The sequence below is a fragment of the Myripristis murdjan genome, chromosome 1 (assembly GCF_902150065.1).
Source record: "Myripristis murdjan chromosome 1, fMyrMur1.1, whole genome shotgun sequence".
In the NCBI taxonomy this organism is placed as follows: domain Eukaryota; kingdom Metazoa; phylum Chordata; class Actinopteri; order Holocentriformes; family Holocentridae; genus Myripristis; species Myripristis murdjan.
This window is the reverse complement of record NC_043980.1, coordinates 25,052,329-25,121,417: the sequence shown is the minus strand read 5'-3', so window position 1 is coordinate 25,121,417 and position 69,089 is coordinate 25,052,329. Positions and strand designations below refer to the sequence as shown.

Below are 69,089 nucleotides of genomic sequence, written 5' to 3'. Positions count from 1 at the left end.
TTTTTTTTTTTTTTTTTTTTTTGGTTGTTTTATGGGGTAGATTGAATGAGAGAAGAATGAATTTTGGAACATGTCGCCATTAAATGCATTTTATGTCAAAGCAATGAAAAGTGATCCACAGTTCAGTTATGTTAACTGAGTGAAGCGTTTTGAAAATGTGACCTCTGTGTTGAGAAATGCGTGTTAGCCATCGATAAAAACTGTAATATGGCTCATGTAATACACACACACACACAGACACAAACAAACACACACATACAAAAAAAGGAACACAAACTTGTGTTAACATCTGTTTTCATATACACATGTACTGTAGTCTTAAAGAACAAAAATACAAAAAATCTACCCCTTCACTTCTTTTCTCCCCAGTCGGGGGTCGGTGTGGAGGAGCTGCTGGTCTATGTCGTCTCCTGGGTCGGCATCTCAGTAGCCCTTGTGTGTTTGGCCACCTGCCTTACCACCCTGTGCTGCCAGGGGGCACCGTGGCACACGGACCACAGCAGCATCCACTGCAACCTGTGGGCCAACCTGCTCGTAACTGAGCTGCTGTTCCTCGTTGGTGCCAACAAGACCCAATTCACAGTGAGTACAGGGACGCTGCGCTAATGACAGACAGAGTGGAGTGGCAGGGTTGACTAATGCTCTGTGTCGCCCAGTACAATTCATTTTCAGCTCAATGTGAGGTCCAATTCTCAATGCTTGAGGTAAATAGACTGCACAAATGTTGACAGGATAGTTACGGGTTGTTCCTTTGCTGCTACTCTTCCATCATGTTGTGTCTCTCTGTCTCCTTGTTTTCCTCTCTTTCCCCTGTTCCAGGTGGCGTGCTCCATCATCGCTGGCCTGTTACACTTCTCCCTGCTCTCTGTGTTTTGCTGGCTGTGTCTGGAGGGAGTGGAGCTGTACCTGCTGCAGCGCGAGGTGTTTGAAGGACGCAACTCCAGGAGGAAGTATTTCTACCTGTGCGGCTACTCTATTCCTGGGCTGGTAGTGGCTGTGTCGGCAGCCATAGACTTCAGAGGCTACGGTTCAAACACTGCGTAGGTGGAGCAGTGTGTGTGTGTGTGTGTGTGTGTGTGTGTGTGTGTGTTTGTGTATTTGCACATGACTACAGTTACTTGCCTACATAAATGTATTTGTGCACCATCCCAGTCTGTCTCTGGCTCTGTTTTATTGGATGTTTCAATTTCCTGTTATTTGTTTGTGTGTGTGTGTGTGTGTGTGTGTGTGTGTGTGTGTGTGTGTAGATGCTGGCTACGGACAGACAATTACTTTGTCTGGAGTTTCCTAGGACCTGTGGCTGTCATAATAACGGTGAGACCTTTTGCTCATGTACATTAAAGGAGCAGTTTACCTAAAATACAACACACATATTTATATATATTTTCTGTGTGATTTGGTGACGTTTCCAGTCTTTCATGATCTTTCCTGTCTCCTGCCACCACAGTACAGTATAATAGGGCTGGGTGGATGTGCATTTGTTGGAACTGTCAAACATTTCCATGTGAAAAATGCAGCAGCAACAGCTCTTTCCAAAAACAGTGACAGATATCAGACATAATCAACGGCCTGTGGGAGCAAGAGTTTCATTGGGAACCATTTCCTGCCAAATGACACTGGCAAACTGTATCTATCTGCCCCCAAGGACTACAAATTCCAGCCTCGCCAAATCATACACAAACTATCTGGATGGATAGATTGCACTATGTGTAGATGGGAAAATATCTGTTTTGTATTTTGGGTGAACTGTTTCTTTGATGTCATTCATAGATTTTCTACTTCAATCAGTTTAACTTCTACTAGCATTATTCTGAGTGATTATTATGAGGTGTATTTCACACTGAACAATGTCTGTGACCTAATTTGCCCTCAGCTGAACTTAGCCGTCTTGGTGATGACCCTGCATAAGATGCACAGCTCCGCTGCCCTGAAGCCAGACTCCAGTCGTCATGACAACCTTAGGTCAGTATCATGATTCATGCTGATTTATTTTGGGTGACCATGGGTTGAGCTCGGACCAAGGAGGTTAGCTTTGACTCAGTGGCTTTGGCTCTCAGTTATGTTTCTTCATGAGTCATGAAAAATATTTTCACAAATTAAAAGACACGAGAGAAGAAAGTGCGCAGATAAAATGGCCCCAGATCTCTCAGAGCGAACTTTAGTAGTGTCCTCTTCCTTCCTCCAGGGCGTGGGCAGTGGGCTCCCTCACCCTCCTCTTCCTCCAGAGTGTGACTTGGTCCTCAGGCCTCGTCTTCCTCTCTGCCCCGTCTCTTCTGCTGGCCTACCTCTTCTCCTCCCTCAACACAGCCCAAGGCCTGCTCATCACCATACTGCACTGCACCCTCGCCAGGAAGGTGGGTTTGTGTGTGTGTGTGTGTGTGTGTGTGTGTGTGTAAGAGAAAGAGAGAGAGAGAGAGAGAGAGAGAGAGAGAGAGAGGGAGGGAGTGGTTTCACTACATGTAATTAAACCAATAATTATCATCATATTAGCTACTGAAACTACAAATGATTTTTGGCCATGAAAGGTACTGGTTGAACTTTTTTTTTTCTCAACTGGATGTGATTACTATCAATTTGGTATTATCTCCTGTGTCATAATCCAAGGTTAATCCTTCTACCCAGTTAAGAGTTTGACAGAAAACTAAACTAGATTACTATTAGACGTAATACCCAGGTGTGATAGTTTGATTTAAATATCATGGATGCTGTGAAAAAATATTTAGCTTAATGCTTTTAATCTAAAATTGTAAAACTAAACCTGATTAAGCCGTATAATTATAATATATTCTATTAACAAATACTCAGAGAAGTTGTTGCATGTGTACCTGGTTCCTGCTTGGTGCAGAATGCCCCCCCAGACTCTAATTTCTGGAAGGCAGCTGTGAGAATGATGCATGAAAAACCAAAGCAATGTGTCAGTGAACAAGTGGGTGCTTTTCGCAGTAAACTGAAATGACTGGCATTTTTTGTTGGCGTGTGACTTAATTTTCTTTGCTCTGTTGCATAATGTTTTATTACAGTGTCAATTTGATCATTTATTGCAAGGCAGTTTGAACTACTTTTTCTTTATTAGCTTCAGGTAACAAAACTATATATTCCTCCTGAGGGAAGCTTTGCTTTTCTTCAAGCTCTTCCAGTGTGGAGTAATTGGTAGCTGCAAACCTACACTTTCAAAGTAGCTTTCCTAAAACCGATACTTACTCAGTTATCTTTAGTCATGATTAAACTAACATGTTATGCATGTTATTGTTGCATGCAGGGCCAGAAGGACTATGGCCGATGTCTGCGTCTCTCCCAGTGCTGTGGATCCTCCTCCACCAGCTCTCCTGACTCAGTGAAGGGCGCCGCCCTGCGCTCCAACAGCCGCTACAGCAGCAGTCAGGGTCGAAGAGCCACTGCTAACAGACAGGTGCAGCACAGAGTCTCTCTCTCTCTCTCTCTCTCTCTCTCTCTCTCCTTCAGTAGCTCCCTCTCTTTCTCTCCATCTGCGAGTGCGTCTTGACTCTATGTGTAATATGTCTGTTCCAGAGCCGCATTAGGAGGATGTGGAATGACACTGTTCGCAGACAGACTGAATCATCCTTCATTGCGGCAGATGTTAACAACACTCCTACGCTTAACCGCGGTAATAATCACTTATAATCACAGTTCTCCTTCTTTGCTTGATGCTAACGTTTAATGATTCGAGAATGTGGCATTTATTTGTTGTCTGTATTTAATCTTCCTGTCCTTTCCCAGCTGCTCTGGGGAACCATTTCCTGACTAATCCAGTGTTGCAGACCCATCCTGGAGCGTCTCCTTATGACACTCTGCTCGCCCAGGGATACAACCAACCCTTCACTTCCACAGGTCCGCCTCACGACAGCTCTCTTGCTCACACTGTTTTGTCTATTTTTCTCTTCTTAGCTTACTTTCTTCCCTCTGTTTGTTGGTCTCTGACTGTCCTCTTATCTGGGACCAAAAAAATATGCATGTAGTTTGCCATTTTTCTGTTTTTGTCTGGATACTTAGAAACTGTTAACATGTCAGTTATAGTACACAAAAGTGCAGTGAGCAGTCTAAATATTTTAATCATTTTCTACTTATGCCAGTGAAATGTAACTTTTTATTTTTTTGGAACTTACAAATGTTTGTTTGTCTTTTGACTGTGTTTTTTTTTTTTCCTTTTGCCCCTTTCCCCCTCTGTCTCTCTGTGGTAACATGGACCAGTAGGAACCTTCAGAAACAAGCAGAGTATGAGCTCTCCTTTATTGTGCTCTCTCTCTCTAACCATTGAGTGCCACTTCCTTGTGTACTGTGGTTCAATTCATGGTGCATATCTGCGCATTACATGTGCACACAACAACTATGCATAGATCATGAAAACATACATATAACGTACATCTCCTCCATATGGCTAAATAACATTTCATCAGAGAATGTTGTTATTACCCAGCCTCTATGATACTGCCACGGACGTTTCAGTGCACATGAGCCCCTAGTCTCTCAAGACAAACATGTGGCTCCTGCAATTTCCAAATGCTTCTGCCTACCCATCTGTATCTTTGCATGGCTGAAGCATTCAAGAGCTTAAGACGGATATCTGGTCAAATCCCCAGATCCTTAACTGCATCAACTTTGCAGTCCAACAAGTTAGTCCTACTGGAAACCGTTGCTGCTATAGCCAACGGTACAGCCAACGGCTAAGGCAGCATTGAATTCTCCTGCATCGCTTTTGTTTCCTTGTGTTGTAACAGCTTCTGGTTTTGACTCTGTTTTATGAGTATTTTTGCTTTTGTAGTCACAGTGGAGAGAGACAGGGAAGACAGGGCAGTGCGAGGGGATGACATGCACTAAAGGGTCGAGGCTGAATTTGATCCCAGGCCACTGTGGCTAAGCCTTGGTTTTGCGTCGTTTGCATTCTACACAGCGAACCCCCAGGGCAAACCAACTTGCACTGAAATTTAACGGACTGCCGTACCGACTCTCCCTGACTCTAACAGACCATGGGAAAGAGAGGCTGACTTGAGAGACTAATGAGCCCCTAAATATCTCCATTCATTCATGCATTCATCCCTATGAATCTCTTAAACTGATTTTAACTTTTACATGGTATACCTGTCCTCCTAACATTTACCTGTTCCTTCTAACAGAGGTTGGTGTGTCTCAGAGCCAGGAGTCCTGCGGGCTGGACAGTGTGTGTCTCAACGGAGGCTACACCCCCAACACCTTCACCTTGCATGGCCTGGCAGCTGGACCGGGGTCCCGAGCCGGGGTGGTTGGCAGCTCAGACCTTCTGAGAGAAGGGGGAGTCGGGATGGGAGGGAATGATGTCTCCCCGGCTCTTCTCACTCCCCACGGCACCGCAGAGTTGTCCAGTGGTCCCGGAATGCGCAGGAACTTGTCTGATGCAGCGGCACTGGAGAAAATGATCATTTCTGAGCTAGTGCAGAGCAACTTGAGGCCCTCGGTTCCCATGCCTGTTCCCCCCGAGCGCTATGGCAGCCTAGCGAGGCCTCACCACCATGACAGGCCAACTCACACTCACACTGCCACACTGAGTCGACACTCACAGCACCCTCAGGAGGGCTGGGCTTCCACCATGCAAACACACACGCGTCCCAACACACAAGAGGGCTGGACACACACACGGCACCAATCACAAGACCCTGACACACAGGCCACAACACGCGGACAGGACCATGCCACTACGCCACGTTTGCAGGACGGCTGGACACACACCCGTGTTCCCGGGGACACTGAACCTCGTGAGCAGCTTAAGGATGCGGACAAGGCGCAGCTGCAAGGCACTCTGGGTCGTCGTGGGCTCCAGGACAGGCAGCAAGCACGTCCCCCCGATGTTCAGGCCCGGCCCTACTCCACCCTCAGCCGCACCCCTGGCACACTGTCCCGCCACCGCAGTACGGTGGAGTCAAGCGGAGGGACAGAGAGAGACAGAGAGAGGGACAGAGAGAGGGACAGGGAACGTTACCGGGACAGGCCCCTACCCCCTCCTCCTCCCCCTCCCCCGCAGGAGTCTGAGCCGCTGTACAAGGCTCTGGAAGAACCACTGCTGATGAAGCAGAGGGAGGCAAGCATGGAAGGATGGAGAGGAGGCCAGGACAGAGAGAAGGAAGAGACATTTCTCTTAAAAAGAGATGGGATGATGGAGGAATGGAGAGGAGGTGCTGCTGAGAGAGAGAGGGACGAGTCATTTCTCTCCCAGAAGAGAGACGGAGAGATGGAAGAATGGAGAGGTGGCATAGACCGAGGGAGGGAGGAGAAGAGAGACGGAAGGATGGAGGTATGGCGGGGAGGAGCGGAGACAGAGCAGGAGGAGACGTTCATAACTCAGAAGAAAGATTTTGGGATCGACGGATGGAGAGGTGGGATGGAGAGAGAGAAAGAAGAATCATTGTTTTTAAAGGACAGGGACGGATGGAGAGGGGGGATCGAGCGAGAGGGTGACAATGCAAAACAGAAGGACAGGGCACTGGACGTGTGGAGAGGGGGAATGGATATGGACAGGGAGGATTCCTTCCTATTTGAGAGCAAAGATGGAGGGCTAGATGGATGGAAACGAGGGAAAGAAAGAGGGCCTCTTTGCTACCACGGTGACCCGGATGATTCTGACAGCTTTGCCCTGCCTTTGACCCCCGATCTTGACCTCGACCCTGACTCCTCACCCATCTATGCCAGAGATTCCAACCCCTCTCCTCTCTACCCAGGAGACCGCCATTCGCCGCCGCTCAGTATCTTCCCCCGAAGCTCTCCCCCGACAAATATCTTTGCTCCACGTGACTCTAACTCCCCACCCAACAACCTCTACTCCCGCCACTCTCCCCAGGTGTACAGCCGCAGCGGTTCTCCTCCTCGCTTCTACACCCGCACTTCCCCTCCAACTCTCTCCTACCCTGACAGCAGCCCCGAAGGTCTTGAAGAGGTGAGTCCGACTGGCCAGCCCCAGCGGCCTGCCCTGGAACTGCCCTACAGCCTGGGCCGGCCGCCTCTGGGCCCGCGGCCCAATCACTTGCAGACCTTCTACCAGCCGCCACCGCTGGCAGCCAACGGGGAGGCGGTGTACACAGCAGAGCCCACCTCCGAGGGAGATGATGGACAGATGCAGCGGGTGACGAGCCTGTGACTAGGGCGGTGGTGATCGGGGCATAGAAAACAGGGAGGAGGAAGATGGAGATAATGGTAAATAATGATGAGGAAGGTGATGAAAATAGTAATGATGATCACAGTGATAAAGAGTATAAAGATAATGGTGATGATGATGATGGTGATGGTGATGATGGTAATGATGATGATGGTGACAATGATGATGATGGCTCCTTCCTGCTTCTATCTCCCGATCACCACGAGACGTCCCCCTTTTCATGTTTTGTTACTTTTCTATGACTGTGATCCATTTATAACTCTCCGCTCGGCTCTCTGCTCCTCTATCTCGCCCCTCTTTCCTAAATCCTACTGTGTCTTCCTGTCTCATCAGTGCTTTATCCTTACTGGCCCATTGTCTCAAGTTTCTATTGGCTCATCGGCTGGGTGTTGCCCCTCCCTGTAGCAAGCAAACAGTGTGTCAAAGAAGCACTTGTGTGTTGCCAAAAAATCCTTTCAAAGAACATGTGCATGACTTTATAGTGGCTTTACAAGGCTACATACTGTAGGAGGAACGTGCTGAAGTGTGTGTGCGTGTGCGCGCGTGTGGATGTGTGAGCATGCGTGTGTGAGTGTGTGTGTGTGCGCGCGTGTGTGCGCACGAGTGCGTGTGTGTATATACATCATTCTTGTATAATTAACGTATCACAGTGGAGTATTTTATCAATATCAACGGACGGGGGGCCCTTACACACCCCTCTCTTGCTGATTTTGAACTCTCGACCAATCCCATTTCACATCAAGACCAAAACCTCTGACCCCTGCCACTGACTTTTGGTGATGGAACATGTTGCCTTGGTGTTTGCCATAGCAACAGAACTCTGAGCTCCAGAACCAATCATGTAAACCTCAGAACTTTTCTGCGATCCTGAGATCCTTGTACATATCAACCCTGAAGTGTTCTGATTGTCTTGTATTGCTATTGAAGTTCAAGTAAACGTGAAACAAACGTCTCTGTCTTTCTGTTTCTGTGGCTGTGCGGAGAGATAGAGGGACCGAGATAAAGGAAACAAGGAGTAGATGGTGATGAGGTGTGTTATGATGGGCAGATGGAGAGGCACTGAATAAGACAGCACTCAGCATAATGAACACTGTGGCACACCAACGGAGACAAATATCTCACTTCAGATGAAAGGAGGATGCAAAGAGCTTCATTCAATGAAATATTCACCTTCAGTAATGACACTTGCCATAAAAATGATTGCTGTCACAGAGGAAACACTCATTATTAAATACAGTTAGACAGTTGATGGCTACATTTTGCCATTTGCTTACAAACAGTTGCTTTTTGGAGGACGTAATCATCTGTGTTTCTTCAACAGTGCAATAATCAACAGCTAACATTTTTTACCCAAAATAAACAAAGTTCAGTGTTAGTGTTTTAGAATGACTAACTGAATTTAAAATAATAATAAAAAAAACCTTATTAAACAAAATAGAAAACAAAAACATCATATTTAATGGTTTGTGTGCTCTTGGAGTGAAAGGTTATGTTAGCAATATACTTTGTAGAAAAATCTGAGAAACAGTAGAAAATACTCTTCAAACGTATTATTTTTGTGATCTAAACAGCTGCTAATCCTGTCATCAGTATACACTATATGAGGTACTGCACCAGGCTACTTACACACATGGAAGGAGACATTCAAACAGACCTATGTAATCCACATCTAACGGTATACCACATTAACAGGATGAGTTGCTTTATCGCTATTGTTTTCCTTCAGCACCATTACATTCACTGAGTTTGCATACAAACGTCAAGATACAAACACGATATTTATGTATATTACATTTTTTTTGTATAAAATATATTACATTCTAAATACCATATTATTACAATGCAGTAATACAATACTAATTAAAAAGTGCTTTTACTGTATAACACGACTTGTACAAAATCTGAATGTATTTACAGTTATATAGAATGCTAGTGGTCGGACTGTGTTTAGGATACAATCATTTTCTCTCACAGGCGAGTGATGCTTGTGAAGCTAAGGTCAATCTCAAGGTCAAAGGGTCGGCTGCACAAGCCGCTTCCACAACCCACCAGACGAGCAGCTTGTGCAGTTTGCAGCAGCAGCCTCTCTCTTTCTCTTCTCCAACGCCTTGTGTATTCCCTTCTGAGACACATGTGAATCATTCAATATACCTCTACTCTGCCCTTTTCTCTTGAAGATCATTGAAAGAGCTCTCTCTTTCTCTCTCTCTCCATCTCTCTCCCTCTCCCTCTCCCTCTCTTTCTCTTGCTCTCTCTGTCTGGCTGCCTGAAACATGAGGTATGTGATCTGACCTCACAGGAAATGGTCTGACATTCTTCAAATCCCTGACTAACCGATCCAGACTACAGACAGGTGGTAGGGTCACATGCACACGGTGGTATGTACAGGAGTTGGTCTAGCAGATGGTATGGTGGGGTGACAAGGGGCTATCCAGGGCTGGGCTCGGACAGAGAGTCGGACGGGAGGATTTGAACATGGACGAGATGTGGAAGGCCTGGTCAACACACAGAAAAACACAAACAGATCAGACAAACACATGCCCACCCGTAGACTTGAGCATCAGCACTGACATACGTGCATACCTTGAAACACACACACAAACAAAAAAAAAAAAAAACAAGCACTCAAACAAACTCACCACCCAGTAAGCAGTGAGGGCTCCCTGTATGTAGCCAGTGAGCACATCAGACGGGTGGTGTCTGTAGTCGGAAATGCGGGTCAAGCCTGTGTACACCGCCAGCAGAACCAGGAAGGACTGCAGCACAGGCCTCAGCAACCGAGCCCCGCGCCACGTCAACCGCGCCTGCAGGTAAAACTACATGACAAGAAGAAAAGTCAGTGCATACAAAATACCTCTTTGCAGTTATTCACATCACATCCTGAACTCTCTAATGGCGCTTACAGACTGTGAGGTTCCAGCAATCTCATAAGGTCAATGCAAGCCACAATGTGTGACATGGAGCTAATAAACTTCAGTACGACATCAAGTTTGATGTATGTAGCCTGTACTATGATCACATCTACTGAATCTTATAGGGTACAGCACAAGTCAACAAACAAGGAAGGATCATCAGCACACGTCATTCATCTGCTGAAGCTAAGTAAGGATTGAACCTTTGCAAATAATGTGTTTGGACAAAAATCCAAAGAAGAGGAAGAAGAGGATAATGTGCATCAAGTCATTTTCGTCTTTGTTGAAATCCTAAACATTTGGTTCTGCTCGTTTTACCTCCACCTCGTTTTACCGCAGTAGTGGCTTCTTGAGTTGTGCGTCATTTTATGCTGAGATGGTTATCCGTAAATATCTGACACTGACAAATTTTGTCAACACTGGCCCGCCTGGAAGCCAGCAATAACGGGACAAGAACATGCAGCAAATACTTCAACCAAAAACCAGGCTATGTTTTACATCATGTACACAAGCAGAGCTGTCTTGAATGTCTGGCAAACACAGTTTTAATTACGTGCCTCACGAAGTACGAAGGTTTCAAAAAGGGTAGTTGTTCTGTTAGTGTGGAGTTGATCAGCAACTTATATGAACAGCAGCAAAAAGGCTGGTAGACTGACACTTCAGTCAGTACAGTGACTCAAGCTCCAGCCGATAGTGACTTGCTGCACGTTAATGAGCGAGCCTGAGGCGGGTTTTCTGTTCGGTTAACAAGCAAGCCAGTTCCACACAGGTGCTCGTGCATGAAGCATTTTCTGGAAGCAGCTTGTTTAGCTTTTTCTTTCTTTCTTTCTTTCTCTCCTTTTTTCTTTGTTGTTTTGGCTAAAGTACATTGCTTTTGGACATACTGAATATAATGACAGAAAGTCAAGATTTGGATCAAACACTGAGACATTTTCATATCCTTTTTGCTGCTGTTTGTCAAAATCATCAATCAACTCCATGCTCGCAGAAATAACTACAATTATAAACAACTATGGTGAGCAAACAAAATAAAATATGTAGTTTTAACGGGTCAAAGTATTCCTGTAAAATATGGAGCTACATCTTTTTGGATTCTGGATTGGATTGGATTTTGAGATCCATGTTTTTCATTGGGGAATCTGTGAAAAGACAGGTGTTTGTTTGGTGCTCATCTTGGTCAATAACAGCAGGACAGAGTTTTGCCATGTGAATTAACCTCAGTAGACAGGCGTATTTGAAGTTCCTTATGTGTGGACAACATATTGATATTATATTGATGTTGTGATATGAGACTAGACATTGTCTGGGATTTTGGATATTCTAATATCATAATTTGGCATGAGTAATGTCTTTTACTGGTTTTAAAGGCTGACTTACAGTAAAGTGATGGAATTTTCTGAACTTATTATAAGACTGTTCTAGCTGTCATATCATATCAACATTATTAATGATTGTTTGGCAAAAATCTCTTGTGGGTAAATAGCTAATGAAAGAGCCAATGGTCATCCAACAGTGTCAAAACAATACTGATATGGAGGTATTCAGTTAAGAGTATTATGATATTCTACATACATAAGCAAGGCATATTCAACAACCTGCCCTGGAATTCTCAGCTGTGGCTCCCAAGATGTCAAGTTATGATGAAAATGAAGATAAACCATCTTGTTGGCACTTGTGCGTGAATTGTTCCGTGTTGTCTCTCTCTCCATTTTTCATTTTCTTTCTTTACTCACACTAACTGTAATGGAGCCCTTTAGTACCATAAAGAGGGGGAACTGCAATCATGAACACAGTGAGTCAGTATCCACTGAGCCATACACATTCACATGAGCATGCACACACACACTCTCTCACAAGCACACACATATTCATACATATATGCATGCATGTATGCATACATACAAAATGCTGGCATTTTCATGCAGATATGTACACATGCACACATTTAAAAGCAGGTTCTTGCACTTGCACAAACACACACATACACACACACATACACACACACACACAATAGAGGAGAGCAGTGAGGCAGTGAGACGAGGTCACACTCCTCCCAGTGCAGAACAAAGCTGTCTCTGTTCGTCCCATTTCTCCTTTCAGAGCTTCTCTCTCTCCTTCTCCTCTCTCTCTCTTTATTCTCTCGCTTTCTGCTGCATACTGGACTGATGATGGCTCCCTGTTTTCCCCTCTCATTGCATATTTGAAAGGAGACATAATTGGAATCGGGAGGGACAATACATTGTGCTGGTCAGTAACTGTGTCTGTGTGTGAAAAAGCAATAGGCAGACAGATGACAGACTGACGAACAGATGGACAGACATATAGAGAGAGAGATACACACAGACAGATAGATAAATAGATAGATAGATAGATAGAGAGAGAGAGAGAGAGAGAGAGAGAGAGAGAGAGAAAACGTTATACTCACTGCTAGGTAGAGCATGGTGTACATTGCAAAGGAGGCGTGGCCCGAGAAGAAGGACTTCCTGAAAAGGATTTGATGTATTTTTACAATGAACCTGAACACACAACTACATTGACAGACGGCATATACTGATACACACACACACACACACACACACACAAAAACACACCTAGCTTCCTCCTCTAATCGGTGGTCAGGCTGGCGGCAGGACACTGCTGGGATGTAGGTTCCAGGCGTGCAGTTGAGGGACGCATAGGTGACACCGCACACAGACAGGAAGTGCGGCCGCAGCCGGCCCACGCTCAGCTTGGCCATGTTGGTCAACGACTGTCCAACACAGCAGCCAAACAGGAAGCAGCCAAGCTCCTTGTACAGACAGGAGATATAGAGATTCTTGACGAAGGCCTTGGAGCTGACGCCTCGAAAACGCACCCGGTAACACTCTCCAAGGGCGATCTGAAGATGGAGACGCAGTCACGAACGCCACATTAGACGGTTTTACATTTCGTTCATTAACCATCCACAGCAAATGCAAACAGACTGACAAGCATGATGGTTATGATGAGGGATGATGAGTGTGAGCTGTACTCACTGTGAGGCCAGTGATGATGATGCCTCCAGCGATGAGTAACTCGTCTGGTATGGCCTCTGTGTGCAGGTAGGGGTAGGTGATGCTGGGGTCCCCGCAGATAAAGCCCCTCTTGTAAGGACTCACTGCCTTCAGCTCACATGCAAAGAACGGGATGGAAGCTGCAGAGGGAATGGTAGAGAGTCAGGGATGGATGGAAGTGGACAAAGAAAGATATGATTCAGTGTAACAACAATCCCCAGTGGGAGTATAGAAATCTCTCTTTGTGATGAGAAAGTAGAGATAAAGCGTGGGAGGGGAGGTGGAAGCACAACTGGAGGGAGAGAAAGAGAGAGAAAAGGGGGCAGTGAAGGATTGCTGGACTGGAGTTTGCAATCCAAAACAAGCTGCTAATGTGATGCCTAATGTTATCTGCACATGCAGACATGCTGGCCCCCAAACACTCTCTTGCATACACTAAAAAACATGCACACAAAGGCAGTATTCCCCTATTCACAGCTGAAAGTATAAGGATGTTGCTCAACTTCAGTGGTCCCAACGGTCAACTTGTCATTACAAATGCATGCTGCACAGAGCAGCTTTGTTCAAACCCACAGAATTTCATTTTAAATTCTAGTAGAAATCCCACGGTTACCAAAGATACCAGATACGTCCTGCTGAAATACAGTGAACTGTGTATACAATAATGCACAGGACATCAAGATATTTTCTGTTTGATGTAATGAGGCAGTCATAAAACAACGGCATCTTGGATTTGAATATTTCGCTCAATATGAATGCGATGTAGCTTCAATGAAGCGTTGGAACCAGCAGATACAGAATATATATTACCATCAATATTGAAAAAAATGGTTTTGTGTTCTAACTTTGAAGCTACTTTAAATTAAAGGGGAAATCAGAGTTAAATGGGTTAATTATAAAGAAAAAGGCTTGAGAAAAGGAGGCAAAGAGAGACAGTCCAGACCAATTAAATGAAACACAGGGAAAGAAGAGAGGACTCAAGGAGAGGAAAGAAGGTCAGAGGAGGGAACTGGAGGAGAGTAGTTTTACAGCAAAATGAGGGTGGGAACCCACAGCCTCCTTTTTCTCTGGAGAACCCAACTAGTTAGACAACCATCAGGAATGTGAGGGTCACAACACTGCTCCTCTGGGGCCAAAACAAAAAAACAAAAAAACACATGCACACACACACACACACACACACACACACACACACACACACACACACACACACACACATAAGCAAAAAAAGATAGGAGTGAAATGACAGCAGAAACCTCCTGTTTCCTGGCTGAATGCATGCAGCAGGGCAGTCCATTGGGATTGAAAATAGAATAGCGAAAGCAGGCAGAGCGCAACAGATTCCCAATTTGAACTGCGCATGTGCACATATGTGTGTGTGTGTGTGTGTGTGTGTGTGTGTGTGTGTGTGTGTGTGTGTGTGTTTCTGTTGATGAGAGCGAGAGGGGTTGTTTGTGACTTCAGTTCAACTCTTCCCTACAAAACAAAGAGCAACTGTGGCAGCAGGCCAGGGCCCGAGCTCGCCTTGCCCTGTCTCTGTTTGTCTCCCATGCCCACTCTCTCTGATTCCCACTTTCTCTGCCTCCACCCTCCTTCTCCCTCTTTCTGTGTCCATCTGCAGCCCCACACTCACACTCCTGCATGCCTGCACACACACAAACACACATACACACACAGTAAAAAGACATAGAGAGAGACTTCTTGCAGTTATGGACACACCCCCTCTGCTGCCCACATGCCCAATCTGTTGTTAATATACAGACTACCTCTCCTCCCAGCTTTTTTCATTCAGCCACTCTTACATAACCACCATCCTGTCACATATTGGGACCATGGGAGGGAGGGAGGGTCAACAATTACTGTAAAGTCACACACATACACACACACACACACACACACACACACACACACACACAGGGATCATGAATTTATTTATTTATACTGAATACAATTCCCGCTGGCCGAGCTCTACCCTGAGAACTTGAGGTTGTCATGGAAACTGTAGAATTCCCTGGGCAATGCGCGGACCAACTGGCATAGAGAGCTCGAGAGCGCGCAGGGAGAGAGAGAGAGAGAGAGAGAGAGAGAGAGAGAGAGAGAGAGAGAGAGAGAGAGAGAGAGAGAGAGAGAGAGAGAGAGAGTTTAAAGAAAACTCTTTCTTTCTTTCTTTCTTTCTTTCTTTCTTTCTTTCTATTCACCTACAAATTAATGTTAATTTACCGCGCATACTCTGGTGGCCCGCACAGGTCTAATTATCCTGAACGCAACTGCTCACGGCCATTGTTGACTGAGCAAAAAGGGATGGACGCAAAACCAAACAGTGGACTCTCAGAGTCCCTTGCCAAAATGAAGTTGAGCAGAACAAAGATAAGTTTGCCAGGTTTTTCACCTGTTTCTCGCAAGCCTACAAACAAGTTTAGGCCAATAAAGGAATGAATCAATAATTTATCACTGAATGCATAACTGCATAGACAGACGTCTGCATGAGTAAGTTAATGAGTAAGAAGGTTTTAGGGCAGTCACAAATTCTGTTTTCAGCTAGATTAATCTGTTGCTTACTTTTTTCGATTATTGATTAATTCGTTTAGCAAATAAAGTGTCAACACTGCTAGTAACAACAACAACAACAACAACAACAACAATAATAATTATAATGATAACAAATCCTGATGATTATATAATCAGTTGGGTCAATGTTAAGTGTGCCACATCAACTCACCAAAGAAAATCCCTAATACATATCCAAGTATATGGAGAATAAGGTAAAGCTGATTCTGATTATAATCGATTTATTTTCTATTGTTAAACTAATCTATTAGGCTTTTCAAGTTGATTCAGCACTGTAAGTAGCCTGGGAAGTTAATAAATAGGATGGCAGGCCAGGTAAACAGGCGCCATCATTTAAATATCAATCAATACATTTATACATCAGCACACAGTATATAATGTTGCTATCTCTTGAGCCATAATCCATCTAGAGACCTTCGAGAGTTTTATAATAGCCTACATACTTACACATTTATAGGCTACATGCACTTTTGGCCTACATTCAGCTTTTAAATTAATGATCCATCCCAACTGTGTTTTTATATTTACCAAGAAAGAGGCACAAGATGTCTAAGCCGACCAGAAGCTTGCGTTTGGACAGGGCTGGTCCAGATATTTCAATGAGTTTCTTCCCAGTGCAGCTCTCCATCCCTATGGTAGCCAGGTTGCTCTTGTTGTCCGCCAGTTTCAGCTGCAGGTCCGGGCTGGGGACGGGCACGCCGGCACTTTGCGGGACATATTTATCCAACATGACGACTCTGGGCTTCCCTGGAGTTTGGAGTAAACTTGTTATCAGAAAGTGGGGCGCGCTCCCGTCGGCATCTGTCGAGCTGCGAGCCGAGTTCCCGAGAATGGAGTAATCCACAAGTTGTCAAAGTATTTAAGCGTTGCCAGTGACGCGTGCTCCTCGCAGCAACAGTCAACGAAAGATAATTTTTCGCATTTTATTTCATCACAGTATCCGCAGAACTCGCCCGGACTCGCTCCAGCGGGGTCCGTCACCTTCAAGATATGCGCCGCTGTGGCGGAAAACTCCAGACGTGGTTGTGAAATCGCCGCTCCTGGATGAGGGATCAGCCTGCTGGTCCCAGTCTACTATCATGTTAACTAGCAGTCTGAGTAATCCCCACCACCTAGCCAGCCTCCTCTCTCTCTCTCTCTCTCTCTCTCTCTCTCTCTCTCTCTCTCTCTCTCTCTCTCTCTCAGAGATAAAGATTTAACCTCCCAAGTTTGCACCCCGGGGGACGGAAGAGGGGAGGAGTGGCCCACTATGCGGTTCATCATGTCTGTGTCACCGGGGACGGTGAAAGTCACGGCTGGCGGCATGGATGCGGGCTCCATTACCTTACAGTGATTCACTCTTTACCGAATTTGTCTACATAACTTTTATACATTCACACATGAAGACTTGTCTTTACGGGTCATGCTGACATGGGCGTACTCTGAAATTTCAAAGTTAGAAATTAAAAATTAATCTCCTATAATACCGATTAATTGGCTGTCCATTTAGATGAATCCTTGTATTACAAGGATAAGGCTGCAGTTTCCAGGCCTGCTGACATCTTTATGCCAAACATGAAGAGAAGTATATTGTTGGAGTTTACAGCCAACACTATACGGACTGTTTAGAACTACACTGCTTACAGGTGAATGGATCAATGCTTTAACACTCCGAAATGCACCAGTCTTCACAATGAATATTTCTATTTTTCATATATTTTTACTAAGTAACACTTTGCATGCAGTTCTTCTACTTTTAATCGAGATTTTTTTTTCCATAAATCAAATTAAGCTATGTACAGTATAACTCATTTTCTATTTTCTTTTCTTTACTTTTCCTTTCATTTAATTTCTTTTCTTTTCTTTTCTTTTCTTTTCTTTTCTTTTCTTTTCTTGTCTTGTCTTGTCTTGCCTTTTCTCTTTTCTTTTCTTTTCTTTTCGTGTGTTCAGAGTGGCTGCTTGGTGTTGGTTTCCATATGGCCAGATGAGGAATTACACTAGTACTGTATCATGTTTTCCTACAGAGCATTGATATCTATGACACTGTAGATGGCAGCAAAGGCATAGCCAGGACGTTTTTAAGGTTTACATTTGTCTGTGTACACATGCACGTATGTATTCATGTATTTATTTATTTAGTTAGTTGCTTGGATTTATTTATTTTCCCAGACAGACATTGCATACATTCAAAATCAGAAGTACTTGTGAGCAATAGGCTACATTTTAAAAAAGAAAAGAAATAGAAAACAAATAGATAGATAGATAGATAGATAGATAGATAGATAGATAGATAGATCCATCCGTACATACATACATACATACATACATACATAGGCTACATACATACATGTAGATATATGGATATATTACCATCATTGGGCCTCTGTATAAGTGCAGTACAAAAAGTGTATCCACATGAATGGTGATTTTGAATTTTTCCATAAATACTCAAAATAAATTAAGTGAAATTCAACTCTCTCTGTTTTCTGTGACATTGCAGCAGGCAATAGCTAATGCAAAGGGGGCGAGGGAAAATCCCTTTGGCCTAAGGGTTCCTGCCCAAGCTCAAGGCAGTAGTATGTCTTCTGTGTTGATGGCCAGCAGTTTTGGTTCTGTTTCTGCAAACAGAAAAAGAGAGAGAGAAAAGAGCATGACAGAGAGTGAGTGATAACCCCTCTTCAGCTGTACTTTTCTGACTCTGAAGTGAAAATAGACAGGACTTCCCTAATTTGTTAGAAAGCCCAGCATACCGCTGGAGCTTTTGTCAAAAGGCCAATACGTCACCGTGACCAGAGAAAATCCAGCAGAGGTTATGAGAACAGTGTGTGTGTGTGTGTGTGTGTGTGTGTGTGTGTGTGTGTGCAGCGGTTTGGAAAAACATTACGGCATATAAAGGAGACCAGGTCAATAAACTGTTATGAGGATCAGTTTATTTTACTTTATACTTTTAAAGAATATAAAGATAAATGACTTGTCAGAATGTGGGATAAGAATAAAATCGAGACGCAAACTAATTCACAGTCTGTATCCTGCCACTTCCCCCAGACACAAAAGCTTTATCAGCAGCAGTGTTTGTCCTGTCCTCATGACTTGAATAGACAGAATTCAAAAGTGAAAGGACATGTCAAAGGTGTGTTTTGTGTATATGTGTATGTGTGTGTGTCTGTTTGTGTGTGTATCTCTGTGTGTGTGTATTTTGGCATTTTTGCATTTCCCTGTAGCTTCCCACCGACAGTCTTCCTTCATTGCTTTTGACTTTGGAGACTCACAAGGAGAAGTTTCTGTCATAACTTAACTCTAGAAGGCAATCCGGTAGTCAGGTGAAGTTAAGTTAGTTAGGCTGAGTTAAATTAAGTTTAATTTAGTTGCAGTTCAGTTTCTTTTTGTTAAGTCAAATTAGTCCTTTAAAATATTTCTGTGCTTACTGTATTAAGGGGTTAACTCTCAAAACAATAGTCAAATGAAGTTAAATTGTATAGTCCTGAATCACACCACATAGAAAGGGAAATAACACATGACCCCCCCTACTCCAGCTGTTTGCATTTAAAACCAGACAAAATGAGTTCCACTTCATTTATTTATAAAATCCTGCATCACCCACATATCCTAAATGGCCTTACAATGAATCAGCCTACACTGCTCTAGCTGATCAGCAATCAATCAACAGAATGGTGCAATACAAATAGTGCAACACACACATTGAGGTAGCATCTGCTACTGCCAGGGACATTGCATCAGTGTCTGAGATGGAGAAAAGGCAGACATTGCCATAGACGCACACTTACACAGTCAAAGCAGACTTACTCAGCCATGTTCACCAGAACACAGACAGCAGTCAGAGTCTATATATGCAACAAAACAGGCCCACACTTGGCTCTCCATGTCAGATTTTTATGATATCACTGTCCAAGCTCAGATAAGAAAAGAGACTGTTGACTAAAGAAAGCGACTTTGTTGTGGGACAGCGAGAATAAAAAAAAAAAAAAAAAAAAAATTGAGTTTAGATTTTCAGGCATCTAAAGAATGTGCTTCCCTAATTGTAAACAGAGTTGGTTCCACAGACATGCAGGCCTATGGGAAAATGTACAGCTGCCTGCTGTTATTTTTTTCTTGATCCTCAGAATACTACAGTAGCCAGATTACAGCATACTGTGACCATGCATATGAAGATGCAACCCCATCTAGCAGTTTACATGGTTATAAAAGCACCTTAAAAGTCCCAGCAATACCTAAAAAAATGCAAAGGGAAAAAAAATGGAAGATACCCTCTGAAAGGGCTACACAGAAGGAATCTCCCTTCCTGGACAAACTGACGTGCAAGAATACCTTGTTTGATCAAATAAGGGAAGTGTGTGTGTGTGTGTGTGTGTGTGCAGTTTGTGCGCATGTGCATGCGTGCATATGCGATCCTGCATGTGTGCAAGCAATGTGTCAGTGCCCAAGTTTGCACTTGTGTGATTAGTTTCAAAAGGGAACAGAAGATATGGGTATTTGCCTTGCATCTAACGTCCCTTGATTATAACATATGACCCGCTGGAACTCTTGCACCTCCGAGTACCCTGCTGTTGCATTTCTCTGTTTCTCTTTCTCCCGTCACTTCCCCTTTCTCTCCACCCTCCTAAAGAGTCCCCACACCCCTTTCCCAACATACTCATGATGTTTTTTTATAACCTCAATCCCTTCTCTAAATATTTTCATCATTTAAGTGTTCCATTTTGCAACTTCTACATCAGAAGATGAGATTATTTCATATGTGAGCACTAGACAATAAGACAATAAGACCAATCACTATTTAGAGCTTTTCAACAAATGATAGACTTCTACAGTGTTAAGCAACACTCTCCCTGTAGCTTTGCTATTTGCAGCAGCAAAAGTAACTGTATATAGCAGGGAAAATGTAATATAAACAACAAAGACAATAAATAATAACAACACTAAATTCAAAGGTCATATAATCATGCAGCTGACAGTACTAATATTAAGTAGTAACACTTTTAGACTGTAAAATGCTGTGTAGGGAAAATATATAGATTCCTTTAACATGTGGGTTTACTTACAGTCTCTTAAATAAAGGACCATACCGCTGAATTTGCATGTTTAGCCTAAAATCTACAACATCTATACTTCACATTTCTGCTAATCTTTTCCCAAAGCAAGCATTTGTATTTTTGACCTCAAATATCATTTTCCTACCCTTTTATCCAGCCATTGGTTTCCATTCATTCCACTGCAATGTGAAAATTAACTTTCAGAGACCTCAAACTTTCTTCACACGAGTATTGCATCAGTGTAATGAAGTCATCCACATTGGTTTTCCTAAAAGCAGCAGCACTGTTGTGGCTTGATGACTTGAAATTGGGTCGAGTGAAACAGTCTCCAAGCCCTGGAAAATAGTCGCAATGCAAACATTTGCTTTACACTGCAAACTTTGAAAATCGAAGGATTTTAATGATATGTTGTGTCATCACATTTTGCAAACCACATGAGTTGCAAAATGATTAGCTGCATTTTAAAATGAGGCTAAATTGTAGAAAATGGGCCAAAGATTCAAAATCACTGATATGGGCCTTTAAATATGGATTGTTAAATATGGACTATGTACTGTATATACTGTATATAAACAAAGACATCAGACATACACAGCATGCAACAATGAGAGGGGCAAACATGCATCATATTCACATTAACAGCCAGTCATGATGACAATGTCTGGAAACAATGAAGACAGTCCTTGTAAGTGTGTGTGTGTGTGTGTGTGTGTGTGTGTGTCCACTAGTCTCACATTGTTTGTTTTAGTGTGCCAACTTACTTTACTTTTGAATTCAGTCTAGACATTAATAATTTCATTTCATTTAAACTTTATCTCAAACCAGTATGGTCCATATAACCACAAATATGTCACAAAACAACCACGATTAGAACAATACAAAAGTTCATATGCCACAATAGCTAAGACACATACAGACAATCCCTCCAATGCCTCCAGAAGCAGTCAGACAATTGACATATAAATTTAAACATAAAGTTCCTCAGCACAGCATGAAAGGTGGGAACATTACTGTTCACAAACTTGCACTTGTACACCTTGGAAGCTTAAGCAGGATTCTAAAAGCATCATTATATGCCACATTAAGGTTTTTCATTTTTGCTTTGCTGTAACTACACCACAAGTGTGCTATATAGAGCGGTGTGCAGTAAGATCTGAAAAGGGCTATTTTTACATCATCAGTACACATATGGAATTTGCATGCCAGCATGTTCGCTTGCGCATATAATTTACACATCATCATCATCACATAAATCATCTCTGATGATGTGACCCAAGTATCTTACCTTATTCACCACATTTAGCACTTGATCAGACAGAAGAATAGATAAGACTAATGGGGAAAGGGGGAAAACAGGGAAAATGGTTGCATGGTATATTCGTCCCTCTCTTTATAGTATAATGAGAAATGCAGATTTTTTCTAGATTGCAAAATCTAAAAAAAAACTATTTTGTATTTGTATTATAACAGTTCATCGTGTCTACTCAATTTTGATTATTTTGTATTTGTACTGATGATAGTAATGTCAGTTTTGACAGGGTTAGCTTTCTCGGCAGTCAGCAAACTGTAAAATGGTGAGCAGCATCTCTTGTGCTTTAGCTGTAAACTGTAAATACCTGGATGGGCTTCCCATATGTCTGGATCATTGCCAGAAAGAGTCACTTCCTGACCATTGCCTGCCATTATGCAACTATCCACTTCCCCCTCAGTCATAGCCACAAATATTCCCTCTCTGCATAAAATGCTGATCTTTTGTAATTACCACAAATCTGAATGTAATCATTCCTGTAATGAGTGAAGAAGACATGTTTCCCTCCCACATGACTGGCTGGACAAAGAAAAGACCCGTTGAAATTACAGCAATGAGACTGTAATACCGGTGGACACATTAATAGATCTGCTTTCCTCACCTTGAATATTACAAGCATTCAAAAAGACAGCTAAAGAGCAGAACGTTCTCCCACAGGCCCGTTCACACTTGTTAAGAGGAATCACACACTATCACACCCACCCACACACACACCATGGCCCTTCTTGTAATTTTGCATCATCTTTCCATTCATCTTGCATAATGTCAGTGCTGAGTGTTCTTGGAAGCCCATGGTGATGACCAATGAATGTTGCTGAATTTTTTTTTTTTTTTTTTTGGTGTCTTGAAATACTAAGTTGGACTTACACAATTTTTTCATGGCACTGTAACACATTAATACATTTTTCTTTCAAGAATCGCTTTTTGATTTGTGTGTCTCCAAGAGGGTCAGAGTGCATAGTTACCGAGCCTGACCCAAACCTGACAGGTAGGCTTGTTTTTCTGTTTGAACCTGACCCAAGCCTGAGATTTTGCTTGCACTGCATCTTTAGGTTACATTTTTCACCTGAAGTAGCCTACATGTTGTCTTCAGCATTGCCACATAAACTCTAGCACTACACAGGAAGTTTCACAGAACAGACAGTAGGTCTATCATTTTTCACTGAAGTAAAACTAATAATTTTGAAATTTTACAATTTAAAATTTTAAGCACACTGTATAGTTATTTTGTATTATTTTAACAAAACTGTTCTCTCTCAAAAAAGTGGCATATGTTCAAAGCTTCCTGAGTTGAATTTTCTGTGTACACAATCAATAAGATGCATTACAAACAGAATGCATCATTAAAGATCAAATCAGAACAGCCATAATAATCAAAACAGTATTTCCCTATTTCCCCTCTTGTGAGTCAGAGCCAACATCCATTCCAATGGATGTTTACTTGCTTGCTTGTTTACTGGGTGTGGCTCTACAACAGTTCACTTTAGATGATGTGTGGAACACTGTGATTGGCTTACAGACATTCTGTCCCTCAGTAACAGTAATTATAGATGTAGACATCCTAGAAAAGTTATGTTCATTGGACTGGACGGGATCTGAGGAGGCGAAGCCTCAGAATCAGCAATACTTCACTGATTCCTGAGGGGAATTTGGGTAAATGCTTCATGCTCATTTCAGTGTTAGTTCTTATTACCATTACTGGCACTGACAGGTGATCGCTACTGCTGCTTTCCTACTTGCAAAGGTTTAAAGGCTGATTTATGCTCTCGCGTAGGCCGGTTTGCGTAGCAAATGCGTCCCTTGCGGGCCCTCTGCGACCACCGTAGAGACCATATCTATGGTAGAGACTTTCCGTGCAAATCTCAAAAATTGTAACCACGCGTTGGATATATGCAGACCCTATGCAGACCACAAGAGCTATGATTGGTCCGCCGAACTACATTATTTCCGGCATTTGGCCCCTCCGGCTTCAATAAGGTCTGCGGTAGTATCACATTCCAATAGTTTTCACCTCACTACTTTTGTTTGTATTGATATGCGCATTTCAAATTTAAAATTATATTTATTTTTCCATCATGTTTTTTTTTTTTTAAGTTGAGTTTTTTTTTTTTATTACCTGTAAATATCTATTTAGTTAGTACATTTTTAATTAATATAGGTGCACTACAGACAGAGTACAGATGTAGCCTACTTAAGCTGAGATAAAGCAGACAATGACATCACTGTTAAATAAATGGTGCTTTAAGTTCAGCATTTTTGCGCCTCATTTGTTAAAATTATTAATTGTTGCATTTTATCAGGTGCAGAAAATATATCAAACAAAAATAAATAAATAATAATGACATCGGCATTATACATCGGCTCTCTAAATACCCACTGAAAATCCCACATCTGTCGACCACCATCCCGTAGCTGAAAGTCCTGGCAGTGTGATGTGTATTTTCCAGTCACATGTTCAGTCCTCTAACTGCTCAACTACCCCTTTTTTTATTTGTCAGCCTGATGGACTTGCATAGCCTAATCTTTTTTTTTTTTTTTTTTTTTTTTTTTTTTTTTTTTTCTATTTTCGATCCTGCCTATGATGACAACATGTCAGAACTGAGAACAAGGGAAAGCACAGGCTGATGTTTGGCAACTCTCTCTCTCTCTCTCTCTCTCTCTCTCTCTCTCTCTCTCTGTGTGTGTGTGTGAGAGTGTGTGTGTTCAGGTACAAGAAAGTTTGCACAGTGTGGGGAATTCCCGTCCTGGCTTTATTGTTCTATGAAAAGGCTGCGTTCTCATTGGCTGCCCACTTCCTGTCCTGTTGATGACAGGCGCAAAGACCTGTAGGTGTGAATCAAATCTCGGATTTTGATAAAACATGATGATGACACGCTCCCTTCCTCCTTCCTTTTAGTCATACTCTCTCTCTCTCTCTCTCTCTCTCTCTCTCTCTCTCTCTCTCTCTCTCTCTCTCTCTCTCTCTCTCTCTCTCTCTCTCCTGCCGGCTGACAGGTGGGTGTGTCTGACTACAGGATATATAAACCTGCAGGAGTGGCTCAGGTTGCTATATTTAGCCTGATGATGAAACACCTGTCGGCTGCCGCACCCGTTGCCATACTCACGTTATACCCCCACCCTCACACCACTGCACAGTAAACAGCTGCATCACCATTGACAATGACGAGTCTAACAGGTCTCACCTTCTCTGGGCAAAATGGGCCTGCGTGGTGATGATGTATCGAGTTTTGATTGTGACATTTGTGTCTTTTCCACATCCCTGACCTGTCGCACGGCATCAATATAGCCTTATCACCATGAAATGCAAAATAGTAACAAATAAAAGAAAAGTGCGCTGTTGTCTCAAAGGCGAAGTGTGCGAGATAAGGGGGAGCTAAAGGGAGCACAGCTCCCCTAGTGGTGACATGAGCTCCCCTGGCTGGAAACATGGTTTGTGAAATTTTGGGGGAGCTCTAAAATATTGATATGATAGCCAGATAAATGCTATTTTGGACATGGTTTTGTCAAAGGTGTAAAATAAGTGAAATAAAATTACTTTTGGAGTTCATTATTCATGAAAAAAAGATCGCCATCGCCTGTCCACATCATGGGCGTAAAGCAAAAGCAGCTGAACCCAGGCCTCTGGGGTCGCTTCTGTGTTAAGGTAAGACCCGCTTTTATAAACTTTTTTGCTGTTTTGTAGGCCTATGGAAGGCTGCTGTGTTATTATGAGAAAGGCTATAGTGCACATGTGCATCGCTATGTTGTGTAGGGCAGTGTTTAGGCTTGGTATGTGGCGTTGCATCTCTCAGCGAGAGGGTTGTGTTGTGTTAATAACTGTATTATTATGGCATATCGTTCATGGTTATGCTGCCGCTATAGGCTGCTCTCTCTCTCTCTCTCTCTCTCTCTCTCTCTCTCTCTCTCTCTCTCTCTCTCTCTCTCGTTGCTGCAGACTCAGACTCAGACAGACAGACAGACAGACAGACAATTTCTGAGTTGAGTAATTTTAAGCTGATTTAATTAAAAAGTCAAACGTTACTTTGGTGGTCCGTGGATTAATTTTTCTCATGTGGATTGAAGTTTGCGTAGCCAATATAAATGCTCAGGAAATCTGTTGTTAACATGAAATTAACCTGATCCATCGGGGCGTTTTATGTAAATATCCTATATTAAGATATTAATGGTATCACCCGTGTGCAACGAATTTTCTCTTAATAATAATCCTGTCTGTTCTGCTGTAGGATATTAATGCAACGACCAGCAGTTATACAGTGTTAGTAAGAGGTGTAGGCTATTAATTCAGGCATAGGACTGTGTGCAGTACTATTGTTAAGGTGTGCATATGAAGTGGTTCAAACTACCCATTAAAATGCATAGAAATGCAGGGAATTGAATCGTGATGCTTAAAAATTTTCCGCCTGCACCGACACCCCGGGTCCCCCGCACACCGTGGTGTAATTCGCACACTGCGAAGACGAGAACCTGTGTCTGGGTGAATGGATAATTATTAGGGATGGCATGCCATGCACACCCACACTGCCGGTTTGGCCAGCCTCCCACTGCCCACAGAGGTTACATATGACTACAGGAGAGAGGAAAAGGGAGCCCCGTCTCCGTGTTGACTATATCGGAATGTAGTGAAGCCGAAGGGCTTGCTATCTGCCTTTCGTTTTCCACCACACATATACAGCGTTTTGGTTTACTTGCGCAACTGCAAAGGAGAGCGATGGAAAGTCTGCAGGTCTCGATTCGCACCTCGTGTACGAGCCGCGGAGGAGGGAGGGTGTGTGAGGGGGCGAGAGGGGAAACCATGACTTCCGCGTTTTTCCTCCCTATCTGAAACTGAGTGCGGGCTATAAAAGTGAACATGGTTGTCGTAGCGGCTGCATTTATCTCATGACCACGGCTGGGTTGTGTGAGACCAAGAAGAGCGAGGAGCGCTGCGTGTGGAAGTTAAAAAGCCTAAAAAAACGGAGGGGAAACAGTTGGATTACTTCAAGGGTTGCATTTGCAGATCCACTGCAGGCTGTAGTTTTCAGTGAACTTAAGTCTTAAGTGGACAGCTTGCCTAAATTAGTCTGGAGACCCTCGGAGACCCTCAGGCACCCTTCAGCAGCTTACTGGGACACGACAGTAAAGGAATGGATGTGGAGTCTCTTCAGAAGAGCGAGCGCCGGCGTGGACGGTGTCTGGACGTTTTTCTCGTCACCTCTGTCCTTGTCTTGTTCATGCTTGTGGCGGCTGTGGTTGCCGGAGGGGTTATGGTGACGATGGAGCTGCGGTCAAAAGTTGCGCCGATGCGTCCGCCCATAGAGGTTGGCACGCCAGCAAAGTTAACAGGAGATACACCTGCACCGGCGTACAAGGTGGGTACAGCGACTGCACCTGCAGCTCACACTCATCTACTAACTGTTTCTGCCCTATCCGCGAATGCCTATCTGATTTGTAACACACTTATTCTTTTTTTCTGTTTCATGAACAGATGCAGAATCTTGCCTACCTGGAAGCCACCTCAAGTAAGTGTTACGTGCCAAATGCAAACTTGTGTTATAGGCCTGTAGGCTAAAGTGGATGTTTAGGGACTGCTTTATTGGATGACAAGTCAGGTTATATAACGACCTACTTCTGGAAAGAGATCTCTTGTCTTTTATTCCTCTAAATGGAGTATATCTGAATGTTGTCATTTCCAAAGGTCATTGTTATAGTACTTTATTTGTAATTTGTAGTATCTGCGGTACCAGATTGATAGTAAATTGGTTTCTTATGAGTTTGAGTTGTTTCAGCCTAGTCAAGGTATCAAACCAAATCGTACTTGAAAGGAGTGGAAACTGTGTTTGAGAATCCAGTGGCTGTACTCTCATGCTGCAGTGCCCTCAGCTCAAACAGATGTTTGTCTCCCCCTGCAGGTCAGTTAAAGAACTTCACCATGTCCTGGAGTCCTGTTCTCTTTGGTGCTGGAAAATCTATAGGAAGCCACTTCCACTTTGAACCAACCCAGCATTCTCTGCAGCCCAGATCAGAGGGGCACTACTTTATCTACCTTAATCTTAATGTCACCTGCACACACAGATGCAACGCATCTCTCCTCACTGTGCATCTGGGTGACAAGCTCACCTGCAAGATGGAGCTTCCCCAGGGGGCGGTGACACCTGTGAGCAAGCAGTGCTGGACAGTGGCCCATTTGGATGACCAGATGCGTCTGGTTGCTCAAATGATTGTACCAAAGGAAGAACTGACGAACTGGAAGCTTGAACCGAAAGGTTCAAACTTTGGGATGTTCCTAATGGATTAAAACAGAACCTTTAACACTGCAGTGCAACCTGCACAGTCTAACTCTACTAATTATTCATTGGTATAGCTAGAAAAGAGCAGCACAAGTTTTTTGTATGTGTGTGTTTGTGAGTTCAGGCCATCTAAAGTGGACAAGCATGACAGAGGCCATTTTGGACACATTTCTGTCACTGTGAGCCCCAAACTGGAGGAGGAAGAGACTCTAAAGGGACTTGAGGGTGGAATCTGAAGAGACATTACAATGGCTGTGCAAACTGGATGGACCACAAGCTAACATCAAACTGTACACTTATATTAATGCATGTACAATATATTTATTTTGTAATACAATTCTATTTATATACTCATATTTATAATGGTTTAGTTATTTTTCAACAGATTTTTTGTTTGTTTGTTTGTTTGTTTTTGCTGTAGGTACCACTACATTAGTGTTGATGTGCAATATACGGCGAGATTATTCAGCCTGCATTGGATCAAATACAGCGTTATGTTTTTGGTTTCATTTTATAAATGGCTGGGGGAATGAAGCTTATAAAATGTGTGATTTTTTTTTTATCTGCTTAAAAAGCACCAGTTCCTCAGGGATCTCATTTAGTTTGCTGTAGTGAAGTGGAGATGTTTTAATTATGCTAACAACTCATGAGAAACATTGCTCACTTTGCCACTTATTTTGTACTTCAAATTCCTTTTAAAAGTCACAAGGTCCTGGAAAATGATGTTAATCAGGGTGTGATTGGCATTGTTGAATTCCTTGTTGAATGTGGACTCTTGAAAGTGGAAAAAAACTGCATTTATTACAGAATGTAAGTCCTATGGACAGACTGTGCATTGATGAATATAATGTAATCTATATTCATCATGGACATAAACCTTAAAACATGAAACGTCAACATAACACACAGTGACTTTATCTTTTTTTTTTTGAGAGACAGCATTAGAGAAGGCTGTGAAAGAGAATATGGCAAATTATCAAGTGGAAATATGGTCATTTAATAGGTTAGGGGAAAGTTCCTTGCTGTTGATCAGCCCATGCCGAGAACTGACTTTACATCACTTCCTGTTTGTTGCATACAGAGTGGTTTAGAGGAACTGTATGTAGGCCAGCAAACAAATACACATGTACACCTGCTCTGGTACTCAAAGCTCATTATCAGCAGAGAATAAACATTACATTTTACAACTTTCATATGGTGTATGAATTATGTCCCACATGATCTGAATGCACACACGTACACACGAGTTGGAGACTACAGAGAGCATGCTCAGATATTTCACATGGAAAAGGACTTTCTTCAGGCAAACTTTTAGTAAAATAAAAGTTCAACTGGTTTCTTTTGAAGTGAAATCATGCCACATTTTGTGCCTGTGGCAAAGTGTTCTCAGTAAAAGTGAACTGATTTCCCACTTGTCCACAAAAAAATATCGATGGATCATTTTCAGCTTAGTGTTTCAAAAAAATTCAGCCACATCAAAAGAGCCAGTAGCAGTTAAGATGTGATTCTGACTGTGCATTTCTTTATCTGCCTGTATGTGTATGTGTGTGTGTGGGAGGTAGCAGTGCGTGTTCATTTCTCGCTCTCTTCCATTCATTTACTTGATGGTAACTCACTCCGGAATCCCAGTTAAGCACAAAACTGCGACAAAATCAGAAATAGATGAATTTGGTGAATACACTATTCATGGTCTCCGGAAGATAAAAATACCACAACTGTGAAAATGAATAATTACTCACAGACAGCGTAATACGCTTCGCTGCCTTTCTTCAGGACTGTAGGAGTATCAGGATGCTTTGAGTTTATGACCCTAAAACACCAAGATGCATATCTCTGTCTTAGCACAGGAAATGACCTGAATATCTGTTGCATTTGATGTCTGTCTTATCAGGCACATCTTTGCCCTTGTCTGTCTGCTCTTGGCCTGTAGATTGTCATGTCTGCTATCTGGCAGCATATGCATCTGGCTGGCTGGTTTCATTCTTATTTTTTTTTTTTTTTCTTATTCTCATTTTTCTCTTTCCTCTATTACCCATGCCCTGTCTGCTTTCCTTTCCCTTTCACTTGTATACTTAATGACAGAATCCTTCCATCTCTGCTCTCGGTTGCTCAGCCCAGCCTTTCACTTGTCTTTTGCCATTTGCCACTGCATGGTCTGGGAAACTTCCTCTGAATCGTCTGTGCAAAATATGTACAGCTGAGTCAGCTTCACCCAACCTCAGCATCAACACCACTTAGTCCTCTCTGATTTTTTTTCCTGTGAGTGAAGTGTTGTTTACACTAGATCTGCATCTGTGTTTCCGGCTGCATCCTCTGTTCACTCTGTGTGGTTAACCTCTGTGTTCAAGTACTCCGGTATAAGGCATGCAGGAGAAAAGAACGAAAAAAGAAAAAAGAAAGAAAGAAAAAAAAACACTGCTTCACAACAGTGTGTGTGTGCATAGTTCAGTGTATAAGAAGAGGAAAATATGATCAATATGTCTTTTCATGCCACTGCTTATCCATCTGTGACATTTTCATTCATTAGATTATCTCTCAGTGAAATTATCCAATCGGGAATTCACGCCATCTCACATTTTTGTAAACAATACTTTATTCACAATATAAAATATATAACAAATTATCTTGTAGAATGACTGAATATCAGCCTGAATATCAGATACATTTTACAATGAAACAACTATGTGTTGCTTTTTCATAAGTGGTTTGAATACATTGAGTCATGTGGCTTTAATTGGATGTTATAGTTACATTACTATAGATATAGATTCTATTTTGACACCTGGTTTAGATTAGCAGACACAGAGTTTAACAAAAGACAAGGACAGAGGTAGTCCCTACTACTGCTGGATCATTAAGGCCAATTAAACTCAGTGGTAAATGCCAACCAATAAATACAAGTACTGGCTATGACAATCTCTTCAAGCAAAAAGAATAAAATAGCTATACACTTGCAAAAAAAACCCATAATAAAATATACTAGATCATAAATGCCCCCATGAAGTTTTCCGCACTTCCAGGACGCATTGTCTTTCCATCCTCCAGTGTCACAAAAATCTTATCTCCAGGTTGCAGGTGAAAAATCCCACCAAGGAAACTGTTCCACAGATCCTCCACTGGCTTCTGGGACATCTGAGCTCTCGGGCTATGGCAGTGGAGCCTGGAGGAAAAAAAAAAATAGTGCCAATTACACAAGCACAATTACAAGACACACAGTCAAATGGCAAACAGGTAGGCAGGCGAGCAGCTGCAGAATGACCCACCTGTTTGATTTCATAAGTTCCATGGATTCGTCATAGGCTTCTGTGTGTTTCATGACCTTGTGCTTGATGGCCGAACATTCCTCTGCAGCAAAGTACACTTTGGAGTAGAGGTAGTAGTACCCATCCTCCTGGACCACCAAGTGGCTGCCGTTGTACTCCATGCGGTAGGTGAAGGCGTCACCATCGGCATCTGTCCACTGCACTATGTTTTTGTTTACAGGATTTTTGGAACCTGAGGCCAAAATAAGAATAAGAAATCAGCAAAAACAGGATGTTGAATTCAAATCATACACACAGGTCAGCTGTTTGTATTTGTGTACTTGCAATGTATTTTTGTCATGTACTGCTGTTTTTACTTGTTTGTATGTGTCTTCTATTTTTGTATTTGTGTATGAAACCCCCTCAAAAATGAGATGCTACATCTCAAGGGGAAATCTTTTAATTAATCTTTTCAATAAATTCAAATTCAATACACATAGATTTGTGTGCATGTGTGTGTGTGTGTGTGTGTCTGTGTTGAGAGGGCTCTAACCCATCAGGTGTGCAGACGGCCTCCGTTGGGGCTCTGCTGGTAATGTTCGCCCTGTGGGCAATGGTGGAATCTCATTGCTTTCTGTACAAGGAAACAGGGCAAGATCAATCAATCAATCAACCAATCAATCAAAAAATCAATCAACCAATCAATCAAAAAATCAATCAAGACAATTTTGGAATGATACTATACGGTGATCTTGGTCCCAGGATCTAATTTATATTGTCAAGTCATTATAGCAGCTTTAAACCATTTTAACAGTTTCAAGATGAATCAAACAAGATCTCACAAAGTAATTTTCTGTAGTTTTAATAAAAGCCCCGGGGCCTTATGTGTGAAGATAAAACTGTACCATTAGGTCCTATCCGACTCTGCAAGGTACCGCCCTGAAACAGAAGATGTGTCAGAACATCAGAAAAACCTCAGATAGTGCAGATAAGAAGGCAACACCTTTGTTGCACGGCACACACAAATATGCAGACTTACCAGCTGGGGAGATGGTTTGGTGTTGGAGACGTTGTGGCAGAGAGAGGAGGACTGTGGACAGAAGATGGACAAGAGAGAATGGGTGAGAGAGAAGACATGGATGAGTGGCAACATTTGCGTGTGTTCAAGAGCAAAATGTCAAAAGTTCAAGAGCTTGTGAGAACAGGAAGCCTCTTGCCTCAGAGATGCACCTGCAGGCATGCATGGAAACATCAAATAAATCACACGGACACTCACGCATGTCTCATTTCTTTTAGTAGTAAACCGCTGTATACACCGGGGGAAAACTCCATCTTAGGTCATTTAGTCTCATATTCAGTGGTAAAATCTTGTTTCAGTGGGATGAGATAATCCCATATGTTAACAAAATGTTACCCAACTTGTTTCCTGAATTTTCATGAACCGCATTTTCTAGATACTAGTAGACACATCTGCATTATTCTGCCTGTTCAGTGTAGTTGTCCACAATAATGTTATACTTGTATGAAATGCATTAAAGCAAGAGGAATTATCTCATCCCATTTGGCAGATACCACCCCCACCCTTCCCCCCAATTTGAAAATACATAAATAGGTAAGTAAATGAATAAAACAAAACAAGATTTTAAGACTCATGATACCAAATAACTGGTGGGAGTAATGGGACACTCACGCCCTCCCAAACTGTGATATCACGGCACAGAATGGCAAAAATATGCGGTTCCATACCTTAAAAACAGCAACTCCAAATGCGTAATCGAGGTGTTATTCATAGACATGAGTAAATAAAACCAATAAACTCATCCACACTCACTCAAACTGGACAAAACACACACACACACACACACACACACACAAAATCATGATCACAAAAATGTGTAATTTATCATACAAGGTTTGCTGCATACCCATTCTTAAAAAATCTTATTTTCTATGAGAACAGCAACAGCAATATGCCATAAATAGGCAGAAATAACTTAATTGCATAATTCAGAGAAATAAATGGTATTTATAAGCAGAGGCGAGTAGCCCAGGAACAGATCTTCCTTTATTTCACAGTGTGTCCCCATTCATATTTTACACCGGCATACTTTACACTAGCTGTCTGTCTAAAGACAGATGGAGGCCCCTAGTGGTGGCAGACCCCCAGGCACAGACCCCGCAGGCACAGTGTGTAATTCATCCATACACAGAGGTGTGTAAAGCAGTGCTATTAAACTCCCTATGAGATACATTCATTTCCTGTATCGTCTGCACTGAGACAAAAGGGAAGTTCAACCATAGAAACAGAGCATTGGCAGAAATATCGTCATTAGAGGGCTGTTACTCTCAGACCAAATAACGGCCCACGCACCAGCGTGTAGTAGCGAGCAACATGTATGCACTCATCTGTGTATGACGTAAAGGAGAGTTAGAGGGGAAATTCTCAAGACAAGGAATTTCCAGACATTAGATGGACAGAGACTTCTCAGTTCAGTATTTCACCTCGCTCCATAATACTCACATGCGCACACATACATAAACTAAACAAAGACACCAGCCTCACCTCTATTTTGCGATACATGTAGAAGATGAAGCATGCCTCGACAACAAGTCCAAATAGAGCCAGTCCCACCAGAAAGAGCAGGACCCTTTGGCTAACTCTCAGCCCCTTCGCGTTCTTCCCACTGGGCAGAGCAGCGTAGTTGGCCTGACTGTCCACCACAAACACCTGGGGGCAGGCCTCTGCCATCCCAGCAGATCACACTCTGTCCTGGGTGAAAGGGCCCAATTCAGAGGGCCTGTTCTGGTGATGGAGGGATGATGAACAGACTGAGAGCAGGAAAGAGAGTCAGAGGGACAGACAAAGCAAGCAGAAGATAGATAGATACATAGATAGATAGATAGATAGATAGATAGAGAGAGAGAGAGAGAGAGAGAGAGGGAAAGACATGTGACACAATATACTAGTTTCTAGGAACAGGCCTACACACTCTTACTGCAAATGAGGAAAGACAGCTATAAAAATGTGTGAAGAATTAAACAAGAGAATAATAGTAATAATTTAAAAATAATAATAATAAAAAAAATATCTCCTTACATTTTGCTGAAGGCAGTTGACAAAGAGATTGGATGTATACCAAAAAATCCTCCACAGTTCAGTCAGCCATCCAGCAGCAAAGTGAAGATAGTTTACAAAATACTCCTTAGAGGCTCCAGTTGGAGATATGGAATAGCTGAAATGTTCTTGTAGATCATTTTAAAATGAGACTGTAGTAATATTACATCATCTAAGGTGGCACCCTATGACTTCTTAAGCTGTCTTACATCTTCGTTGAAGAATATTTTCTGTAGCCTATCAGTTACAGATCCTTGTCCTGCCTCACCTCTTTTCTTTGCTTGCCTGCTGTCAAGTGTCACTGATTCTGTTGTTGAGCAAGTTCATGTAAGGAGGAAATACAGATGACAGGGGAAGAGAAAAAGAGAGTAGTGTGTGTGTGTGTGTGTGTGTGTGTGTGTGTGTGTGTGTGTGTGTGTGTGTGTGTGTGTGTTTGTGCATGTACATGCATGTGTGTTTGTGTCTGCTTGTCTTACAGGACACTCCCTACGACGGCTGAATGTGGTTATCATCCCTCAGTTGACACTTCCTCTCTCTTCAAGTCTTCGTTGTTTGTCTCGTTTTCTGTTCTTTTTCTTATATTATCAGTCAGGTATTGAGAAGTCATGCACAAACATAACACCTCCACTGTGGTATTTTTGGCTCTAACACTTTTTAAAGTTGTATTTAACAATGTAGGTTGACATGGTTAACATGTGTGCACAGAGGGCAGGTGGCCAGACACAGCGGGGGAGGAGGACTGAGGTTTGGCATGTTGTGACTGAAGATTACCAAAGACAATAGTGAGGGGGCATGGAGATGCAAAAACCTGAGCAAGAAGTGATTCTCACTCAGCTTCCAAACCAAAAGAGAAAACAACTTCAGCATTCTCTGGCAAATACCTCTTTTCGTATTTTCACCCCATAAAGTACCTCTGCACGTCATTTTAAGAGCTGCACATGCACTTTTCACTGCAGTTTATAGCTTTTTACAAAGAGGTGTGGCAGATTGTAATGTATATGTTGTAATGTATAATTTTCACAACTCAGAGATACTTCCTTTACTATTCATCTCATCACCACCTCAAAACAGGCACACACACACACACACACACACACACACACACACACACACACACACTATGTTCAGTGGAGATAAAGAAACAGGGAAGACAAACGGAAGTCTGCATGACACTGGCTTGTACACAGTGCAGGGGAGGAGATGCTTTAAACAGTTAGTAATAGATTATTTTGACATGGAAGGCCACGAGCCCAAACACTGAATGATGATCATTTTAAAACTGCTGATTAATAGAAATCATGTCTGTGTGCACGTGCGCCCCGCGTGCGCCGTGTTCGCTGTATGTGTATTGACCTGATGAGGCGTAGGTGCGGGCCGGGCGGTAATTGAACACGGCTCAGCTCAGCTTTGGGCCGATTGGAGGAAGATGGCTACTCTTCCCCCTCTGATTGGTCGCCGCGATTTACCTCTTCTGCTGGGCTTCGTCCAATCACAGCGCTGCAAAGTTGTGCTGCGGAAGAGAGATGTGAAGGAGATGGCAGAAGTTAGATAGTGGTGTTTTAGCGACTATTTTTTGACGATGGAGCTCTGCCGAAAGAGAGGGGGCAGCGGGACGGGTCTGTTTGTCTTTACGGTGGCTGTGGGGTGGTGTTTGGGCTCGGCCTGGTCTTTTGGACCGAGCCAAGACAGCGAGTTCACGTTTCTGTTGCCAGCCGGAACATCCGACTGCTTCTTCCAGACAGCAGCCAGGAATGGCACGATGGAGGTCGAATATCAGGCAAGTGTCGTGGCCTCGCAGCTCCACAGTTATCTCCTGAAGGATTAAAACCCTGTGCAGGAATGTAATGTTCATGGGTACGCTCTGTTTTCCTCAGCTAGCCAAGCGGCTGACTTCGGCCCGTCCATGTAGCTGTTTTAATAAACCAGGACTGTCATACAGCAAGCTAAATTAGCCTATTTACCGTTCACATCCCGTTACCTAGCTTGGTTAAGCAAACTTATATCTTGGGTGTTAGGGAGAAACAGGGCGGGTAATAACCACATAATAACCACCTAGCAGCTTTAGCTTGCCATTTTTTTCACTGACTTCCTCAACGTGATTCTTTCCGCATCTGTCCCGGATGGGCTTGTTGCATCAAAGTTAGGCTACAAGCTTGTATGAGTGTGAGCACGCTCAAATCGATAATAAAACATGTCCGTAAGTGCACTAACATTTCTTAAATCCAAATAATCGACATTACATGACTATTGGGAACATCAACACTAAATTACACTTTTTTTAGGCGTCTTGTGATGTGAAAGTGTGAAGTCATTGGCAGTGCTCAGGTCTCTGCTCTCCTCTGGTTGTATGTTTGTTTAGTGGGAGAGTCAAGAGAGGACAATAACTCACTCTTATATCGCTGTGTATACAGTCTACTTAAAGCATTCGGCTTTAGATCATCACTGATCTGTTTTGCTTTGCGTGTATGTGTGTGTTGTGTGTGTCCAGGTGATAGCAGGGGCGGGTATGGATGTTGACTTCACCATTATTTCACCTCAAGGCTACCAGCTCATCGCTGAGTCTCGGCGCTCTGACGGAGTCCACATGTTAGTGCTGCCTCTCATTGCTCTGAAACCTTGATTTCAATTACAATATGACTCCCGATCCAGCAGTATTCTCTTTGATTTTTTTTTTTTTTTTTTTTTTTTTTTTTACTGTTTTTTTCCCCCAGGGTGGAGTCTACAGAAGAGGGAGACTATCAAATCTGCTTTGACAACAGCTTCAGTCGCTTCTCCGAGAAGATGGTGTTCTTTGAGGTCATCATTGAGGGACAAGGAGGAGATGTTGGGGGGGATGAGGAGTGGATGGGGTTAGAGGAGCCTGAAGGCAGTCTCCTGGAGTACAAGCTGGAAGACATCCGGGTGAGAAGCAGCCTGTGCTGACAGCCTGTTTGGGGTTTGGTTCATGAATTAATACTGAGACAGAAAAATGTCACCATGCCAGCTGGAGCCCCGTCAGACCCCTGTCTGTAGCTGTAGATAGAGGCTAAAGGAGGGGGTCAGACACACCATTCGATATTTTTACTAGGTCTGTGTTTTTAGAAGCACAGTTGAGCTTTACTGAAGCACATGTGCTGGGGTCAAAGTGATACTGCTCTTTGTGAGCAAAATACATCCACCAAGTCTGCTCTGTTAACTCTTTCCTTGTCACAAGAGCAGGAGCGTCACTGGGAGTGTACTGCTGCAGAATGAGTCAAACAGATACAGACTAGAAAACAACATGAATTTGAGTGGCGACACAAAGCTGAAAATTGGTTTTGAAGGATGCAGTACAGCTTGAAGCTCTCGCTCTTACAACAGGGAAGGACTTGGACCAGATTTAGTGGATATATTACACTTCATGGAGGAGCAAATATCACTATATGGTTAAGAATCTATGGAGGACTAAAAGAGACAGAATGAAATATATAAATACATCTTTAAATAAATACTTAAAAGTGTCATTAATTAATTAAAATGGGAATGAAATAAATAAATGTGGCATTAAATGTGGCATTAATTTATTAAAATACCAGCTCATTTAATGTAAAAACACATATATATATATATATAATTATTTCACTATTTAATTAATTATTTGAATCTCTTCAAACAATGTGGTTGCACAAATCAGGAATATGTGTTATGAGAAGATACCACTGCCACTGGGGTTTTCGGCCTGAACTACTTCTGCTTGTGGAACCACCTGTTTACCACATTGAGCTCTCGCCGCCTAGCTAGCATGCTAGCTCATTAGCAGAATTTCAGCACAACTGGATTTCTGCGTTCTTGTCCCCTCATTTGCATAAACTGAACAGCCAATCAGAAAGCTGTCTCTCAACAACAGACAAGGGGTGACGCTGCAGGGCGCAGTGCACAAACAACAAGCAGTTGTAAGCCGCAGATGGCTAATGACATCCCAATGTGGGCTGGCAGCCGAGTGTCGGCTTGTTATGTTGGGGATTTTAGCCATAAATGTAAACAGACCTTCCCTTTTAAAAAACTGAGCTGTTGTCCTAGTTGTTCCAGACAGACTGAGGTTCATGAATTTAAAGAGTAAGTCACCACTAACAGAACGTCTGCTGCATGTCTCTGTGGTGGCTGAAACATCCAGGGATGTTGCCCTTCTGGCCACACACAGTCAGTGATGTCACGGTAAGTACTTTGCCATTGACACCTGATGAAAAATACCTGCCATGACATCACTGACATCACTGACTGGGTGTGGCCAGAGGTGCAACATGCCCAAAGTTTCAGCCCCAAGACAGCAGTGCAGCAGAAATTTTCTACCACAAGTGATGAAGCGCTGACTGACTTTCAGAGGCGTTTTGGTGATTTGAATGCTATGCTTTCCATTTCGACTGTCTGCCTTTCAGATAAGTGCTCTGGTTTCTTTTTGTTTCAGTCTTGGTAATAAAGGGAGGCAAAGTGGAAGTGATTGTTTGCTTAGGATTAGCTCGGGGGCAGTTTCCTGAATCGCCTTTTTTCCATCGCTTTCGCCCACTCTCTCACCTTCATAACCAACTCTTTTTCCTACAAACCTTCATTATCCATCACTGTCTTCATTTCTCGCCCTCCGTCACGTCCCTCAGGAGTCGATGGACTCGGTGCACCGGCGCTTGGAACGCAGCCGACAGATGCAGACGGTACTGCGGGCCTTTGAGACACGGGACAGGAACCTTCTGGAAGACAACCTGTGGCGGGTTTCATTCTGGTCCTGTGCCAGTGTACTGGTCATGCTGTGTGTGGCGCTCACCCAGGTAACTAGAGTGCTCACACACCAAGGAAATTACACTCCTAGTTATTGTGTAAACATTTAAACTGAAACTCTCAGTATAACTGATGTCAAAATGTTGCTCTGTCTGGTTTATTTTTCCATTTACAGGTGTACACTGTCCGCAAGCTGTTTGATGATAAGAGGAGAGTCTGCACATAGAGCGGCATTACAAGACACGCTGGAAAAGGAAAGAACAACTCAACACAAAGATTTCCGTCTGGTTACCCACTGAGATTATGCATCTCGATACGATTTCTCACTTAGCCTACGTGTAAGCCATGGGTCTCCATCAGCAATGTACCTTTCCTGAGAGGACATTATTGGATCTTTTTTTAAACCTGCACTATGCCATTTCCAGTTAACAAAACTGAAACTAATTTGTGGTTTGTGGTGACGTTTTGAGATGGAATGATATTAACTAATATCAGCCTTGCTGGGGACTAGCCATGTTACTGTTCCTAGCCCTCCTCCTCCTCCTCCTCAAAGTTTGTTGCCAGAATCCGTGCCAGATTCAAGCGCTCTACCCCTCCTGTTCCTGAAAATTCACAATGAAGGGATCCATGATGTGATTGAGCACAACAACCTACAGAAGTGCTGGCAGTCAACTGAACATGCCACCTTCTGAATGAAAAAGAGAGTGCAATAAGAAACCTAACAAACATAACATTGTTTGCTTTGCTTAACTATCAGCCTGTTGACACAGAGCTCTGTAAAGTTTGTCCTCCGTCCTGCTGTGGTGTTCATTATCGGCGGGAGGGAGGGAGGGAGGTAGGGGAGTTGCTTTTCAAAGAGTTCACATTGAAGTTGTTGCTGCTCTCATCAGCATCTAGTGATCAGATAAAATTACGTAGTGCACGGTAACGCTGTCCAATTTTGTTTTTGGTGGGTGTTAATAAATGTTTGTCTGCAGTCGTGGATTAGAGGTAGATCATAGTGGGTAGCAAGATAATCCAACAGCTCATTTTATTCAGTGCCTTTAAAGTCAGGATCAAGCTCGAACATAAATGAGGGTGCTGCCCCCAAATATTGAACAACAATTTTTTTTATAGTGCATCTTGTGTCCTACACTCCTTAAACTTGTTTACCGGTGAGTTGTATTTGCAGTTTTTTCATCACAAAAGATGGAAGGTCATTTTTGTGCCACGGGTCAAAAATATCATCGAGCAACCCTGTGTTTACTGCTTGAATTCACAACTTTGAATCAAAACTAACTTCAGTTTACCAGTTTACTCGGGATAGCTGAATGTGCAATAGTGTTCTTGGCCTGTTTGCTCTTCCTGACAGTGTGCAGTCTTTCATCACAACTGTGACCTTTTTTTTTCTTTCCTTTTTTTATTCCCTTAGTTGCAGCCTTATTTTTTTTATTTTTATTTTAGTTTATTTTTGGTGTTTGGTGTGACTGATCTCATGTGCCAGCAAGACTATGTGCTAATCTGTAGACAAAGGAACAATCTAAATATTTAGGAGGATTGTGTGCCAGTAGTCTTGGAGACTCATTCAGTATATCAAGTATGTCAAACAAGATATCTGTCAGCAGAATCAAGTGTGATCATATGGATTGTACGATGTGTTTGTGTGCGGTGTGTTTATGTTTCATTTTGTCCTGGAGGCAATCAAATGGTTTTCTGATGAATGTTTAATGTGTCGTTTGAATTTGACATTTTGATTGTACTCCGTTGTGTTGACTTTTACCAAGAAGAGACATTCATTACATTCTGTACATAATCATTAAGTATCAGGTTTTCATAGGAGCCAGTGCTTTTAATAAATCCATTTTTACACAATAAAGGTTTAGTTGCATACGAGTCATGTCATTAATCACTGTGCAAAAACAGAAAATTGCAGATAGTATGTGAGTATTTAGTTGTACACACCAGTGCCTATCAAAATGTGATGACTGCTCATCACCCCCTCTGCTGTAGCCACAAACACCAAGAATGGTAAATGGTAAAGAAAGCAAAAAACATTATAAATACAACTTCTAATCATAAGGAAGCTAATCACAGAGATTAAAACTTTTTTCCTTTTATTTTTTCCTCCTCCACACTCGATAGCTGTGTTTGTGGTTGTTTCTCATTAGATGCAGGGAGGTAGCAATGCCCAGATGGAGAGACACAGGAACAGGCTCTATTTTTACTGATGAAGCGCCCTCTAATGGCTGACTTAAGTAAAACATTAAGCCAGAGCACATTTGATTTTTCAGCAATTCTTTTAGGCAAATGATACAACAAGGAGCTGTGAAATGCGATGTCAAAGTACACAGTAAGGAGCAGTTGCTTTATCTTTTCATTCAGTTGAATTTTAACTAATCCATCCTTGGATTAGTTAACCAGATTCTGTAGAGGTAGGTTTGCATTGGTGCAGTTATTTGCAGGAAGAAAAAAATACCAGAAAATCAATTTGACTGATTCCTCTCAGTGACAACTCCAGTGGTACTCTGTGGCAGCCTGAGGCAAACCCCACACATGATGCCAACAACCTTTGTCACATTTCATCATCATTCTTAGTCTATCTTTTTGTGTGTGTGTGTCAACATCTAATGAATAAGAACGCATCAAATATTAATGGAGTGTTTTATTAGTTACCAAATCCCACAACAGGTCAGCAAAAGAAAATAGAAACAAAACGTCAAATAACAGGCTTACACAGGTCCTTGTGACTGAGCCATTGTGTGGCTAGAGGCAGAGTCAGTGTGGGGAACATCTGAGTTTCCATCACCAGTGGTCGGGACGAGCAGGGACTTGGGGAGGCCGTCTGTGTGAGGAGAAGACCATGATGAGATTTCTAATGAGTCCCTGATCAGATGTGACTCAGTAACACAAACAGCCTACAAACACAATGAAAAAAAAAAAAAAAAACAGCGTGGGGAGAGAGCAGAGGGAAAGCATTTGGAGAACAGAGGAGTAGGATTGCATACCTTTATACATTCCTGCGCAGCTCTATGGACAGCCCAAAAGCAATCAATAAAACTAATATCTTTACTGTTGCCACTGGCAACACAAGGTTGCCATGGTAACTCACGGCTCCATCATCCAGCCAGTAAGGGAGGAGCCTTGGTCATGCTGGGATGCACTTAGAAAAGTGAAACATGCCTGCTCCATACGTTTCCCTTGATTAAATTATAATGGTGCAGTAGAGACACACTCTAATGTGGAATACACAATTGTATTTAATAGACAAACCTATTACATGCACATCATATAAGCTTAATGCTCTATTGTGGGGTACATAATGCTTTTGTATACTTAATCACTGGTTATTTTTTTGTGCTTGCTTTTTCAGATTTTACTTTTATTGTCATTTTGTGAGATTATATTGTCTTGTTGTCTTTCTCTGCCCTTTATCTGCTGCTTTCCCTTCTTTATGCTTTGTAAAGGCAAATGGATTTATATGTCATGCCAATAAAGCAAGCTGAAACTGAAATGGTGAAAAAATGATTGATTGTGTCAGGACGTGAATGGCAGCAAATGTTTGCTATCTGTGCAAAGAGATGGATGGACAGAGGATGAAAAGATGCATGTAATGACAGCTGAAGTGAAATAGAGAAAGGCTGTTATTTCACTGCAACATACTGGGATATGTGACAAATCAGAAGAAATAAAGACAGGTGTAACAGCTGCAAGACGAAACACCAGCCACCACACCCACATTTTCTATCCCTTTATTCAATCCATCATTTTGTACAACTTCTGCAAGATGAGTCCATTTCCCTTCTGAAATTATTTCTTTTCATTCAGCTTTTCAAGCAAAGAATTGACAAAAAAATCACAATACAATTAACAAAAGCGTTTTGTGCATGAGGCACTTGAATACATATTTTAAGAATATTAGGCAAGGACAAAATCTGACTGTATGGTTGAATGGTGCAGGAGGGAGGTGAGGGATGTGAGGGTCACATGATGTGTTTTGAGGATTTTGATGATAATACGGGCCCACTGTATAATTATCAGTAACACACCAGACGACTTCTCCACTGCTACAGTACCTTCCCCCAACCTCCTTCTCACTCTGCTTCATGTTTGATTGGTCCAGAAAATACAATTTCCAAGAAGTGCAACTGCCCTTGAAAACTTTCATAATCAAACTAACTATACAGGCACAATATTAAGGCATATTGATTTAATTGCTTTCAGGGCTAATATAATTCCAATAAGCTCATGTAACAGATGCACTGCTAGCCATCAAAATCTGCAAAACAATTAAGAGGAAAATGACTTTTCCTGCCTAACTTATTGAGGTGCTTAGTGTCTAAGATTACTGAGGTTAGCAAGTGTACAACAGATGCAAAAATGACATTTTAAAAGGAGTGTTTTCTTCTTACTGTTATCACTTATTGTTTCCAGACACACCTCATTTCAAATGAAGTCAGCAAATATTAAGATTTACAATAACTTGACGATGAAGTCAATGACATGATCAAACATCTCCCTTTTCATAACACTTAAATTTATGGAATTTCAAGAATGTTATATTTTGTTAAAAAGCTACCGTAAACACATAGTCATAATGCATCTGAAATGCACAGAAATGGAACAGCATCAGATTACCAATTATAACAATTATGCAGTAATGAGAATATACATAAAAAATATTTCAAAATAGAAAAGTGTACACTTAGGTGTGTGTAAACAGACGAAAAGAGGAGTGTTTGTGTGTGTGTGTGTGTTTGTGTGTGCATCTAGTCAAGCAAGGAGGGCTCTGAAGGACGTATGATAGTGGGTCGGTTGGGAGCAGCCGGGGGTCTTCTGCTGCAGGGACAGAGAGTAGGGTTGGTATTGGGGGTGGGGGTGGGGTAAGAAGAAACATGCAAGGAAAAATATTAATAGCTTGTCATGCAGCAATGTTGCCTACAGCATCAGCACCCTTGTCCCAAGAACCTTTGAAAGCCACCACACACAACCCTTCACCAGTGCAGTGTGTGTGTGTATGTGTGTGTGTATGTGTGTGTGTTAAAGTGTGTGCAATTATTCCTACCTGGGGACACCTGGGGGCAATGCAGGCGGCACGCGGGACGGTCTGTTGGGGATGAGAGGAGGGGCAGCACCAGAGTTGGGATCGGCTGTGTAGGCTGTCTGGGCCAACGGTGGGCCAGGTCTAGACGGGACGGGTGGCACCGGAAAAGCTGAGGAGGGGTTGAGAGCAGGTGCAGTACCCGGGGCGGGTCCCCTTACTACTGGGGGTCGTCCGGGAGGTGGCGCTGAAGATTGGGTGGAGCGGGGCGCTGAAGGACTGAGACATGGCGGGGAGGGTGGGCAGAGAATGTCATCAACGACTGAAGAGTTTGAAAATAAGATGGCCACCATTTAAACAAATGTGACACCCAACAGTGCCCTTAGAAAATGACTGATGACAACAATGTAACATCACAGGCTAATCAGTATAGGACATTGGCATACAAAATAGCAACATTTTAGAGTATATAATCCACTATATATTTTAGCAATAAGCATCAAGGAACATTTTTGTTTTTCCAGAATGGAGATTATATTCTGGAATTAAATCCATCCTCTGCACAAGAGAGACTGAACCCGTACACCCAGCTCATTCAAGTTTGTATATTTGCTCCTATAAGCACTGCTATAAGAGTCCAGCAGTCTTCAGTGTTTACAATATAACAGGCGAGTTGTTAATAAGTCAACTGTAAAATACCAACCAACTGGTGCTATCTTCATTACAACTATTTGATCACCAAATGTGAGAATTCCTTGCTGCAAATGCATAAAAAATATCAGCCAATATATTATTGATATTGGTATAGGCCCCCAAAATCCAGTATCCATCAGGCTCTAGTTTTTATGTTTCTGAAAGCAGCTGGGCACCTAGAGAAACCTTATCAACAGGGAATCTAAAGACAAATACATCTGTGTCTAGGCAACACATTGTGAAGTGATCTCTTTGAACGACAAGATCTTGTTAAATAAAAACAAATGGACAGATATAATGCATTACCACTTCAAATATGCAGTATTCGGTTCATACACACCTTGGATCCTTGGCCAGCCAGCTGTCATCAACGGGTGGGGGCACCGGGGCAGTAATGGTGGTGGTGCTGATGTCTCCTATGATGACCAGAGCCTCCTTCACAGCGTGGTACATCCTCAGCATCTCATCTCTCCTCTGGGCCTGCTCCGCTGACTCCTCCATGAGGTTACTCTGGTCCCCAGCGTTGTACAGGTAGGCCAGCAGCTCCGAGTGGATGAAGTCCTTCGCCTGGGGATGAAACAGAAACAAGAAGGCGATCGGTACAGTCCCATACAGAGAAGCGGGACCCACGCTATTGAAGTCTATGAGTTTTCAGGCATAAACATTTCCCAACATTCACCTTCAGCCATATAATTCTGGAAGGCAGAAAAAGAGAGAAAAAGGAGAAGACGTACACTGTTGATCATGAGGTGCATGATGGTCTTGGGCATGAGGTCTCGGATGGACTTGTTGACGATGCCGATGTAGGAGTCCACGAGGTTGCGGATGGTCTCCACCTGTCGTTCCAGCTGGGGGTCCATGGACACACTGTCCCCCGGAGTCATGACATCATCGCTTTCGGCCTGGCACAAGAGAAAGATGGGAAGGATGAGAGGGAGTAGAGGAGATATCAGTGTTAGTATTATAGAGTATCTTTTTCCTTCTTGCTCTGTGTACCGTATTTCACCAATTAATCGCCCGGGCGTTTAATATGCAAAATCGACTTGGACCCCGGGCGTTTAAAAGAACCAGGCGGCTATTCGCTGCAGGCCTTTATTTATTTTTGCACCAGGCCATTATCGTGATGACAGCTACTGTTCAAAATATTTTCAGTTGGTCGATTTAAGATTACGGTACACCCTTTTGTTCTAACGTTAGCTAGCGCTCTTATTTTGACAGAAAACGGAAGTGCCGCACAGTTATTGTGCGGCTAACTGTTTACTTCTGCAAAAATAAGGTGAATATCCTTATTTTGGGTTACCTCAATATAATGCAAATAATCGCCCCGGCGGTTATTCGGGTGGGCGTTTAATATACAAAATGGGTGCAGACCCCAGGCGTTTATAAGAACCCGGAGGCTATTTGCGGCCGGGCGATTAATTGGTGAAATACAGTATGTCCATGTGTGAGAGCCCACTATGTGTCTATGTGTCTAAGATGATGGCTTTGATAATTAATAGCTTTGCATAAAATATCAAATTCTGCTCTACCTCTTCAGCATTACATGACATGTTTTGTCTACCCTTAAATGTTGTCCAACCACACCCAAAGAAGTATTTGAATCCTTTGTAAATATAATGTCATTTGGAAAGTGCACTATTTATTGTGTGCATGCACTGTTGGGCACCTGGTCTTTCTCGGGGTAAACACCAGCTCTGAGGAAGGAAGCTTTCCAGCTGTCGACATCCTCCTGAGTGTCGCAGGCCAGTTCAATCTGACGCAGGTCTTTATACACATTTCTGTAAACACACACACACACACACACACACACACACACAATTATCAACCCAGGATTTGAACAGCTAAAAACCATAAAGACCACTGACATACACGTTTGTGGCCCACAAACCTCTGTTCAGTGTTGAAGATGGCAAAGACATGTTTGCTGGACATGAAACCCTTCTCCACATCTCTCAGCTTCAGGTTGTCCAGAGGCAGCATGTACTTCTTCTCTTTCTCCTGTCAAAACCAGCACACACACACACACACACACACACACACACACACACACACACAGTTTCATTGGACACATTTCACAGATCAAATTATTACTACAGATTTGATTTGGGTTTTCAGACTCTGAGCTCTGAGCTTTGTGGCTCTCAAAACTCACTTTCCAACCTGTAGTGTGTTTTTGGAACAACCCACCCACCACCACACAGCCCTAATAATCACATTTTAAACCGCTCAAAGGGGGCGGACGGTCCTACAAGCAGCTGGCATTAGATAACGTGCTTTGTGGGTTGCTCTAAAGCCAACAAGCACTTGACAAAGCAGTATTGCATTGTGCTGCATTGTGATCTTCACTAGGCACCACTGCTGAATGCCTTATTATTTAGGTCAATTACAGAACACGGTAAACTGTACGTTAGGCTTGTTAATGTGGCTGCAGTAACTTAGTTCTCAACAGTGGGTTGGCTTATTTAGTGTCCCTTTAAAGGAACCATTCACCCAAAACACAGAAAAAAAAAATGCTATTTCCCCACATATCTCTAATGCAGTCAACCCATCAAGAGACTTTCTGGGCTTCCTGAAAGTCTTACTGTCAGATCATCACATGGCAGCATGATGACCTGTCCTGTTTCCCTGCAGGCCAGTACAGTGGTGCTAGACACCTTTTCAGCTGTAATTTATGGATTGCTTGAGATCCAAATGAATACCCATCAGCCCCACTGTACTGGGGACAGGGAAGATTACAGCAGACTGGAAACCTTGCCAAATCAAATACAAACTGGCTGGACAGATTGCACAAGGGGTAAGAGGGAAATATGTGTTCATTTATTTTGGACTGATTGTTCCTTTAATGCCCCCATGCTCTATATAACTTAAATGAATGCAATTTGGTTCTTTGATACTACTGATGTATACTATGAATTTAAAGATTTATGTAATAACTCAAAGTACTCAATGACACTTTGCAGTAAAAACAGATAAAAACCATGAAATAAAAATACAGCAAAGAAAATAAAGTAGAGAAATTAAAACAAGTAGAGTGGGGTAAACTGAATGTAGGTAGGTTTAGCCTTCCCTTCTTCCCCATACACAGCCGTACCTCCTCATCCTTGTACCAGGACAGAGACTCAGCAGTCAGGACAAACCAGTAGTCCTTGGACCCCCCCTTCATGATACTGATGTTTATGGTGAGCCAGCCCCTCCGGATCACCTGCACATGAGAATCCAACAATTGACACCGCTGAAGTTGTGCTGTGCGTCCACAGTGAGCGGGCACAATGCAAAAAAAAAACACTGAAATAAATCAGGTGACACAATCACAAGCAGCACAACAACCATGCAAGTTCAAAGTCACAGCGCAGTCAGATATTCATTAACCCAAACCGAGACCACTGTCTCCATTGAAATGCACCACAAACACAGAGACGCATACACAAACGATGTCAGGCTCCAATGAAACGTCACCTTCTCTTCATCCCTCTCTCTGCCACACTGGCGGACGAGAAGACAGAACGGACAGACACACAGGGAAAATAAGCAGACATAATATCCTAGTCTGGGCCTTGCATCTCTCTCCTTCTTCCTTCTTCTGCTGTCATTTCTCTAAGTGACCGCTGATTCCCCCACCCACCCAAAGAGGAACTGACAAAGTGGAGGTGCAGGGAGCTGGCAGGGTACTTACAAGAATCTCTCCCTGGGCCATAAAAAAGGAGGAACAGAAGAGGAGAAAGAGGGAGGGACATAAAGAAATAGAGGAAAGACAGGGGGGTACAGACAAGAGTATGTAAGTATGAAGCAGAGAAAGGGCAGCAATGATAGGACAGATGGACTGAGACAGTGACAGCAAGAACACAGAAAAAAAACAGCAGAAGAAAGCAGCTGCTATGATGCTGCAGTGGTGTGAGGGCTTGCTGAGGGTGTAATCTGTTTAATCTGGGTGTGCAGATTACCTGATTAGGCATAACTCTCTTCTTGGTGGCGTTGGCGGCAGTCCTTTGCTGGGCGCTGCAGGAGGGAGACGTCATGTAAGCATCATTTAAATTCTCGAAACCCATCATAAGACTTAAAAATAGTTCCACTTGCCCCAGTGCAGTTTATCTAGATGCCGTTTCTGTGTGATTTGGTGATTTTTTTCTTGATTATTTAAAATATTCCAAAAATGGGTCATTTTTATTGATGTTTGTTTTCATTTCTGCCCAGCACTACAGGACAACTTAAACTACTTTACATAAAGAAACTTGTGATGCTTGATGATCATGTCTACATTTGGTCTTAAAATAATTATTTGGTTTTAAAAAATAATAAATAAATCAATAAATAAATTTTAAAACAGGAAGTTAGTTTTGTGCTGTTGCTTATTTGACAGTCGTATTAATGACACACCACTACAATGAAAGGTCACACAACTGCCAATTTCACAATCAGCCAAATATCTGTGAAAAAAAAAAAAAACCTTCTCAGACTAGTATCATTATTTCTTTTTGATGTTGATATTGGCCCATACCATACGCCATATGATATATCAGTCCATCCCTAAACATGCAGAGTTTATTGCCTATTTAGATGTCTGGCTTACTTGGCAAACCCAATAAAGTCCTCATGGTTTGTGTTGATGTAGGAGAGCTCAATGTCAATCAGCAGCAGCACCTGACACAGCAAAGATAATTATATCAGACATGTTATGCACACAAAGATGTGAGCACGCACACACATACACACAAGTTCAAACGGTATAGTTATAATAATGCATCGCTCTGTCTCTCTCACTCAGACCTACCTGGTCTTTGGTCTTGCTGTCTCTCTCTCTGATATAGGTGGTCACAATTCTTTCTGTCTCTTCTCTCAGTCGTGGGTATGAGTTCAACTGTGCACACACACACACAGAAAACACACACACTGCTGCAGGTGCTGTGGTTACAGGGGCACACACGTGCATGTCTACACTACACTGCAAACAGTCTGCAGGCGCATATGAACAGCTACACCGAACCACTAACAGTAAATATGAACACATAATAGACACGTCACTCTTACACACAAATGAGTAAAGACTGGCGAGTCATGCAGTGTGGATTTCCCTATCAGCTTGAGAGGACTGGTACATGCTGCAGATGTTGTGATAATAACTAAGCTCTTATCGCTGTGGTGGACGTGTTCACGGCTTCTCGTTTGGTTCAATAGTGAGAAGTCAATGCAACATCGACTGACGATATCTATTTCTCAAGCTGACAGCGAGTCTCAACAAATTACAGGAGAGTTAGGAGAAGGACCAAGTTAGAGTCTGGAAAGAGATGACAGTCGGAAAGGTGTGAGAGGGATTATATTATGGGTGTTAAGGAGAGTAAAGGGGGAGTTGGGAGGAAAAAGGTGTGACACCAAAAACACCCCACGAAACTTCCACCCTGACAACACAGGTACAAATGAACCTCCATGCGCTTGTGATTGCACCATTTATAAGCAGCAAGATGTCCTAGAGTGAGTGAGGGATCTCATTGGAAAAGCGAGGCGGGGTAAAGGGTTGTTAGAGCACCAATCACTGTGCTCGATGGCGTAAGTGGGCAGGAAACGTAGGAGCGCTGTGGGATAGGGAGGGATACAGGTTCAGCAGGGGGAAAGGCCTTTTGGATTTGTCAGCTAAGCACCAACACAGGGGTGAACAGGGTGAGGTGGGTGCTGATTGAAGCCTTTAAGCACTGGTGAGGGCTAGTGACAACACAACAACACTAAACAGTGACAGGGGTACAGCACTAGGACAGTGACAAGTTAGTCCATTTGCCTTTTTCTGTCTCTCTTCCTCTTTTTGACTGCTCTCTATCACCCATCTCTCATTGCTCTCTGCTATATTCTCTGTTTTTTCCTCTCCCCTTTCACTCCCGCCCATTCCTCTACTCTGTCATTGTCTATTTATCACTTCTTCTGCCTGTTTCTGGATTGCTCCTGTTTACCTTCTCAGTGCACTTCCTGATCAGGGTGGCAAGCTCGGAGACGACGAGGTCAACGCATTTCAGACAGGGGTCTTTCAGCTTAATGATCTGTTTTTTCACTATAGCCTCAAACGCCAAGTCTGGGGTGAACAGGCCTGTCCTGTGGTGAGGCATCATGGGAGTTGGAGGTTTAATGTCAGGTAAAGGAGGAGGAGGTGGGACATGTCACAGATGGAGGGTAAGGGAATGGTGGTGGAAAATTTAAAGTGGGAGTAGGATGGAATAGTTTGAAAGGTTGGGGGAAAAATGAAAGTTTCAAGGAGAAAAAGAAAGTTGGAGATCAGGGAAAATGAGAGTGACAAAGAAAAAAAAGATTGGCATTTAGTTTAGTTAGTTCTACTTCCTGCTCTAACAACCACAAGCTGCAGGTTTCCAAGAATCCTTCAAACTCAGGAAGCACTTCAAAAATTTGCACCCACAATGAAACCACCTGAAGTTTTAGATGGAACTGAACATGAAAGAAAAAACAGCCAATTCCACTCCACTCCAGCACATCTAAAAACACATCTGCTAGAGGTGAGAAAATGTGGCTTAACAGAGATTCAATTCAATTGATGAATCACTATTGGGTGCTTTGAACACTTGTGTTTTGGAACAATTCAGCTGTATTCCACATTGTAAACCATGATTCGACTCAGTGATTCGATTCAGTACTTTTAGCCAAAATGTTACATCTATTAAATAAGCACATGCAATACGGTAAGACTATCCCTTTTCTTCTGAAATGTGAGAAAAAAATCAAACAACATAACTTAAACTTTATTCTAAAAAACAAACACTGACAAAAAAAAATCAGTGTTCTATTAGACCAATATAATGTTACATTGTTGTATTTTACACATTGTGAATAAATCGATTCAAAGCATTTCATACTGATAATGGACCGAATCAGAACACTTAATTCTACTTCTTTCTCTCAGCAGAACAATTCAGTCGAATTGGCAAAATTTATTATGACTGAAATTAATGAATTGCTACACTCATACTCATACAAATGACAGTCAAAGTAGGACAGTAACAGTGAACTCCTCCTAACGCATGACTGAATAACCTAAAGCAGCTGTTCCATGGATCTGGTGGGCGCCCAGATGGCCCCTGGCAGCTCTGAGGTCAGCCAGTCCCTGCGGTGTGTATGTACGGGTGTGGCAGCCAGGCAGAGGTTCATGCAGTGATACCTTATTGGTGCACTGTCTGACTGTGTTGATGAGCTCCTGGATGACCAGGTCGATGCATTTCAGACAGGGCTCTTTCAGCTTAATGATCTGCTTTTTCACTATGGCCTCAAACGCCAAGTCTGGGGTGAACAGGCCTGTCCTGAAGGACATACAGACAGACATGGGGACATGGAGACATGGAGCAGGAGGGGGAGACACGTGGAAGGACTATGGCAGACAGATACACGCAAACGGACACTGAGAAACACAGAGAGAGGGGGAGACTGGCAGAAAAACTAGAAGAAGCAGAGAGGAAGCTAAATTGAAAGGCAAGAGACGAAGCCATCAGAGAGAAAAGCGGGTCATGACCTAAAAAAAAATGAGACAGCAGGAACACAGAGCCAGACAGCAGAGCAAGTACATGTAATGAAGACATGGAAAAAAGACACACTTGTAGACAGAAAATGGTAAGCCTGTATAAAACTGCAAGGACATGCAGCTGACAGGCAGATAAGCAGACATAAAGACAATGAAAGGCAAAGGCTGCTGCAGTCTGATGTGTTGTTTCAACTTGCCTGACTCCGTGGATGTTCTTGATGGCATAACTGATCTCTTTCCTCAGCTCCTTCTCATCAAACTCCATCTGACACACGGGTACACAGTATTCCAAACATGTTATACATGTTATACAATACATCATTATCACACTAACACTCCCCAGTTCATTTACTTTTGCCTCAATAACAAATAAATCTTCTTGGACACTAATTATTTTTGTCTACAGGTCACTCAAACATACACAAAATAATGGATTACACTTTCAAAATGCACCTTAAATGACCTCTACACAGCAAAACCTATAATTAAAAACTATTAATTAGGTAGAGATTCAATCTCCAGTTGATACTGTTCTTATTCTTATTATGTTATCTTTTAACCCTATAAAGCCTGAACTAACTATGAAAGAACTGGCAGAAAATTCAATTTTTTTGAAATTGAACCCTTTATTAGTCCTATAACAAAATATATTAAAAAAAATTCAAAAATATGTTATTACATGACCTTTCTGGTGTATGATAAATGATATGTACTTGAAGTGCCAATGGTATGGTCATTGGTCCAGGGTGAACAGGGGAAGTGTTCAAAGGTATACACACAAAATACAACAGTATTTTGGTCAAGTATTGATTAAACTGAAAACGAAAAACGGTATTGAAAATGTGTATCATATATGATACAAATGGCTTTATAGGGTTAATATATTATCCCTCTGTCTAGAAATGTACTGTTGTAGTGTCTCCATCAAATTTCACATTTCATTTTTGTGATGTCAAGTCACGCTTTGCAGACCCCAGTACGACTTGAGGCCTCCCAGGTGTCAGCTGACAGGAATCGTGACAAAGTAAACAACACAACAGTGGTTACCTTCACCAGCTCGAAGGGGAAGCGCTCATGAAAGATGCGGTTGATCTTGGCTCCACCAGACAAGTTGGAGGTGTCCACCTGGTCGCCGGAGCCCTCGATGCACTTCTCAAAGTCCACACCAAACTGCTGCACCATCCTGTCGATTGTGCACAGTATGAGGGAAATGTTTTGAACACTGTAAAATTGTCTGTGCGTCTGTGTGTGCATGTGTGTGCATGTGTGTGTGTGTGTGTGTGTGTGTGTGTGTGTGTGTGTGTGTGTGTGTGTGTGTGTGTGTGTGTGTGCGTGTGTGTGTGTGCGTGTGTGTGTGTGTGTGTGTGTGTGTGTGTGTACTGACTGAAGCAGGGCCTTGGTCTTGCGTGTGGGGTCGTCTGGGCGGAAGTTCTTGTATTCCTCCACCTCTTTCCCCAGTGACAGCAACTGGCTTTGCAGTTTACTGCGTAACCCTGGCAACGTGTCGCGGATGTGGTTGGTGAGTTGCTGGCAAGAGATAAAAGTCAGCAAAAATTAGAAATATAGAGAAATCCAAATTTCACTTTTTTATAGGTGCATAAAAATCAGGGAGGTACATCTGTAGCCATAAATCACTCAGGTGTCTATTTGCATGTGTGTGTGTGTGTGTGTGTGTGTGTGTGTGTGTGTGTGTGTGTGTGTGTGTGCATGTATGTGCATGATCAAGTGTGTGTGTGTGTCTTACTTGGTTGAGTGTTTTCTGCAGGTGTGGGGTGCCCATGCGTTCAGCCATGTGTCTGTAGGCTGGGTGGGACAGGAAAAATTTCCTCTCTGCAGCCAGGGCAGCACGGATGTCTTTCTTCCCATCAATGTCCTTCTGACTGCGGTTCACGACGCCGATGTAACCTGCAGAGCAAAAACACAACATGCTCACTTCAGTTTATCTCTGAGCAGGAACCAGTGCAAGATAAAATCCAAAATGGATGTTTTTCAACCCGTAAGATAAGGAAAATGCTAAGCACGCGCTATGTGTATGTGTGTGTGTATGTGTGTGTATTAGAGATGTGTAAAACATTCAGTGCACATGTGTATTACAATATCTCTAACACGTCTACACAGGTGTAAAGCTCTATTTACACATTTACAGTCAAATCTGTTGATTTTTTTTTTTTTGCAATTTGTTGTGATAAATTGTTATATGTGTGTGTGTGTGCGTGTGCGTGTGTGTGTGTGTGTGTGTGTGTGTGTGTGTGTGTGTGTGTGTGTGTGTGTGTTAGCTGTGGCCTCACCCCTGCGGAGTGGCAGTAGTTTGTTCTCCAGGATGTCTCGTGCGTCTGTGCCCTCGTCCATCAGGTCCAGCTTGGTGATCACACCAATCGTGCGTAAGCCTGTTCAAGGTAAAGCTAAAGCTAAAGGTAACATGTAAAATAACTCTGTTCTCTGCTCACTCTGTATATAAAGGTGTGGCTCATTCAGCCTGTATTTGTCATGACAAAGAGCCCAAGGGCTTGAAGCCCCAGCAGTGTGCTGGAGCAATTCAGTGTGTGTCTAATTCATTTAACGTGTCTAATGTAGCTATAAAACCAAGCTGGGGAATGGATTTTAATGATTTTTTAAATGATTTTCACAGATCAGTTAATTACAATACCTAAGTAATTAAATCTAATCAACAACCCACTGGAATAGTCCATTTCTAGACTTTTTTTAGTCAGCATTTGCTACATTCAGCACACACTGTTTAATAGGTATTAAAAATGAGTTGTGATCTGCTGGAAATACAGCTAGGGAAGAATGAATAAGTAAACCCACTGCTGCCAAGCATGATATGAATATAAAATAAATGTGTAGTTAATTAAAGCAGAACCCACTGCCTGTGATGTTACAGTTTTATAGCTGTAAAACTGTGTTAGGCAGCAGCAAATCAGTTATTGTGTGATTCCCTACAATAGTAAACCTATAGTTTGAAATAGTTATTATGTTCTTAAAGATGGAGATAAAGAGGGACAAGGATGGAGGGAAACTAATCTTGCCAAATGCCTCCCAAATGATGCCCCTGCCTCACCTCTGGCTCATTATTCCTCTTTTTAATTACATTTCTAGTCATTTTCATTAAATAATCCCATGCTGCAGGAAAGAATTTCATCATATAAGTGTTAATCATTTTGATGAGCTCGCTTTTAACAATTAACAAAAAGCAGAGTCATAATGGTTGCAAATTATGGCAAAGAGTAATTATAGCAAAATCAGAGCAAAAAACTGTTAGACTTGGGCAAAAATAATGAGAGGCAGATACAAAAAAATAATCATAAAACAATATCAAAATTTAATGTGCTTGCACCCCGCCCTCCTGCCCTACCCCACCACTCTCATGCACACACACTTTCCCCTACCCTGAGGGTCCACCTCCTTAGCGATCTTGAGGGCATCAGAGTTGGCCAGGTCAGTGTTGGCCGGAGTCACGGCCAGGATCAGACAGCTCTCCTTGCTGATGAACTGCAGCAGCATGTCCCTGATCTGGTGCTCAATGTCCGGTGGCTGGTCTCCAACGGCAACCTTTGTCATCCCCGGCAGGTCGATCAGGGTCAGGTTCAGCACTGAACGGAGACGAATGGAAGATGGCAAGGAATCATTTAGAAGGAGGTAAAAAGGCTAATAATGTTTGTGTCTGTGTGTCTAAAGATACATACATAAATACACACATATACATACATAAATGTATGTATATGTGTGTGTGCCTTTGTCTGTGTGTCTCTGTGTCTATGCGCTCCACAATTAATTGTGTATTCAACAAAAAGCATAGTAAAATAACTGTATTCTTCAAATCATCATTATTAATAACCTGTAAATAATCTGAGAGACTAATAATAGCAAAATAATAAGGATAATCATCTTATCAAAAAAAAACAAAACGTGTGTGTGTGTGTGTGTGTGTGTGTGTGTTGGTGTGTGTGTGTGTGTGTGTGTGTAGTACCATTAGGGGAGTAGACACAGAGGTTAATGGGAATGGGGGAGATGCCCTTGTTGGATCCGGTGATCCGGTCAGTCTCTGCTTCAATCTCCAGACGAACTTCCTCAAAGTCTACAAACTTGCGCCCCTTACAGTGCAGGAATTCAGCATATTCTAAACAGAGAGATGGGAGCTTTTTAGACAAGAGACAGGGCGACACATTGATGCAGAAGTGATATTGAGGCAGAAAGGGTGAAGATGGGAATGGGGAAAGAGTGACAAAGAGTGACAGAGGGAGAGATAAGAAGCTGCCAAAACAGAGGTGTAATGAGTGAAACTAAACCACAGATATAAAACACAGAAATACATTTGACATATCACACCTTAGTAGCCTGTGTTGCATGTGTGTGTGTGTGTGTGTGTGTGTGTGTGTGTGTGTATATACAATATGCACGTGCATGTGAATGCATGCATGTTTATGCTTGCCTGCTACATTGTTCACCAGCTGAAGGATGAGGGGACGACGGGTGACAATACCAGATCCTCTGGGCAAGAAGTCTCTGAGAGAGAGAGAGAGTGACACACACACACACACACACACACACACACACACAGTGAGTGATATGGACAATAGTCCGGCCAATGACAGTTTGTCCTACATAATTTAGAGACAGTATCATATCATAACAGCAGTTTAAGAGTAGAGAAAGCTTAAGAACTATCATAATTCGGAGATGTTTGCCCACTACGCGTCCAGTAATTCAACATAGATTGAAATCGCACAAAAACAAACACATCACCATTTTGACTTCAAAATGTTCTGCAGTCACTGGACTGAAAATAGCATCTGTCAATTTTCCAAATAACAGTATAGGCTCTAAATCGAGCACTAGTGCATTTTGCCCATACACACTCATTTACATGGGCAGCCGTATATCTGATTGAGTGCATTATTGATGCACGGCAAAGATTGACTTACAACCCTGTTCATTATAAATAATACAGAGAGAAACAAGTCTGTCTGTCTCTTTGCTCTGCTCATTACAAACACTTCCATTAGAATGCAAACCCCTGCTCAATGGAACTTCAGTGGTTTCCAGGTCACTGATCATACATCCCTCCAGGCAATAATGATATTTGCATGTGTGTGTGTGTGTGTGTGTGTGTGTGTGTGCATCTGGAGTTGTATGTCTGTGTGTTTTCCAGGTCAACGGAGGAGACAGAGACAAGTGTTATCATAAGGTAACCAGGCCGGACACAGCCACAGATACACACAATCACTGACATTCACAAATGCAAAAAAAAAAAAAAAAAAAAAAGTACACACCCTTTGCCTTGCCACACTGTCCTGTCCAGTGCTGACAGAGCATTCAGGATGTTACACAACAGCGACTCCCATCCCCTTTCCTCCTCTCTTCCTGTCACTTACTGGAAGCTCCACATGAAAACATGCAAGAGTAAAACTACTTCTAGTAGGGCTGCTTGATTACTGCAAAATCATAATTATGATTATTTTGGTCAACAATGAGATCACGTTTATTCAACATGAATACTCAAAGAAGACTGTCTAATGGTGTTTTTTTTTCCTTGGAGGGATAATTTTTAACAAATAAATGTTTTGAAACAAAAAGTCATTTATTAAGTCATCACTTGGCCTCATTATCGCAATGGACAGAAAGGCACTAACTTACATCTGTGTTTGTCCACTGCAATAAACAGAGCAGCCACGAGGGCGTTATCTCCAGTCTCGCTTATGCATGAAGAAAATCGTGACTTTGTCGACTACTCCCTGGGCTAACTTAACTACAACTGGAAGGCACTGACCAGGAAGGCTGCAGAAAGCAACAAAGCACTGCCTTCAGACACATTGCGGATTCTAGGAATAATTTTTGATGACTCCTCAGGAAAAAAAAAAATAAATAAATAAAATGAGCACACAAGAGAATCAACCACCTCAATGTGATGGAGGTAGCATTCAGGGACACAAATAATATTTAGCAAACATAAAAACAACTACGGACCCTAAGTGGTGCCCAGTGTGTCATATACACATGACACTGCAGCTGGTGACATCACTGATGACCCCGGCACAAACACATCAATGCCCCTACTGTCTCCCCGAGTCACTGCTTGGGACTCAGAGACAAAGGCAACAGGGAGAAAAGGGAGTCGTGGCGGTCTAATCAGCATTCCCTATCGCTTAGAAAATAAATTAAAGCATTCTGAAATGTATTGGATTTCAGAATAAAGAGCGCCCTTTTCTGGGCACATTAACTTAAAGCCAAAACACTTCCATTGGCTATCTGGGTTAAACCTACAGCAGCAGAAACACTGAGAGAGCAAGGTTGTTTTCCCCCTCCCTTCTTGGCTGCCAGGCCTGGATCAAGCTGCCAGTCACAGGTCACCTGGCTCCATTAAATATTCTCCCAAGATTTGTGATGATTGTGTTGTTTTAGCTGCATTACAAATAGGGGACATAACCTGTAAATGTTGTGGCTGGTTGGTTTATGTTAATTGTCAGTGATGACGCATAAAAAAGCAGTGATAACTCATCCATCAAACTGTGACAGTGCTGGCATACTAGGGAAGCAGTTACATGGCATCATCATCATCTCACTGCCACTTTAACTGTCTTATAATAAATGAATCAAGCAATCACTGTAGCAAATGAGACATTCATGGAAGTAGAATATTGACCTGAATTGACAGGCTACAAAGTATTTACAACCCAAGTTTATCAGCCTTAAGTAAGAAACGGCCTTTGTAAATGTTTGACAGGCCCTGCATACGAAGCAGTGGGGGAACAGGACATTCTTCAAACAGTATTTTTTTTTTTTTTTTTCCGTGAGAGGTTACTGCCCCGAGCTGAATTGGGATCTTTTTACTCTGTAAATTTAGTATTACTTGAATGGCTACTGTAAGGCCTGTACTGTAAGGCCAATCAGCCAAATCATAACACTTTTGGCACTCTTAATTCAAAATATCACCGCTGGGTTTTTCAAAACAATTTCTCCCGCTGAAATTCGTAAACTTTTGGCAAATCTACAGCAATGACAGCCCTCCGCTCCTTTGCCTTTTTTTCTTTCTTTCTATTAATCAACAGCTGTTTCCGCAAAGTGCGTAATCGTTGATGGTGAATTCCCCAGCTCCAGAAAGGAAAGAATTCGTAGGAAAAATGACTGTATGAGGCACCGAGACAGAGAGCGCGTAACCAAGTGCTTAGTTGGCGACTTTTACGCAAGAGTCTGCGTCGTGGCCAATAAAGGCGAAGCACCACACAAAAACTGCAGTCGACAATAAAATGTACATTCATGGTGTTCATTCATGCATTCATCTCAGTACATAAAAAAAAAAACAAAAAACAAAAACAGCCAGTACAACCTCCCGACGAAATTCTCCAAGACGGAGCTCTTCCCTGCGCTCTGGCCGCCGACCACCGCTATCTGTGGCAGGTCCAGGTTGCAGCTCTGGCCGATTGAGCTAAAGGCGTCTTGGAGCTTGTTGATGAGGGGAATGAGGTCTTCCATCCCCCGGTTCCCCATAGCGGCACCTCGGCCCTGCGGGCTCTAGCCTACTGCTTTCCTCCTGGTCAAGAGAGAATCAACGGGGCTGCTCTGCGCTCTCCTCTTCCAGAAAACAAAAAGTTCCCAGATGGGATTGCGGCTTGTCTGCGAGTCTAATTCGTAAAGCAAAGTGGCGATCAGAGTCAATAGTCCCGTGCGGGGGTCAAACAACTGGAGAGATTACTTACTGGATTATTGCATGCTAAAACTACATTAGACTAAACTTCTGTCATCATCCGGTCAGGCGACACCCAGCCTTCGCCAGAGACTGTGGCTCCGCCTCAGACTCACTGTCATTGGTCAGCTGTAATGCCCATCAATGAAGCTTCGTTTCACTATTTGACAGTAGTTTCAGATGAGCCTTCTACAACCAGTGGAATGAGAAGTCTTTTTTAATGGGATCACGTCAAACGTTAGTTAAAATTCACATTAGCAAGCGTTAACAACATTATAATGTATGGGTAACGACAGGCGGTCAAGGGAGGGAAGTAAACCTCCTGGGCTTTTGTTTTTCACAAGATCACAACCGTGATGGGATGGGATAACAATGCGTTTATGCAGCAATACACTCCAGCTTTTTATTATGTTTTATTGTTGGGACAGCAAATGGACAAGAGGCATATATACAGTAAAAGATGGCATTAAAAATAGGCTACTGCAACATCAAACACTGACTCAGAAGAATAAAAGCGGGCTGGATAGTACATCAGGTTCCAGTGCACCCAAAAGTATGTAGATACTAACATCTTTTTTTTTGTTTTTTCTCATTGAGATATTGTTTGATTTTGTTATCACAGGTAAAATGAACAAAATAAACAGAAGTAAAATGCCTTTCTTATTTTCATCACCTTGCTCAAACCCAAAGGCCACATTTTCCCAAATACTCACTGAAAAATTTTAAAGACTATTATTTTGGTGCATACACTCCCCCATGTATTACAAGTGCTAACAAGGCTGAAAAATGGTCTTAGTTAGGTTTAAATAAGGTCTTGAATGAGTCCCTCAGTTGTCAGACTACTGTGGCCTGAGGGTCCTCGCCTGCGGGCTTGGTGGCACTTTGGGTTGCAGTGACACAGGCATAGTCACAGGTTGAGAGGTCAGGTTTGTCTGTGGCCGGAGTCGAGCAGCTCCCTGTTGAGAAACTGACAGTGGCCTCGCTATCAGCGCCGGGTCTCTTCTGGAAAATGACGCTGGCATAGTGGGGAAAGTCTAAGGCTTGTGTGGGCATGCTGACTGTGGCATAAAGGGAATGCACTGCACTCCCCGCGGCTGGCTGATGGAGGCGCTCCTCCACCTCCTCATAGTCATGATCTCCATGAACATCCTGGGGCAGATAAAGGGAGGGTGAGACAGAAGCAGCTGTAAAACATATTCAAATACAAAGCCACACAGCGCCGCCCACCACCACACACACTCTCTCTTGCACACACACACACACACACACACCTACCTCTCTGTTGTGTCCAATATTTGCTGTGTTCTCTGATGGTCTGTGACTTCCTGCAGTAAAACACATGACAAAATAACATCAGAATAGACCGAAATGACATGGCAGCCCCTGGTTTATCACAAGGAATGAATAAAACTTATGTAACATGAATCTTTATATGTTCCTTGGTTTATCAGGATAATGTCCTTCAGCCATACAGTGAAGAGGCTGTCTATCTATCTATCTATCTATCTATCTATCTAAAATGAAAAACTACAGTGAAAGGCAAGAATTGTCTGTTTATGTGGCATGTACACCAAATTTTTATGTCTCACCTTGCTTCTTGTGCATTTTATATTTGTATATTATGAGTAAGGTGAGGACTATCAGCAGCACTGCCAGACTCACAGACACAGCAGTGTATACGGATGTTCCTGCAACAAAAGATGAAACTTTAACCAAGATGGAAAATGGGCTGTCAGTGGAGTGGAGCTTCACGAGCCTCGCCTGCATGTGGACAGGGACTATAAACAACAGGAGAGTTCATGATTAATGATTTAATGATTAATGGAGACATGATTACCACTCTGGGCTGATTTAGCAGTGCTGGTTAGTGATGTGGAGGCAGGTGCTGAAGCTGCTGAGGCAGAGGTCTGCACTGTTGCTGCGGCAAGTGAAGCTGTGGTGGTTGTTGTTTTAGTCTTGACAGGCTTTTCTACTTCAACAGCAAAGATAAAGAAAAGTCAAATGGATGAACTGCAACTGTAAATTGTTAAATAGATAAAAAAATAAATAAATAAATAAATGCTGTCTTCATAGGTGAAATTTGGTAAGTTTCAAAATTCTACTTCAACAAGTGAATTTTTGAAAACCTCTTCGATTCCTGCCCTTTTGGCATTCCATTTTTGCCAAAAAAAAAAAAAAAGTATATAAATAAAATACATTAATTACAGACATTTCCATGGTATCTCATTACAGGAATCAAATTTGGAGAACTTTTATCTTGAAAAAAGAATTTTCAACACCAGTGTGAACTGGTGTTTCCTTTTTACTTTAGCTACTCACTTTTCGTACTTAGACTGCTTGCTTATTTGACTGACTTAGGTTAGTTACTTGCATCTGCTTTTGTGCACTTATGTCATCTATACCTGCAGTCACTTTGAAACTAAAGTCCATTAGTCTATTAAGTCCGCTAATGCTTGCAGTCCTACTGTAGTTTATTATTTCCCTTTCACTTTCAAATATTTCCTCTTTTTTATTCACTCCCCACTCTCTCTCTCTCTCTTTTTCTCACTCTCACTTTCACTGACAAGGCAGAAACAGGTGTTTGAGGCAAGGTTCACTGCAGTTTCATTCCAGTAAGCTGTAGCCATTTTCACATCCTCACTATAAGTACTGTAACAGGACCCTTCTCAAACTTTCAAGCTCTATTTTTTTTTTTTTTTTTTTTTGCAGGCCTGGGCTGCAACATCAACATACCTCTTTAACAACTGAATAAAAACAACATGTAGAGTTATGCCTCCTTTTCCCCTTTAATTTAATGTCATCCCAATCTGACAGAACAATCAGACAATACGTGTAAATGTAAAACAGGCTTGTGCTGCCATTTTGATGCAAAAAAGAACAATTTTTGAACTCAGTATGATTAAAACCCTATTGATACTCACTCACAACACTCAGGTGCACCTCTGTTAATTTTGCAATGGAGGCGGGTTCAGTTCTCTTCATAGCACACCAGTATTTTCCAGCATCTTCCTCAGTGAGAGCGGAAATAGTTACACGGTAGACCCCGTTCATTCTGCTGTTTGACAGAATAAACCTGTCTATTCGTGTATTGTTGTGTTCAGCACGAGCCATTATCACATTTTTGCAGTACAAGTTTCCATCTTCTTTGCAGAAGTATCTGATGTTGCTCTCCTCACTCTCGGGGTATTTGCAGTCAATGGTGACAGAGCCGCCCAGATATGCAGCCTTACTCTCTGATGTCCTGCAGCAATCAGCTGTCATGAAACACAACTTGAGCATGCTAGTGAAAGTTTGCTTTTCAGTAAAAACACAATGATTTGAGACATAAGCCTTACCTTCTAATACATTAAGTCTGACTTCAGTGTAAAGGTCAAGAGACAGAGGAAGATCCACAGCACACCAGTAGTCAGTCTGATCATTGTCACTCAGATCTCTGATTATCACTGTGAGCTGATTGTTTTCAGGGCTGTCATACAGAGAAAATCTCTCTTTGTGTATCCACATATTGGAGATGTTAGCTACAATAATTTTGTCACAAGACAAACGCGTAACACCTCTTTTGCAAAAGTACTTGTGATGATCCTTTTCTTTTTGATTGTACATACAGTCAATGATGACAGTTCTTCCTTTGTATCCTGTCACATACAAGGATCTTACACAACCTATCATAAAAAATGCAAGAAAATAGACAAAGTTACTAATTACTGTACAAAATAAAATCATCACATGATTTAATGATTAATGGAGACATGATTACCACTCTGGGATGATTTAGCAGTGCTGGTTAGTGATGTGGAGGCAGGTGCTGAAGCTGCTGAGGCAGAGGTCTGCACTGTTGCTGCGGCAAGTGAAGCTGTGGTGGTTGTTGTTTTAGTCTTGACGGGCTTTTCTACTTCAACAGCAAAGATAAAGAAAAGTCAAATGGATGACCTGCAACTGTAAATTGTTAAATAGATAAATAAATAAATGCTGTCTTCATAGGTGAAATCTGGTAAGTTTCAAAATTCTACTTCAACAAGTGAATTTTTGAAAACCTCTTTGATTCCTGCCCTTTTGGCATTCCATTTTTGCCAAAAAAATAAATAAATATGCAAATAAAATACATTAATTACAGACATTTCCATGGTATCTCATTACAGGAATCAAATTTGGAGAACTTTTATCTTGAAAAAAGAATTTTCAACACCAGTGTGAACTGGTGTTTCCTTTTTAATTTAGCTACTCATTTTTCGTACTTAGACTGCTTGCTTATTTGACTGACTTAGGTTAGTTACTTGCATCTGCTTTTGTGCACTTATGTCATCTATACCTGCAGTCACTTTGAAACTAAAGTCCATTAGTCTATTAAGTCCGCTAATGCTTGCAGTCCTACTGTAGTTTAATATTTCCCTTTCACTTTCAAATATTTCCTCTTTTTTATTCACTCCCCACTCACTCTCTCTCTCTTTTTCTCACTCTCACTTTCACTGACAAGGCAGAAACAGGTGTTTGAGGCAAGGTTCACTGCAGTTTCATTCCAGTAAGCTGTAGCCATTTTCACATCCTCACTATAAGTACTGTAACAGGACCCTTCTCAAACTTTCAACCTCTATTTTTTTTTTTTTTTTTTTTTTTTTTTTTTTGCAGGCCTGGGCTGCAACATCAACATACCTCTTTAACAACTGAATAAAAACAACATGTAGAGTTATTCCTCCTTTTCCCCTTTAATTTAATGTCGTCCCAATCTGACAGAACAATCAGACAATACGTGTAAATGTAAAACAGGCTTGTGCTGCCATTTTGATGCAAAAAAGAACAATTTTTGAATTCAGTATGATTAAAACCCTATTGATACTCACTCACAACACTCAGGTGCACCTCTGTTAATTTTGCAATGGAGACGGGTTCAGTTCTCTTCATAGCACACCAGTATTTTCCAGCATCTTCCTCAGTGAGACTGGAAATAGTTACACGGTAGACCCCGTTCATTCTGCTGTTTGACAGAATAAACCTGTCTGTTCTTGTATTGTTGTTTTCAGCATGAGCCATTATCACATTTTTGCAGGACAAGTTTCCATCTTCTTTGCAGAAGTATCTGATGTTGCTCTCCTCACTCTCTGGGTATTTGCAGTCAATGGTGACAGAGCCGCCCAGATATGCAGCCTTACTCTCTGATGTCCTGCAGCAATCAGCTGTCATGAAACACAACTTGAGCATGCTAGTGAAAGTTTGCTTTTCAGTAAAAACACTATGATTTGAGACATAAGCCTTACCTTCTAATACATTAAGTCTGACTTCAGTGTAAAGGTCAAGAGACAGAGGAAGATCCACAGCACACCAGTAGTCAGTCTGATCATTGTCACTCAGATCTCTGATTATCACTGTAAGCTGATTCTTTTCAGGGCTGTCATACAGAGAAAATCTCTCTTTGTGTATCCACATATTGGAGATGTTAGCTACAATAATTTTGTCACAAGACAAAAGCGTAACACCTCTTTTGCAAAAGTACTTGTGATGATCCTTTTCTATTTGATTGTACATACAGTCAATGATGACAGTTCTTCCTTTGTATCCTGTCACATACAAGGATCTTACACAACCTATCATAAAAAATGCAAGAAAATAGACAAAGTTACTAATTACTGTACAAAATAAAATCATCAATTCAGTTTAACTTAAGTCAATCAGATACGACCAGCTGTATGACTTGCCATAGTACAGATGTTACCTGTCAGTGCGTAGAGGATGAGTTTTAATAACAGTCTCATTTTTGTTGTCAGAAGCCACGAGTGTCCCCTAAGAAAAGAAAGTTGTTTTTATGATGAATCTGTCTACAGGTCTATATCCTAGTTGTCAATATGTAAAACTAAATCTCCTACCAGCCTCAGTGACTGTTAATGCGCAACAGTTTCTCTTCTAATGTCTTATTTTATTCTGCCTCTTGCTGTTTATCCTCTCTCATGCAGCTTCTCAGTCTGTGCAACTGAAGCGTGACAGTTTCTCTCTTTTCATACATAATGTTAAACATTTGCTTGGTATGTGTGAATGAGGAAGTGACACCTTAAGTAACAAAGTGTATGTATATCTATCTCTATCTCTCTCACTCACTCTTCCTCTCTCTCTCTCTCTCTCTCTCTCTCTCTCTCTCACTCTCTATTTATGGAGAGAGTGAGATGTACTTTTCCCAGTGCAGTGAGCTTTTATGATCTCTTGAGTGGTTTCAGATGTGTGACAGGATCATTTTACTTGACTTGTCACAGAAATGCACTACCATGTCCCTTCTAATTGTGCTAATATTTTTGGTTCTAAGGCTTTCATCTGATCTGTCCATGATGTGAATATTAAAGTGATATTAATATACCTCTCTCTAGGCAAAAGAATTGTGCATTATTCAACACACAAAATATCTACAAATATAAATACAGGTTTTTATGAGAGTCTTGACAAAAAAGTATCTATATGTTTGATTTAACAATTTATAAATTAACAGTTTCAAATACACATGATACAATTTGTAAATAAGAAAGCTTCAGAGTTGGTTTATTATTGTTAAGGTTTATTTTTTCACTTTGACTGAACTAGGCTAATGACTCCCATAGACTTCAAGTCTTAATGCTAAGCTAACATGAAATGCTACCCATAGGAACTGAACCACTGGATGTAAAGAGGTGAAAATGGTATCAAACATTTTTGCCTCTGAATTCGATTAGGCCATTGGAGCAGAATTAATTATCAAGTCATTAAAACTGTATACAATTATGAAATTGAAACTGAATCTAAGCTGGAAAAGCCAGAATACCATATATAGAATGCATAAAACCAAGTAAAACATGGATAATAAATAAAATCCCAATAAATAAGATTGAAAATACTGCATCTTAACTTTATTTCAAGTGGGTATATCAAGTGGCTTTTATGTTCCATCTCATTTATTGGGTTTTATTTCAGTCCTTGTTTTACTTGGTGTTATTGGATAAAATGGCGGACATCAATGCCTCAGGTGCTCCAGTGTTTGCCAGAGCTCGATTAAAACCAGAAATATATAAGACTGTGGATGGCAAAGTCATAGTGGAAGATGAACTTTTACACTTCCTTGCTATAAAAATGAGAACATTAAGTCAGGATGAGATTGTCCTGTTAGCTGCCAACAACTTTGATTCAGATTGGATAGAGGCTTCAAGGAAAACGCTGTTTGAACTCTGTCCTACCACGCTACGGAACATCTCACATAAAGGAGCACAGAAAGACGCCAATAACATCAAGAGCTGTCTCAAAGTGCTGAATGAGTGCGGGGACAACATTCCGAGATTTGTATCTCACTATTTGGATGAACTGCCACCTGTGACTTTCACCAACATGGACGTATGCGGCCTGCTTCGAAAAGTAGAGCAGCTACACACTGAGGTCTCTGCTATGAAACATGCGCTACACCGGCAGACTGAAGCGAGTGACGGTCTGCGTGCAGTCACGGCGGACGTGAACCGCCGGGTTTGTGCCCTGGAACAGCACTCTGACCACGGCTGTACTGGCCTCGTTGCGCCGGTGCGGCGGCCGGGCGCAGGGAATGCAAGTGCAGCGCATGTTACCAACCCAGCGGCTGTTGGAGGTGCTGGCGGGTCAGCGTTGGTCACTGAAACCCCAGATGACAGACACCGAGGAGAGGCACAGGGACCGCTGTCTCTAACAGAGGAGAGCGGCACACCAGCACTTAGCCCTGGGCTAACGACGCTGTCGCCTGGGTCACCAAAGTGGAGCCGAGTTGTGAAAAAGGGGCAACGGAAGCGCACTGAGGAATCTCAACAGGGATTACGCACCGGCAAATCTACGTTGGGACAGAAGAAAGCTGGAAAAACTATTGTGGGCACAGGAGCTGCAGGAGAGATCAAGATGATAACAACTAAACGGGTGAGAGTCTTTGCAACTAGGTTCTCACCCGACATAGATACTGAAATACTGCGTGCTCATCTTGAGAATAAACTTGGACGTGACGTGTCATGTGAAAGGATTGCTACTGTTAACAATAGATATGCATCATTTAAAATATCCGCTGAATGTAAAGACGTTGGTGATATGTATAATCCGGAGCTCTGGCCAGAGGGAGCGTATGTGCGACGTTTTTATGAACCACGTAGAGCTGGAGTCACTGGTGCTAATGCGGCTACTTTGTCTGCTGGGGCTACGAGTGTGCTCGCTACTGGCATGAATGCCTAAGTATGGCGTTGCTATGGATATAAGCGTCCTGTCATACAACTGTCGTGGCCTGCGCTTGGGTCAAAGTGCTGGGGATAAAGCTCGCCGCATTATTGTTGATCAGTTGTTGGAGCACTGTGACATTCTGTGCCTACAGGAAACGTTTCTAGCAAAGCAGGATTTAAAAGGACTAAACTCCATAAGTGACAGTTTTCATGGTGCCGGAGAGTCCACCACTGACCTCAGCTTGGGTATAAAAAGGGGCAGAATTCCAGGAGGTGTGGCAATTCTGTGGAATAAGAAACTAGACTCAGCGATAAAAGTCATTAGGCTTGGTGTGGACTGGTGTATTGCCATACATTTGTCACAGCGGGATAAGGAATTTATCATTTTAAATATTTACACTCCATTTGAATCTCTACATAATGAAGAAGACTACGTAAATAAGCTTGCTTTTATTAGTTCTTATTTACAAAATGAGTGTTTCACAAATATTTTTATTGTTGGGGATATGAATGCAGACATTTCAGACAAGAGGTCAATTTTTGCTAACCACCTACATCATCTCTGTGCAGATAATAATTTGATACTCTCAAGCAGAGAGCTCCTACCAGCCGAAAGCTACACACACATAAGTGAGGCCTGGCATACCACCTCTTGGCTAGATCACTGCCTTTCT

General features: G+C 42.3%; 7 protein-coding genes across 16 annotated transcripts in view; 3 read left to right on the top strand and 4 right to left on the bottom strand.

Annotated features, from left to right (window-relative positions):
• The window catches only part of LOC115358766 (adhesion G protein-coupled receptor L1-like), a 28,252-nt gene extending 20,160 nt beyond the window's left edge, over positions 1-8,092 (top strand). For 2 of the 3 annotated variants that reach the window (XM_030050782.1, XM_030050775.1), the window contains 10 exons: positions 370-582; positions 820-1,040; positions 1,248-1,314; positions 1,874-1,962; positions 2,186-2,354; positions 3,260-3,409; positions 3,529-3,625; positions 3,739-3,849; positions 4,213-4,233; positions 5,133-8,092. In XM_030050782.1, coding sequence (XP_029906642.1) covers positions 370-582; positions 820-1,040; positions 1,248-1,314; positions 1,874-1,962; positions 2,186-2,354; positions 3,260-3,409; positions 3,529-3,625; positions 3,739-3,849; positions 4,213-4,233; positions 5,133-7,123 — 3,129 coding nt within the window. In that variant the 3' untranslated portion in view covers positions 7,124-8,092. The remainder of the gene's footprint in view (positions 1-369; positions 583-819; positions 1,041-1,247; positions 1,315-1,873; positions 1,963-2,185; positions 2,355-3,259; positions 3,410-3,528; positions 3,626-3,738; positions 3,850-4,212; positions 4,234-5,132) is intronic. The other variant, XM_030050790.1, reaches the window with a different exon arrangement.
• A 214-nt stretch (positions 8,093-8,306) lies between these two features.
• On the bottom strand, positions 8,307-16,724 carry LOC115358786 (phospholipid phosphatase 3-like). Its single transcript, XM_030050802.1, has 6 exons — positions 16,182-16,724; positions 13,068-13,225; positions 12,645-12,931; positions 12,479-12,536; positions 9,781-9,957; positions 8,307-9,636 (listed from the first exon to the last, which is right to left on the bottom strand). The coding sequence occupies exons 1-6, from the start codon at positions 16,381-16,383 to the stop codon at positions 9,538-9,540; spliced, it is 981 nt and encodes a 326-aa protein (XP_029906662.1). The 5' UTR covers positions 16,384-16,724; the 3' UTR covers positions 8,307-9,537.
• Positions 16,725-26,883: 10,159 nt separating this feature from the next.
• On the top strand, positions 26,884-28,439 carry LOC115366427 (uncharacterized). Its single transcript, XM_030061869.1, has 3 exons — positions 26,884-27,337; positions 27,454-27,487; positions 27,878-28,439. The coding sequence occupies exons 1-3, from the start codon at positions 27,113-27,115 to the stop codon at positions 28,261-28,263; spliced, it is 645 nt and encodes a 214-aa protein (XP_029917729.1). The 5' UTR covers positions 26,884-27,112; the 3' UTR covers positions 28,264-28,439.
• Positions 28,440-30,907: 2,468 nt separating this feature from the next.
• LOC115366406 (tumor necrosis factor ligand superfamily member 14-like) lies at positions 30,908-34,881 on the bottom strand. Of its 2 annotated transcripts, none has more exons than XM_030061837.1 (7): positions 34,595-34,881; positions 34,061-34,326; positions 32,537-32,587; positions 32,403-32,436; positions 32,051-32,131; positions 31,519-31,750; positions 30,908-31,415 (listed from the first exon to the last, which is right to left on the bottom strand). In XM_030061837.1, exons 2-7 carry the CDS (start codon positions 34,244-34,246, stop codon positions 31,235-31,237), a joined length of 765 nt encoding a protein of 254 aa, XP_029917697.1. In that variant the 5' UTR covers positions 34,247-34,326; positions 34,595-34,881; the 3' UTR covers positions 30,908-31,234. The 2 variants fall into 2 exon arrangements, with proteins under 2 accessions (XP_029917697.1, XP_029917707.1); XM_030061847.1 differs by having other exon boundaries at positions 34,061-34,300.
• A 1,239-nt stretch (positions 34,882-36,120) lies between these two features.
• tmed1b (transmembrane p24 trafficking protein 1b) lies at positions 36,121-41,207 on the top strand. Its single transcript, XM_030061859.1, has 5 exons — positions 36,121-36,389; positions 37,101-37,198; positions 37,324-37,513; positions 39,223-39,390; positions 39,516-41,207. Exons 1-5 carry the CDS (start codon positions 36,192-36,194, stop codon positions 39,564-39,566), a joined length of 705 nt encoding a protein of 234 aa, XP_029917719.1. The 5' UTR covers positions 36,121-36,191; the 3' UTR covers positions 39,567-41,207.
• A 1,847-nt stretch (positions 41,208-43,054) lies between these two features.
• LOC115362917 (dynamin-2-like) lies at positions 43,055-60,294 on the bottom strand. Of its 7 annotated transcripts, none has more exons than XM_030056909.1 (21): positions 59,885-60,294; positions 56,990-57,063; positions 56,528-56,677; positions 55,947-56,150; positions 54,846-54,944; positions 54,302-54,462; positions 53,942-54,084; positions 53,605-53,740; positions 52,755-52,822; positions 52,201-52,339; positions 49,819-49,905; positions 49,618-49,688; positions 48,992-49,046; positions 48,724-48,735; positions 48,142-48,252; positions 46,939-47,048; positions 46,717-46,828; positions 45,785-45,952; positions 45,391-45,617; positions 44,382-44,636; positions 43,055-44,155 (listed from the first exon to the last, which is right to left on the bottom strand). In XM_030056909.1, the coding sequence occupies exons 1-21, from the start codon at positions 60,043-60,045 to the stop codon at positions 44,086-44,088; spliced, it is 2,613 nt and encodes an 870-aa protein (XP_029912769.1). In that variant the 5' UTR covers positions 60,046-60,294; the 3' UTR covers positions 43,055-44,085. The 7 variants fall into 7 exon arrangements, with proteins under 7 accessions (XP_029912769.1, XP_029912778.1, XP_029912802.1 ...); XM_030056918.1 differs by having other exon boundaries at positions 43,055-44,152; XM_030056942.1 differs by lacking the exon at positions 52,201-52,339 and adding an exon at positions 50,987-51,125.
• Positions 60,295-60,675: 381 nt separating this feature from the next.
• Positions 60,676-65,437, bottom strand: LOC115362157 (CMRF35-like molecule 8). The gene is made up of 7 exons (XM_030055985.1): positions 65,080-65,437; positions 63,999-64,133; positions 63,163-63,495; positions 62,079-62,210; positions 61,831-61,929; positions 61,517-61,566; positions 60,676-61,390 (listed from the first exon to the last, which is right to left on the bottom strand). The coding sequence occupies exons 1-7, from the start codon at positions 65,435-65,437 to the stop codon at positions 61,076-61,078; spliced, it is 1,422 nt and encodes a 473-aa protein (XP_029911845.1). The 3' UTR covers positions 60,676-61,075.
• Positions 65,438-69,089: the final 3,652 nt, after the last annotated feature.

Coding starts and splice junctions, on each gene's coding strand:
- LOC115358786 (XM_030050802.1), bottom strand. CDS start 16,383: ATGTTGGATAAATATGTCCCGCAAAGTGCCGGCGTGCCCGTCCCCAGC. Junction 13,226..16,181: donor CATCTTGTGCCTCTTTCTTG/GTAAATATAAAA, acceptor TTCCCTCTGCAG/CTTCCATCCCGTTCTTTGCA. Junction 12,932..13,067: donor TCATCATCACTGGCCTCACA/GTGAGTACAGCT, acceptor CTCCATCTTCAG/ATCGCCCTTGGAGAGTGTTA.
- LOC115366427 (XM_030061869.1), top strand. CDS start 27,113: ATGGATGTGGAGTCTCTTCAGAAGAGCGAGCGCCGGCGTGGACGGTGT. Junction 27,338..27,453: donor CACCTGCACCGGCGTACAAG/GTGGGTACAGCG, acceptor TTTCATGAACAG/ATGCAGAATCTTGCCTACCT. Junction 27,488..27,877: donor CTACCTGGAAGCCACCTCAA/GTAAGTGTTACG, acceptor CTCCCCCTGCAG/GTCAGTTAAAGAACTTCACC.
- LOC115366406 (XM_030061837.1), bottom strand. CDS start 34,246: ATGGCAGAGGCCTGCCCCCAGGTGTTTGTGGTGGACAGTCAGGCCAAC. Junction 32,132..32,402: donor GAGTCGGATAGGACCTAATG/GTACAGTTTTAT, acceptor TTCCTTGTACAG/AAAGCAATGAGATTCCACCA. Junction 31,416..31,518: donor GAACTTATGAAATCAAACAG/GTGGGTCATTCT, acceptor TTTTTCCTCCAG/GCTCCACTGCCATAGCCCGA.
- tmed1b (XM_030061859.1), top strand. CDS start 36,192: ATGGAGCTCTGCCGAAAGAGAGGGGGCAGCGGGACGGGTCTGTTTGTC. Junction 36,390..37,100: donor CGATGGAGGTCGAATATCAG/GCAAGTGTCGTG, acceptor GTGTGTGTCCAG/GTGATAGCAGGGGCGGGTAT. Junction 37,199..37,323: donor CGCTCTGACGGAGTCCACAT/GTTAGTGCTGCC, acceptor TTTTTCCCCCAG/GGTGGAGTCTACAGAAGAGG.
- LOC115362917 (XM_030056909.1), bottom strand. CDS start 60,045: ATGGGGAACCGGGGGATGGAAGACCTCATTCCCCTCATCAACAAGCTC. Junction 57,064..59,884: donor TTGGAGAATTTCGTCGGGAG/GTTGTACTGGCT, acceptor TCTCTCTCTCAG/AGACTTCTTGCCCAGAGGAT. Junction 52,823..53,604: donor TCCCCTTCGAGCTGGTGAAG/GTAACCACTGTT, acceptor CCCGTGTGTCAG/ATGGAGTTTGATGAGAAGGA.
- LOC115362157 (XM_030055985.1), bottom strand. CDS start 65,437: ATGCTCAAGTTGTGTTTCATGACAGCTGATTGCTGCAGGACATCAGAG. Junction 61,930..62,078: donor TGCTAAATCAGCCCAGAGTG/GTAATCATGTCT, acceptor CTTTTGTTGCAG/GAACATCCGTATACACTGCT. Junction 61,391..61,516: donor ATATTGGACACAACAGAGAG/GTAGGTGTGTGT, acceptor TATCTGCCCCAG/GATGTTCATGGAGATCATGA.